At 40.1% G+C, this 72089-nt stretch overlaps 1 protein-coding gene across 1 annotated transcript; it reads left to right on the top strand.

Moving 5' to 3' along the window:
- The first annotated feature begins 30976 nt into the window (after window positions 1–30976).
- On the top strand, window positions 30977–52185 carry LOC143020646 (death-associated protein 1). Its single transcript, XM_076177160.1, has 3 exons — window positions 30977–31135; window positions 43182–43320; window positions 47358–52185. The coding sequence occupies exons 1-3, from the start codon at window positions 30997–30999 to the stop codon at window positions 47521–47523; spliced, it is 444 nt and encodes a 147-aa protein (XP_076033275.1). The 5' UTR covers window positions 30977–30996; the 3' UTR covers window positions 47524–52185.
- The last annotated feature ends 19904 nt before the right edge of the window (window positions 52186–72089 follow it).

The following is a 72089-nucleotide window of genomic DNA, read 5'->3' as shown; positions in this document are numbered from 1 at the left end:
ACAATCCAAAGGTATTTGATTAGAGGAAAGAATGTGAGATAGCACAAAAAGATATAATTTTCCAAAGACACTAAATTGTTAGCTTCAACACATTCCACTTCAGTTTTCTAGTCATAGAAATGTAGAATTTTTCATGTGTCTTGATGCCTTCTTGGGTACAGTTTAAGTTCAGACAAAAACCATTACAATGTACTCCATGGACTAATGCCTTTAGAGTGTGCAGGGAAAAACTAATGCATTAAGCCCAGCTACATCCCAATCTTTTTTATGTAGAAGAGTAGGAGCTGGAAAGAGGTTAAGAATTTGAAAAGTAGTATTTGATTTCTTGAGATAAAGGTGAACCAATAGTAAAGCTCACCATAACCTATATTCTTGAGTACAATTAGCCAGGTGTTGGGTTTGCACATGCTTTTTATTCTTCAGGTTATGAGTACTTGTATTGCTTATATTATACTGTTCATGCGTTGAAAATCAAATTAGGGATTTTGTGGGTGTTTATGATTGTTGTAGTCTCAAAAGGAGGCTTTGTCCAATTGAAAGGAAAGGAATAGAATCATTGCCAATATATGAAGGGATGTCCAGTAGGTAGCTTATAATCTAGGTATGTATTATTCATAAACAGGAGATGCAAGGAGAATGGTTATGATGGGGGAGGATAATGATAAAGCTGTTGTAAAACAAGAGGTTTGCATGGTATTGAAAGAAATGAAAACTGGAAAACCAAATTAATTGGATGGATGTCGTGTGGAATGTCTGACAAAAGGAGAGGTAGTAATAGTGGAGTGGTTGGTGAGATTATTCAGTGTGTGTCTAGGGCAGTGGTTCTTAATGTTTTTCAGTGTCCGTACCCTTTGATTATCTAAAAAAAATTCTCATACCCCCATCCAATATAAATACAATGTAAACATATGAAAAGGATTAATGATTCAAACCTTGCTGAGATATGATTAGACATATTCAATTACTGAACAAAGGTACTTTTTTATTTCAAATTAGAAATGTCAATTAGTAGGATACAGTGAATGCACACTACGCTTTCTCATGGTATAGTGCCATTGCACTGGGTATCATGTCTCATACCCCTAGATTTAAGGTTTCATACACCAGGTTAAGAACCACTGGTTGAGGGGAAGGAAGCATTCCATTGGATTCGAGAATTTGTATAGTTCCATGATACAAATGAAAAGGAGATAAGTGTGAATGTAGTAGTTTTAGGGAAATGTCTGTTCACTGTGGTGAGAAAAATGAATGGGCATGTATTAATTGAGAAGGGAGTAATTAGGGAAGAGCAGTATGAGTTTAGTAAAGGAGAAGGGTGTGTTCATCAGATTTTCATGGTAAGACATGTATATGGAAGGTACTTAACAAAAGGTAAGGATATTTTTAGGGCTTTCATGGACTTGGAGAGAGCATGTGATAAGATTGATAGAGAAGCATTATGGAGAATATTTCAGATATGTAGAATTAAGGAAAGTCTGAAAGTACTCAAAAGTAGTACGGCTTGTGAGAGGGTCTGGAATGGAGAGACTGAATAATTTGAGGCAGGGGTGCCGTGCCAATTTTATAGGTGTTGGAGCTCTGGAAAGCCTGACAAAAGCCTGCCATCCCTATAATGTTTTTATTTACAATGGGCCCACTGTATGTCACATGATAATAATGTATTTCATATTTACACTCACTAATTATAATTATATTTATGATAATTATCAAACAAATAAAAAGAAAGAGCAATCCACTTGCAGCTCTTTACCACTGATTAGAGGTGAATATGGGGTTATGTGATGTTGCCATGGTTGTTCAACATGTATATAGATGGGTTGGTTAGGGGAATTAGTGCAGAATTATTAGGCAGAGGTTTGGTGTCAGTGGATGAGAAGGGAAGGACATGTGAAGTGAATCAGTTGTTATTTGCAGCTCACACTGTATTTGTTGCTGATCCTGAGAAGAGCCTGAAGGTGACTGAGATTGGAAGAGTGTGTGCAAGAAGAAATAATATGAGCAAATATATGGGCAAAAATAAAGTGATAAAATGTATGAAAAATGGTGGTGGTAGGAGGTTGAATACGAGTGTGAATGGTGAGAGGTCTCAGGAAGTGAAAAGTAAGTGATCAAATGTATGAGAAATGGGGATGGTAGGAGGTTGAATGTGACTGTGAATGGTGAGAGGTCTCAAGAAGTGAAAAGTATGTGATAAAATGTATGAGAAATGGTAGGAGTTTGAATGTGAGTGTGAATGGTGAGAGGTCTCAGGAAGTGAAAAGTTTTAAGTATTGGACATCATATGTGGTGAAAGGAGGAGTGGATGTGGAGTTGAATTATAGAGTAAGGGGTGGAATGAAAAGGTGTTATGACAAATAGGTGTTTGTAGATAAATGCAAAGAGGAGGTGTGAAGGAATGATTGTACCCATGGCAGTGTATGGATCAGAGACTTGGAATGTAAGGGGAAAAAACCCGAATGTTTTTGAAATAAAGTGTTTGAGAAATTATAAATGTTACAAGATGGGATAGACTGAGAAATGTGGAGGTGAGGCAGAAAACTGGAGTATGAAGGGATCAATCAGATTGAGTAGATAAGAGAGTTAGAAGTGGTTTGGGCATATGTAAAGAATAGATGAAGAAATCCTAGCAAAGAGAGTGTGAAAAGCAGAAGCAGATGGAGTGTGCTTGAAAGGAAGAATGAGATAGATGGGGTGTCTTTAGGCACATGTGGAATGTCTGTTGAGCAGGGAAGAGAGAGTACAAAAGTTAGGAATGAATGAAGGTGGATTATGAATGGATGAAATGACAACATGTATTTTGAAGGATTGCAAAGACCAATGGTAGGTGATCCTACAGGATGGACAGTGGGGAGAATCATCTCCCTGGTGCCCATTTTCATTACCCATGAACTCCCTCACCTCCATCCAAAAGGGTTGGTACTTGGTCTCCAGACTGGACTGAGACTCTCTCTGTCAACTTAAATTCTATTTCTTCCACCTTTTCATACATAGAGAGCTGACAACTGGCAACTGCTCCTCTCTTACTACTACTATAAACATAGAAACAGTCACACACTAATACAACACAGAAAACAATCCAAAGTTCCTTCTCAGAGAGATCTGTGTGAGGACCCGGGGACCATTGCTGGCCTCTGTGGGGGCTGCAGGTTTCCAGTCAGTGAAACTTGAGGCAACAAATATTTTGTTATTGTTGAAGAATTGCAAGGCAATCTCAGACTAGTATCTATAGAAGAATTGCATACATCCTTCACATTCCCATATTACATAGTTTCACTTTCATATAACTAATTATGTTTATTTCTACTGTATTGAAAGAAGAAAAAAAATAAAGCATAATATTTGTACACCAATGAATATTTGAATTATAAATTGAATTAAAGATAGTTGCTATCAGCTTTAAATTATTTGTGATTATAGATAAGCATAGTTGTCCAACTCCAAAGAGGATTTGTGGCAATGACAATATTCATTGTATTTATACATGCTATATGATTGAACTGCAAGTCTTCTGCATTGTCAATATATTCACACTGTGTGTGTCTATATAGAGACATGAGCATGTACACTATACATAATATAAACATCCATGTGTGCATGTATGATATATATATATATATGTATATGTATTTACCTAGTTGTATTTTACGGGAAAGAGCTATGTTCGTAGTGACCTGTTTTTTTATCTCTCCGCATCCAGTTTGTTCTTAAAATCTTGTATACTTTTGGCACTCACTGTTTCCCCATTTAGTTTCTTCCAGACATCAATCACTCTATGTAGGAAGCTATTTTTTTTTTTTTTCAAATCTCTTCTGTAACTGTCCTTCTTTAGTTTCTTCTTGTGTCCTCTTGTCTCTCTTCTATCACATTTTAATAAGTCATCTCTATCAAGAACTTCCATCCCTTTCATAATTCTGTAAATGGTCAGCAAATCACCTCTTTCTCTTCTCTGTTCCAGTGTTGATAGATGTAATTTATCCAATCTTTGTTCGTATGTCAAATTTGAGAGTGTAGGTGCCATTTTTTTTGCTGCTATTTGAATTCTAATTTTTTTTTTTTTTTTTTTTTGTACTACTAAGTATTTCAGCGGGTTTGACCCATCGTTTTTTGCTGGTATTTCTGAAATAACCATTCACATCAGTATGATATATTAGCACAGCCTAATTCACACCCTTCCCTAATTTTTGATGTTATAGTGCATTCACAAGTGTATTTAATTACGGCATTTACTCTTGATATTAAGTGTGTCGTAGCCGACACCCGTGAAGTAAATCGAACAGGTGAAGTCGTGACGTCATCACAAACTACCTCGTGTATCCCAACTTCACTTGTTCGATTTACTTCACGGGTGTCGGCTACGACACACTTAATATCAAGAGTAAACACCGTAATTGAATACACTTGTGAATGCACTATAACGTCAAAAATTAGGGCAGGGTGTGAATTAGGCTGTGCTAATATACCATGCTGATGTGAATGATTATTTCGGAAATATGAGCGAAAAACAATGGGTCAAAGCCGCTGAAATACTTAGTAGGTGCCCATAGTGTTGCAGCATAGTCCAATTTAGGTCTTATCAGTGCAACCACTATTTTTTTTACCATTTCTTCATCCATGTAGTCAAAGGCCACTGTCATTGATCTTAATAAGTTGAAAGTCTCTCCAACTAATTTATTGACATGTTTATCAGGTTTCAAGTCACTTGAGATAATCACTCCCATGTCCCTTTTTGAGTTGACTTTTTTGACTTCCTTGGTACCAATTTTATATTTAGCTGATATTCTATTTTTGCTTTTTCCAAATTACGTTATACTACATTTCTTAATGTTAAAGTTCACTTCACACCTCTGACTCCATTCCCATCTTTTGTCTAGGTCTTCTTGTAGTGATCTGCAGTCTTCTACTGTGCTTACTCTCTTGAGTAATTTGGCATCATCAGCTAAGAAGTTCATGTGTATTTACCTAGTTGTATTATACGGGAAGGGAGCTATGCTCGTGGTGACCCGTTTTGTATCTTTCAGCATCAAGTTTATTCCTAAAATCGTGAATAATATTTGCACACACTGTTTTTTCATCTAAGTTATTCCATATATGCATTCTGTGTGGGAAGCTATTCTTTTTCCTATCTCTTCTATAGTTGTCCTTTTTGAGTTTCTATTCATGACCTCTTGTTTTTCCATTGTTATTGTCATTGTGTATTTACCTAGTTGTAATATACGGGAGGGGAGCTATGCTCGTGGTGACCCGTCTTTGTATCTCTCCACATCAAGTTTTATCTTAAAATCTTGTATAGTGTTAGCACATACTGTTTTGTTGTCTAATTTGTTCCATGTATTTATCGCTCTGTGTGGGAAACTGTTCCTTTTCAAGTTTTTTCTATAACTATCCTTTTTCAATTTTTTTTCGTGTCCTCTTGTTTTACCGTTGTCCCACATTAATAGGTCGTTCCTGTCTAAAACTTCCATTCCTTTCATTATTCTGTAGATAGTTAGCAAATCTCCTCTTTCTCTTCTTTGTTCCAAAGTTGGTAGGTTCAATTTGGATAGTCTTTGCTCATATGTTAGTTCGGCGAGTGTCGGTGCTAGTTTTGTTGTCGCTCTTTGTAATCTTTCTAGTTTCTTAATATTCTTTTTGGTATTGGGTGTCCAAAGTGATGCTGCGTACTCGAGTTTTGGTCTTATTAGTGTAGTAAGTATTTTCCTTATCATTTCTTCGTCCATATAGGTAAATGCCACTGTGATTGCTCTCAATAAGTTGTAGGTTTCTCCGAACATCTTGTGTGTGTGTGTGTGTATTTACCTAGTTGTATTTACCTAGTTGTATTTTACGGGAAGGGGAGCTATGCTCGTGAGGTCCCGCCTCGTATCTTGCAGTGTCTAGTTTGTTTTTAAACTCATGAATGGTTTTTGCGCATACTATTTCATTGTCCAGTTTGTTCCAAGTGTCCAAAACTCTATGAGGAAAACTGTTTTTCTTCAGTTCTCTTCTATAGCTATGTTTTTTTATTTTCTTTCCATGTCCTCTTGTGTTTCTTTTGTCCCAGTTAAGTAAGTTCTCACTATCGAGTACCTCTGTGCCTTTCATGATTCTGTAGATGGTCAATAGGTCACCTCTCTCTCTTCTTTGCTCCAGTGTCGGTAACTCCAGTTTAGCCAATCTCTCTTCGTATGATAGGTTTGCAAGTGCAGGTGCCATTTTTGTAGCTGCTCTTTGGATTCTTTCTATTTTCTTTATATTCTTTTTGGTACTGGGGGACCACAATGTCGCTGCATACTCTAATCTAGGCCTTATCAATGTAACCAATATTTTTTTCATCATGTCTTCGTCCAAGTATGTAAACGCCACTTTTATTGATCTTAGCAAATTGTAAGTCTCCCCGACAATTTTGTTAATCTGTATATCATAGGACAGGTCGTTCGTGATAATTACTCCCAAATCTTTTTCGGATCCTACTTTCTTTACTTCTTTGGTTCCAATTGTATATTTTCCTGATATTCTGTTTTTGCTTTTTCCAAACTCCATTATGCTACACTTCTTAGTATTAAAGTCCACTTCCCATTTCTGACTCCAGTTCCATACCCTATTTAGGTCTTCTTGCAGTGCTTCACAGTCCTCATCAGTTTCTATTTTCCTTAGCAGTTTGGCGTCATCGGCAAAGAAGCTCATGTAGCAGTTCACGTCCTCATCCATGTCATTCATATAGATAGCAAACATTATTGGTGCCAGCACAGATCCTTGCGGTACTCCACTGATCACCTCTTTCCAGTCTGAATATTTTTCTCTGAGCACTACTCTCATCTTTCTACCAGTCAGAAAGTCCTCTATCCATTTTAGTAGGTTTCCCTGTATTCCTCCTATGTGTTCCAGTATTTGTGTGTGTGTGTGTGTGTGTGTATTTACCTAGTTGTATTTTATGGGAAGAGAGCTATGCTTTTAGTGACCCACTTTTGTATCTTTCAGTATCCAGTTTGACCTTACATTCTTGTATAGTTTTTGCACTCGCTGTTTCCTCATTCAGTTTGTTCCAGATATCTGTCACTCTGTGTAGGAAGCTATTCTTTTTCAGATCTCTTCTGTAACTATCCTTTTTGAGTTTCTTTTTATGCCCTCTTGTTTTTCTTTTATCCCACTTTAATAAATCATCTTTATCAAGGACTTCCATCCCTTTCATAATTCCGTAGATGGTTAGTAGATCTCCTCTTTCTTTTCTTTGTTCCAGGGTTGGTAGTCCAATCTTTGTTCACATGTCAATTTGGAGAGTGTTGGTGCCATCTTTGTTGTTGCTCTTTGCATTCTTTCTAATTTCTTTGTTTTTTTAGTACTGGGTGTCCATAGTGTCACAGTGTACTCCAATTTTGGTCTTATCCATGTAACTAATATTTTCTTTACCATTTCTTCATCCAAGTAGAGCCAATTGGGTAGGTTTTACAACAGACCTAGAAGATGCTCTTACTAACATCATTCCTGCACCCAAACATTATGGTGAATTCCAAACACAAGTTTGGAGGGTTGCAAAGACAAACATCCCCAGAGGATGCAGAAAGAATTACATCCCTGGCCTCTCGGAGCAAAGCAAAGACCAATACAATGAGTACATTCAGGCATATAATGAAGATCCTTTCTCTGAAAGTACCACTGAGCTCGGAGAGAGTCTACTTGCCTCAATCAGTGAGGAAAGGAAAGAACACTGGCATGAGATCATAACTAATATTGATATGACCCATAACAGCAAGAAAGCTTGTGCAACAATTAAAAAACTCAATTCAGTCAAGGCCCCCCTTCCCAGAGTAGCCGCTGTCACACCGGACCAGGTGGCTAATCAAATGCTGCTCAACAGCAAGCCAGCCAATAAAGAGAGGGGCTTTTTAAAGAAAATGAAGCATGAGATGGGTTGCATCATGCAAGATTGTAAACAAGGCCTTGAACCCTTCACACTAGCTGATTTAAATGCTGCAATGAAACATCTGAAATGCAGTAAGGCCTCTGGAGAGGATGGCATCACTCCAGAGATGATACAACATTTTGGGGAAAATGCCAAGACATGGCTACTGACCTTATTTAACAACTATGCCATGTCCTACCAAATTCCTAAGATATGGAGAAAAGCCAGAGTAATGGCCCTTCTCAAACCAGGGAAAGATCCATCATCTCCCAAAAGCTATAGACCAATATCCCTCTTGTGCACCTTATACAAGCTGTATGAAAGAATGATCCTTGCACGCATTGAGGGAACAGTTGATGAACAACTTTCAGCTGATCAAGCAGGCTTTAGACCAGGCCGCTCATGCTGCAGTCAGGTATTGAACCTAATGCAATATCTTGAAGATGGATTTGAAAAAAAAAAAAAATCACTGGCACTGTCTTTGTAGATCTTACAGCCGCCTACAATACAGTCAATCATAGGGCACTCCTCTTGAAAGTCACCAAAACACTACAGAATCACACCTTGGTTCACATCTTCCAATCTCTTCTTACAAACTGCCGTTTCTATGTGGAAATGGATGGCAAGAAAAGCAGGTACCATTTCCAGAAGAACGGACTCCCACAAGGATCTGTGTTGGCTCCAACACTGTTCAACATTTATACTAATGACCAGCCACAGTATCAGAATATCCATAGGTACATCTATTTAAGATGATCTGTGCATTGCCACTCAGTCTGATTCCTTCAACACCATCGAAGACCGACTATCAGAGGCTCTAACCACGCTCTCCACATACTACAAAAAGTGGCATCTCAATGCGAACACAAACAAAACACAGGTGTGTGCATTCCACCTTAAAAATCACCAAGCCAAGAGAAAGCTACAAATCGGATGGAACAACACTGATCTGGCACACCACCCACACCCTGTCTATTTAGGTGTTACTCTCGACAGGACTCTCTCTTACAAATAGCATATCAACAAGTTGATTGGAAAAATCTCAAGTAGAAACAACATCCTCAGCAAACTTGCCACCACCAGCTGGGGAACAGACCCAAACACCCTGCAACAAACAGCTTTGGCACTGTTTTATTCCACCGCAGAATATTGCGCACCAGTATGGGCCAGGTAATGCCATGCATACAAAATAGATCCAGAACTGAACAGGTCGTGTTGAATAATTACAGGTACCCTAAAACCAATGCCCCTACATACTATCTATAGACTGGCAGGGATTCCACCACCCCACATTTGGCACGAAATAATTACCAAGATAGAAAAATATAAACAACAAAATGATCCCAGGCATCCACTATACGGTCACCTTCAGGTTGGACAGAGACTGAAGTCCTGCCAAAGCTTCATGACAGAGGAGGGACTGGATCCAACCCAAGCTGTGGCCCATAGACTAGAATGTTGGCAGGAATATGACAATCTGGGCCATAACAAGGCCATACCATGCCCAAACAAGACCTTGCCCCCAGGAGCAAACCTAACCAGGAAGACTGGGTTACCTTAAACAGAGGAAGAGCCAAGGTGGGCAAAACGAGAGAAAATCACCACAAGTGGGGATACACCAATAGCCCACAATGTCCCTGTGGCGAAGTACAGACGATGGTCCACGTCCTCTGGGAATGTCCATTGAGTCCCCATTGCTCCGACCAAGACCTTAGGGAAGCAAATGAAACTGCCCTTATATGGACACGGTTCTGGTGCGACAAGATATGATGATGATCCAAGTAGTCAAAGGCCACTTTCATCAATCTTAGTAAATTGAAAGTGGTGGAGGGAAGGGTGGTAGATAGAGCGCTAATGGATTATATAGTGGTAAATAGGATTATGATAGGAAGAGTTAAGGATGTACATGTGCTAAGGGGAGAGGGTGGGGGAATATCAGATCATTTTTTGGTGGAAGGTAAGCTGAGAGTGGAGGATAGATGGAGAAAGAGGAAAGGGACAAAAGGTAGGGAGGTTCTTAGAGTGAACTCCTTGAATGAAAAGGAAAAGGAGAAGGAGTACGAAAAGAAGCTGAAGGAGGAGTGGGAGGGAGTAAAGGATGGAGCAGAGATGGGTGTGGAGGAGGAATGGGGATGGTTCAAGGAGGGAGTCTTAAAGTGTGCAAGGATGGTGTGTGGAACAAGAAGGACAGGGGGAAATAGAAGAAAGGGTAGTGAATGGTGGGATGAGGAAACAAAGAAGGTTGTAGAAGAGAAGCGAGCATTCACAGATTGGTTACAAAATAGGACGGGGGAGTCATATGAGACGTACAAAGAAAAGAAAAGAGAAGTAAAGCAAAAGGTAAAGGAGGCAAAGAGGAGAGCAGATGTGAAATGGGGTAGGAGTATGACAGAAAATTTTGAAAGTAATAAAAAGATGTTTTGGAAAGAAATTAAGAGAGGAAGAGGAGGCGAATCAAGTAGGGAAGAAAAGGTAAAAGGTACAGATGGAGAGATGATAATGGAAGAGATGGCAGTAAGGGGAAGATGGGCAGAATATTTTAGGGAGTTGCTAAATGTGAAGGAGGATAGGGAAGGAAAGATAGCTGCAGTGGGAAATGCGAAGAAAATGAGAGTGATGAGTGAGGAGAATGGAGGAGAAATAGGGAAGGATGAGGTGAAGGCAGTTGTAAAGATGATGAAAGCAGGTAAGGCACCTGGTTTGGATGGATGCCATGCAGAATGTCTGAAAAAGGGAGGTTCAGTGATGGTGGACTGGTTGGTGAGGTTATTTAATGTTTGCTGGAGAGAGGGTAGAGTACTGGAGGACTGGAGAAGTGCCTGTATAGTTCCTCTTTACAAGGGAAAAGGGGACAAGTGTGAATGTAGTAGTTTCAGACTGTTAAGTGTAGTAGGGAAGGCTTATGGGAGGATCTTAATTAAGAGGATTAGGAGAGGAACAGAAGGAATAATTGGTGAGGAACAGTGTGGTTTTAGGACAGGTAGAGATTGTGTAGATCAGATCTTTGTGGTAAGACAGATATGTGAGAAAGCTATAGGTAAGGGGAAGGATGTTTTTTGGGCAATTATGGATCTGGAAAAGGCTTATGATAGGGTAGACAGAAAGGCACTGTGGGAGGTTATGCAGATTTATGGGATAGGAGGAAAGCTTTTGGGAGCTGTCAAGAGTTTTTATGAGAGTAGTAGAGCTTGTGTCAGGATTAGAAATGGAGAGAGTGAGTGGTTTGAAGTAAAGGTGGGACTTCGTCAAGGATGCGTTATGTCGCCCTGGCTGTTCAACTTATACATGGATGGGGTGGTGCGAGAGGTGAATGCTAGGGTAGTGGGTCAGGGATTGGAGATGGTTAAAGAAAATGGAGAAAAGTGGGAGGTGAGCCAGCTGTTGTTTGCGGACGACACTGCGCTTGTGGCAGGGTCAGAGGAGGGATTGAGGAAGCTGGTGGCAGAGTTTGGGAGAGTATGTGATAGAAGAAAGCTAAATATAAATGTGGGTAAAAGTAAGGTTATGAGATGTACAAGGGGTGAAAGTGGCAGTAGACTGGAAGTGAACATTAAGGGAGAGCGACTGGAGGAAGTGGATAGTTTTAGATACTTGGGTGCAAGTGTAGCAGGAAAAGGTGTAGTGAAGGTGGAGGTAGAATGTAGATTGAGAGAAGCAAGTAAATGCCTTGGTGGATTAAAGAGTGTAATGAGGAATAGACATTTGAGAATGGATGCGAAGAGGAGACTGTATGAAGGAGTGATTGTGCCAACAGCACTGTATGGGGCAGAAACGTGGAACATAAGAGAAGAAGAGAGAAGGAGTTTGAATGTGTTTGAGATGAGGTGTCTGAGAAGTATGGTGGGGGTTACTAGGCTAGATAGAGTGAGAAATGAGGAGGTGAGGAGGAGAACAGGGGTGAAAAAGGATTTGGGAGATAGGGTTGATGAAAGAATATTAGGATGGTTTGGACACATGGAAAGAATGAGTGAAGAAAGACTAGTAAAAGAGGTATGGAAGGCAGATGTGGAGGGAGTGAACATGAGGGGACGTCCTAGGATGAGGTGGATGGATGGGGTGAAGGGGGCTTTGGGGAAGAGGGGAATGTCTGTTGAGGAAGGAAGGGAGAGGACGGAAGACAGAGGTGAGTGGAGAATGGTTGTATATGGATGATGTTGTGATTGCATGAGGAGGAATGGGCGGGGGGGTGGGGGGTGGGGTAATATGTGTGAGTAAATTTTGACGCAACCCGAAGGGATTTCTCCCCGTCCTCTCCTTATATGCAAGGGGGGACGGAGAGGGGGGGTCGCCGATTAAATGAAGCGACCTTGCTGTGGATGTGCTGTGTCTTGCGACACTGCTTCTGACCCAGGGCGGTGGGCAGGGTGCAGGGATGACCCGTCATCCAGGAGGTGCTCAGATGAGAGGGAGGGTGGGAGGGGTGTGGAGTGTATTTAGGGATGAAATGGGTGGGAGTGTTTTTATGCCTTTCCCTTTTTGGCTACCTCCCTTGTAAGGGGGAAAAAGCCTTGGTATATGTATGTATGTATGTTTGTCTGGTGCCATGTTATTGCTGATAGTTACTCCTAGGTCCCTTTCTGAGTTGACTTTCTTAATTTCCTTTGTAGGAATTTTATATTGTCCTGATATTTTATTTTTACTTTTTCCAAATTCCTTTATACATTGCTTGATGTTGAAGTTCACTTCATACTTCTGACTCCATTCCCAGACTTTGTCCAGGTCTTTTTGTAGTGATTTACAATCTTCCACTGTACTTACTCTCTTTAGTAGTTTTGCATCATCTGCAAAGAAATTCATATAACATAACACACCTTCATCTATGTCATTTATATACATGGCAAACATTATCAGAGCCAGTACAGAACCTTGTGGAACTCCACTTATCATTTCTTCCCAGGTTGAGTTCTTGTTTCTAAGTACCACCCTCATTTTTCTCCCATTCAAGACCTCTTTCATCCATTCCAATAACTTTCCGTGTACTCCACCTATTGTTTCAATTTTTCTTAGTAGCCTTTTGTGCGGGACTTTATCAAATGCTTTTTGTAAATCTAAGAAGGCACAATCCACCCATCTGTTCCTTTCTTGTATTATTTCTACTAGCCTCAAATAAAAGCAAATCAAGTTTGTGGCACATGATCTTCTATGTCTAAATCCAAATTGTTTTGGATTCAGTATATTCTCTTCCAAATATTTAATCCATTTACTTTTGAAAGCTTTTTCACATATTTTTGCTATTGTACTTGTAAGGAAGACTGGTCTATAGTGGGTTGGATTTTCGTTGTCCCCTCCTTTGTATATTGGTACAATATTTGCATTTTTCCAATTTTGTGGTACCGGTACTTTTCCTTCTTTGTGTGAGAAATCAATTATCTTGTGTATTTTGTCTGTTAGTTCATCTATACATTCTTTTAATATCCAATTTGTAATTCCATCCCGCCCATGCAATTTTCTGACATCAAGGTTTTATATTTGGTCCCTTATTTCTTTCTGTGTCATTGTTATTTCTTTCATTTCTTTCTTTTGGGGGATCTTTCTGTCCTTCCTCCCAGTTTTGTGAACTTTCATTTGTGAATACAGATTTAAAATTTTTGTTCATAATTTCAGGCATTTCTACATCATCTATATATTCATTATTTCCTTCATGCAGTTTCACTATTTCATGTTTATCTTTTAGTGTATCATTTACATACCTATAGAATAGTTTAGGTTGGCCCTTGCACTTTTCTATTATATCCTTTTCATAGTTTCTTTTTTCTTCCCTCCGTATTATTACATATTTGTTTCTTAGTTTGATGTATATTTTGATGTACCTTTTTCTTTTTCTTTTTTCCATCTTTTCCAGGCTTTGACTCTTCTATCTTTAGCCTCATTACATTTTTTTGTTATTTCAGCTCCATCAATAGCTCAGTCAGTAAGGCAATGGCAGTGAGAATTCACAAGCCCAGGTTCAAATCCGGGGAAGACAGTCGGAATTATTTTATATATACTAAATTCATATATATGTATATATATGTACAGACACACACAAGCATAGTCAACCTTCCATTTCATGGACTAAAAAGGGGAAATATCTGTAAAATAGTCTATATTTCATTCACACATAAACAAATGGCCACAATTTTTATTAAAGTACACACATAACAGCTATAAACCAGAAAAGAATGTGACAAGTGGAAGAATGATGCATAAACATAATTTCCTTAAGTCTTTGTAATGTGGGTCCATGCAATGGAGAGTCAACAGTGTATGTATACATATGATATATATATATATATATATATATATATATATATATATATATATATATATATATATATATATATATATATATATATATAGATAAGTAAAGTAAAAGATGAGAATGATGAATTAAAAAAGAATGATAAAGAGAATAAAGAGTCCATAGCAAAATAAGCACAAGGTTGGAGAAAAGTCCAAGAGAACAACAAAATTGTATTTAGAGATATAGTGACACAACAGATGAAAGAACAAACTAAGGACACAGTTATTAAAGTGATGAGAGAGAAGGAGAATATAGTAAGAGACTTAGTGGACAAAAAGAAATGTATAGTTATATTAGGGATGGAAGAGAAGCATAATCCAAATAGGACCACAAGAGTAAAAGAGGAGAAGGAAAAGGTAAACAAGATATTAGAAGTAGTTCAAGAGGATTGACAAGAAACAGGGAAAGAAAGTGAAGAAATATATAGAATAGGGAAATACAATACAGATAAGACCAGACCAATTAAGATAAAATTCAGGTCACAAACGACAGCAGAGAATATCTTAGCAAAAGCAGGGAAACTAGCAGTGATCAATATAAACAGGTATGGATAAAAAGAGATATGAATAAAGAGGAAAGAGGATGAGAAAACAAAAAGACTAGAAGCTAAGGAAAAAAATGAGAAAAGAACAGAATCAGAAAAAGCAAAATTCTTTTGGAGAGTAGTGTATATGAAAGTGAGGAAATGGTTCATAGCAGAGAAAAATGGAAAGGAAACAAAAAACCCGATGGAAGTAGCAGAAAATTAAAAGTGTCTTACACAAACATAGATGGCGTAATAAAAAAGACAGCTACAGAAGAGACCTGAAAAAGAATAGCTTCCCACATAGAGTGATTGATGTGTGGAACAAGCTGAATGGAGAAACAGTGAATGCCAAAAATATACATGATTTTAAGAATAAACTGGATGTGGAGAGATACGAAAACGGGTCACAATAAGCATAACTCTTGTCCTGTGAAATACAACTAGGTAAATACACACACACACTTCAACGAACGGACGGCTTAGAGGACGTTCTGAAGAAAAGTGAAGTTTCGTGGATCCCAAAACAAAGGAAGTGCCTATTGTATTTACAGGGTGGGGGGGAAATTGCTCGTGGGGTAGTGGGAAAGTAGGGAAAGAGGAGAAGGGGAGGGATTGCTGGGGAAATGGAAAGAAATGAGGAAGGAGAAGACTTGGCCCAGGCAGACAGGCGAAAGGTAAACAAACGCCCCCCCGACCAGCTGAGTGACGACGAAATGTCTAATAAAAATGTAAAGATTAGAAGTATAGATAAGAGCAATACAGTAGAAAGTGATGAGAATATTTTCCAGGGATTTAAAGAGGGTGGGGGGGACACAAACCCCCCCCCGACTGACAAGACTAGAAGAGGTCGATAAGATGATCGAGGACTTGGAGTGTAGGTTCGGTCATGTTAACAACATTGTACAGAGGGTTGAAAAATTGGAAGAACTAGAGAAGGCGAACAAAAACTTAACTAAGGAAATAGAAGACCTAAAAAGACAGTTAAAAGAAGTAAAAAAGGAGGATGAAGAGTTAAAGATGTATAATAAAGAAAACAGAGAGGGATGGAAGGCAATTCAAGAAAACAGTAAAGTTGCATTTACTGACATAATTAAACAGCAAATGAGAGAACAAACTGAAGACTCAGTTATTAAAGTGATGAGACAGAAGGAGAATATAGTAAGAGACTTAGCTGATAAAAAGAAATGTATAATTATATTAGGAATGGAAGAGAAACATAACCCAGATAGAACCTCAAGAACCAATGAGGAAAATGAAAAAGTAAGCAGTTTACTAAAATTAGTTCAGGAAGATGAACCAGAAATTATGAAGGAAATTGAGGAAAAATTCAGGCTCGGAAAGTATAGTACAGATAAGACCAGACCAATTAAGATTAAATTCAGGTCACAAACGACGGCAGAGAATATCTTATCCAAAACAGGGAAACTAGCAACAAGTGAACAATATAAAAAGGTATGGATAAAAAGGGAAATGAATAAAGAGGAAAGAGAGGAAGAAAAGCAGAAAAGACTTGAAGCTAAGAAAAAAAAAACGAGAGCAGAACGGAGTCAGAAAAAGAGAGATTCTATTGGAGAGTAGTGAATATGAAACTAAGGCAGTTCGACATACAAGCAAAAAACAAAAGGGAAACAGAGAACACAATGGAAGTGGCAGAAAACTAAGAGTGTCTTACACAAATATAGATGGATTAATAACAGGATTGAATGAGCTGAATGATTATTTGAAAGAAAAAGAACCGGACATAATGGGAATTGTAGAAACAAAATTAAAAGGCCCACTACCACCCAACAGTGTAGGACATGATGCATATAAATATTGGATTAGAAACAGAGAGAAAAAGCAAGGGGGTGGAGTTATGTTCCTGACTAAGAAGGATATAAACGTGAGGGGTGTCATATATGGAAAGAATACAGTAGAGATGATTATGATAGAAGTGGAAGACAGAGATAAGAAGAGCAGAAAGTTTGTGATAAATTATGTGCCTCCGAAAACAGCCTCATGGGAGGAGAGTGAACATAAAAGTATGTTAGAGGACACAAAGATAACATTAAATAAAATAATGGAAGATGGAGGAAGAACAGTTATGATGGGCGACTTTAATTGCAAAGAAATCTGCTGGGAAGAAATGACAGTAAAGGGTGGAGACGGCTCATGGGGAAATGCTCTACTTGAGATGATTACTGACCATACAATGACACAATGGATACAGGAGAACACTAGGTATAGAAATGAAGAAGAACCATCGAGACTAGACTTAATAATTACATCTGAACCTAGAATAGTGAACAAGATTGAATATAAAACACTAATAAGTAAAAGTGACCACATATTGATTGAACTGGAACTTAATGAAGAAAAATATATGAAAAGAAATGAACAATATAGAAAAGGAAGAATGATGTATGAAAAAACAAACTTTGATAAAATAAGAGAATTCTTTCAACAAGAAAACTGGGAAGAAATATACAAAGAAGAAACAACAGTGGAAGAGAAATGGAATATTTTGACAAAAATTTACAAAAAAGGAGTGGAAAAGTATGTTCCAAGACAAAAACAAGAAAAAGAATATGTAAAATGCTGGTACAACAAAAGTTGTAGGGAGTTAAAAGACAAAAGAGACAAAGCCTGGACCAGATGGAAAAAAGACAGAAGACCTTAAAAATGGAAAATATATACCAGTTATAGAAATGAATATGTACAAACGTGCAGAGAGGAAAAGAGAAAATATGAAAAAGATGTCATAGAAAAGTGTAAAGATCAACCAAAACTATTCTACAGATTTGTAAACAATAAACTGAAAAACAAACAAGACTTGGAGAAATTAAGACAAGGAGTTGAATACACTGAGGAAATGGAAATGGCGGAAATTATGAACAAACATTTTAAATCAGTGTTTACAAGGGAGAACATACAACCTGAAGAGATTGAATGGAAAGAGAAAGTCCCCCCTATGGAAGAAATAGAAGTAACAAAGAATGAAATATTGACACACTTGAGTAATCTTGATGTCAGAAAATCGCATGGACCAGATGAAATAGCAAACTGGATACTGAAAGAATGCAGGAATGAACTGGCAGACAAAATACATAGCATACTAAACAGTTCCTTGAAAGAAGGAAAAGTTCCAGAAGATTGGAAAAAAGCAAATATAGTACCTATATATAAAGGGGGAAATAAAGAAGAACCTACCAACTATAGACCAGTCTCTCTAACAAGTACAATAGCAAAAATTTGTGAAAGAATTATCAAAAGTAGATGGGTAAAATATTCAGAAAAAAAAAAAAGTGTTAAATCCAAGGCAATTTGGATTCAGACAAGGACGATCATGCATCACCAATTTAATATGTTTCTATTCAAGGCTAATAGATATAATACAAGAAAGAGATGGATGGGCGGACTGTGCATTTCTAGACCTAAAGAAAGCTTTTGACAAAGTACCACATAAGAAGTTGCTTAAGAAATTAGAAACTGAAGGAGGAATACAGGGCAAACTGCTAAATTGGATGGAAGACTTTTTGCAAGAAAGAAAAATGAGAGTAGTGATAAGAGACCAGCACTCAAAATGGGATAAAGTAATAAGCGGTGTTCTGCAGGGAACAGTACTGGCCCCAATAATGTTTGCTATATATATTAATGATATGGATGAAGGAATTGAAAGCTATATGAGCTTCTTTGCAGATGATGCAAAACTACTAAAAGGAGTGAAAACAGAAGAAGATTGTGAATCACTACAGAGAGATCTAAAGTACAGGAATGGAGTAGGAAGTGGGAGATGGAGTTCAATACAAAAAAAGTGCAGTATAATGGAATTTGGAAAAAGCAAAAACAGAATAACAGGATCATATAATTTGGGAGAAGAAGGAATAAAAAAAGTAGAAAATGAGAAGGACCTGGGACTCATTGTTATGAATAATATGTCACCTGAGAAACATATAAATACGATTTTTGGAGAAACCTATAATTTGATAAGAACAATCAAAGTTGCATTCACATACCTGGATGAAGAAATGGTGAAGAAAATCCTAATCACCCTGATAAGACCAAGATTGGAATATGCAGCAACGATATGGTCACCAAGTACAAAAAAATGTATAAAAAAACTTGAAAGAATACAAAGAGCAATTACAAAATTGGCACCAACACTCTCAAAACTATCATATGAAGAGAGACTAGAAAAACTTGAACTACAGACACTAGAGCAAAGAAGAGAGAGAGGAGATTTGATAGCTATTTACAGAATCATGAAAGGCATGGAAATTACTGATAGAGAGAATCTGATAAAATGGGATGACAGAAATACAAGAGGACACGGAAAGAAAATAAAAAAAGACAGCTATAGAAGAGATTTGAAAAAGAACAGCTTTCCTCACAGAGTAATAGACAGTTGGAACAAGTTAGATGAGAAAGTGGTGTGTGTAAAAACAATACACGGATTTAAAAATAGTTTAGATAAAATGAGATATGAAGACGGGACCCCACGAGCATAGCTCCCCTTCCCGTAAAATACAACTAGGTAAATACAACTAGGTAAATACACACACACACATCCAAATTAGAATTACCAACTCTGGAACAAAGAAGGGAAAGAGACCTACTAATTATTTATAGAATTACGAAAGGAATGGAAATCTTAAATAAGAATGATTTATTGAAATGGGACAATGGAAAAACAAGAGGACATGAAAAGAAACTCTAAACAGGTAATTACAGAAGAGATCTAAAAAAAAAAAATAGGGTGATAGATACCTGGAACAAATTAGACAAAGAAACAGTGTGTGCAAACACTTCAAGATTTTAAGAAAAAACTTGATGCTGAAAGATACAAAGATGGGTCATCACAAGTATAGCTCCCTTCCTGTATAATACAACTAGGTAAATAAACTAGATAAGTACACACACACACACACACACACATAAAAACTTGAACTACAGACACTAGAGCAAAGAAGAGAGAGAGGAGATTTGATAGCTATTTACAGAATCATGAAAGGCATAGAAATTATTGATAGAGAGAATCTGATAAAATGGGATGATAGAAATACAAGAGGGCAAGGAAAGAAAATAAAGAAAGACAGCTATAGAAGAGATGTGAAAAAGAACAGCTTTCCTCACAGAGTAATAGACAGTTGGATCAAGTTAGATGAGAAAGTGGTGTGTGCAAAACAATACATGAATTTAAAAATAGTTTAGATAAAATGAGATATGAAGACGGGACACCACGAGCATAGCTCCCCTTCCCGAAGAATACAACTAGGTAAATACAAAGACTTGGTCATGTCTCACAGGCTTGTCATTCAGAATATATGTTAGACTAATCTTTGGTTTTATTACCCTTTATATAAAGTAAAATTGAGTGAAAGCTCACTCCTCACCTACCAAAGGGGTGCCATAGAGATGAATGAAATAACCTAGTAGCACCCAAAATAAAAGGATGTGGGAGTTAGGTCAAGTGAGACACATTTGTCCTAGCAGTACCATCAAATTCAGCACTACCATCCATGTGATCAGGTTGTTGGTGAGTAAACCACTGGTTTCTTGCCAGTGAGGAGGGTGTATTGGAAACCCAGGTGATAAAAAATAAAGAAAAAAAAATCCTTACAAGTCTATGGCCCTCCAACACTTATGGGTCACTAACCTGTGTTAACTGTGTCTGGGATCCCAGCAGGGCCTGGAGATGGGAATCCTGGAGGTTGGGCAATGCCCCAGTGCTGTGGTTATGTTGAGGTGGCCCCCAAAGACTAGTAACATGCCTCTTTGTTACCTGATTCAGGCCAGCACAAGTGATCTCTCCTAGCTTGAAGAAGCAAATTGGCTGAGCTACCTGACATCAACCATTAAGTCAGGCAAGCCCAGAACCAAGCAGCTACATCTGGGCCAATACTGCATGATCTGTCTTCCCCTGTGCAAAGGTGGTGGATGGAGATACTTTCCCATGACCCTTGAAACTTTTAAGTTACAGATAGGTACATGCATATACCAAAGGCTTTTCCCCCATACAAGGGAGGTATCCAAAAAACAAAGGCATAAAATCCACTCCCACCCATTCCATCCCCACATACTCCACTCCCATCCACCCCCCTCCCTCCCTCTCATCTTGGCTCCTGGATGATGGGTCATCCCTGCATCTTGCCCACTGTTGTGAGTCAGAAGCAGTGTCACAAGATACAACACATCCACAGCAAGCCACTTCTTTAAATCAGCAACCCCCCCTCTCTGTCCCCTTATGCAGAAATGGAGAAGATGGGGAGAAATCCCTTTGGGCTGCATCAATTTATTTTTCACTCATACTCCCTCACTCTCCCATCCCCCATCCACTCCCCCTCATGCATCACAGCATCATCCGTACACAACCATTCTTCATTCAGCCCATCTTCTGTCCATTCCTATCCTTCTTTGACAGACATTCCCCTTTTTCCCAATGCCCCTTTTAACCCATCCATCTCATCCTTGGTCACCCCCTCATGTTCACTCCTTCCACCTCTGCCTTCCACACCTCTTTTACTAGTCTTCATTCATTCTTTCCATGTGTCCAAACCATCCCAATACTATTTCATCAACCCTATCTCCCAACTCCCTTTAAACCCCTGTTCTCCTCACCTCGTTTCTTACTCTATCCAGCCCAGTAACCCCTATCATACTTCTCAGGCACCTCATCTCAAACACATTTAAACTTCTCTCTTCCTCTCTTATGATCAATGTTTCTTCCCCATACAGTGCTGTCAGCACAATCACTCCTTCATACAATCTCCTCTTAACATCCATTCCCAAATGTATTTCTCTTTGCAAATTTTAATCCCCCAAGGCATTTACTCGCTTCTCTCAATCTACACTCTACCTTCACCTCCACTCCTCCCTTTCCTGCCACATTCGCACCCAAATACAGTATCAAAAATTATCCACTTCCTCCAGTCTCTCTCCCTTAATACTCATTTCCAGTCTGCTGCCACCTTCTCCCCTTGTACATCACATAACCTTACTTTTACCCACTTTTATCTTGAACTTCCTTCTTTCGCACACCTTCCCAAACTCTGTCACTAACTTCCGCAATCCCTCCTCTGATCCTGCTACAAGTGCAGTGTCAGCAAACAACAACTGGCTTTTCTCCCACTTTTCTCCATTTTCTTTAATCAACTTCAATCCCCGACCCATTACCCTTGCATTTACCTCTCACACCACTCCATCCATGTATAAATTGAACAGCCAGGGCGACATAACACATCCCTGGTGAAGTCCCATCTTTACCTCAAACCACTCTCCCTCCATTTCTGATTCTAACACAAGCTCTACTACTATTGTAAAAGTTCTTGACTGCTTTTAACAGCTTTCCTATCCCACATATCTGCAAAACCTCCCACAGTGCCTTCCTGTCTACCCTGATATAAGCCTTTTCCAAATCCATAAAGGTCCAAAAAACACCCTTACCTTTTCCTATAGCTTTCTCACATATCTGTCTTACCACAAAAATCTGATCTACACAACCCCTACCTGTTCTAAACCTACACTGTTCCTCTCTTAATCCTCTCAATCAAAACCCTCCCATAAGCCTTCCCAACTACACTCAACAAGCTAATCCCTCTGGAACTACTACACTCACACTTGTTACCTTTTCCTTTGTAAAGTGGAACTATACAAACACTCCTCCAGTCCTCTGGCACTGTACCCTCTCTTAAACATTAAATAACCTCACCAGCCAGTCCACCATCACTGTACCTCCTTTTTTTTAGACATTCTGCATGACACCCATCCAACCCAGGTGCCTTACCTGCTCTCATCATCTTAACAACTGCCTTCACCTCATCTTTCCTTATTTCTCCTTCATTTACCTTAGTCATCACTGTCATTTTCTTAGCAGTTCCCATTGTAACTACCTTTCCCTTCCTATCCTCCTTCACATTTAGCAACTCCCTAAAATACTCCCCTATCTTCCTCATACTGCCTTTTTTTCCATTGTTATCTCTCCATCTGCACCTTTTACATTTTTCTCTACTTGATTTGCCTCCTCTTCCTCTCTTAATTTCTTCCCAAAACATTTCTTTATTCCTTTCAAAGTTTTCTGTCATACTCTTACCCCATTTCACATCTCTCCTCTTTGCCTCCTTTATCTTATGCTTTACTTCTCTTTTCTTTGTACCTTTCATATGATTCTTCATCCTAATTTGTAACCAATCTGTGAAAGCTCGTTTCTTCTCTTCTGCAACCTTCTTTGCTTCCTCATCCCACCACTCACTACCCTTCCTTCTATTTCCTTCTGCCCTCCTTGTTCTACACACCATCTTTGCATACCTTGTTACTCCCTCCTTGGACTATCCCCATTCCTCCTTCACTCCTAGTTCTTTCTCTATCTTTCACTACCTTCCACTCCTTTCTCAGCTTCTTCTTACACTCCTTCTTTTCTTTCTCATTTAAGCAGTTCACTTTAAACACCCCCTACCTTCTGTCCTTTTCCTCTTTCTCCATCTATCCTCCACTCTCAATTTACCTTAAAAATATATATATAATTTTCCCCTATTCTCTCCCCTTAGAACATGTACATCCTTAACTCTTCCTACTATACCCTTGGTTTCCACTACATAGTCCATTAACTCTCTATCTACCACCCTTTCGTCCACCATCCTCTCCCATGTGTACTATGGCTTGACTTTCTTCCTAAACACTGTATTTACTAGTATCAACTCTCTAGACACATCACCATCAGTTCTCCACTACAAATTTTTCTTGGAACTTCACACTTCCCAACCACTGCGTCTATTGGTTCATTTCCTACCCTAGCATTAAGGTCTCCCAATACCACTACATTGACATTTCTCCCTAATCCCTGTATGTATTCATTTAAATCTACCCAAAAAGACTCCTTTTCCTCTGTACTCCTCTCAGTACCAGGCCCATATGCACTTACAAAAACCCACATCTCCCCAGCTTCACCTTCATCCACATTAACTTTGAAGAAACCTCCTTCCACTCCACCACACACTTGCTTGTACAGCCACTCCTTCTCTCCCTCGTTCTCTCTTCATTCCTGAGATCTCTCACCTACACCTAAACTCAAACTCGCCCCTCCCTTTCAACTTAGATTCACTCAGTGCCAACACATCCATTTTCTCATCTGAACCACCTCCACGCACATCAAAAGACCCAAACCTTAGGGTACTGATTGGAAAACTCCTCTTAGACCCTCTTATGCCATTACTTTTTTAGGAATGTTCCTTTTGGGGCTACAGGGAGAAGGGTGCCTAGTGCTATCCCTGTCCCATTCTTGTAGCCTTATAAATCTCAAGTGAAAATACTTGGCAGTATTATTTTCCCCCACCACAGCGTTTGGCAAAATGAGAAAATTAATATTTAGAGAAATAGTAGATGACAGTAACAAGAGGACAGCATAACGGAGGGACAGTCGTAGTATAATAAAGTATAATTTCTCTATAAACAGAAATTTTCTCTACCACAGACAAAATGATGTGTGGCTCTGGTCCTTAGGGGCGCCCCATATAGACCCTAAAGTATCAGCTGGGCTCTATGATTGATGGGATCATAGGAGGGCAACTCCTCATACTCGTATTTATGCATATGGCATCCATGAATCGAACATCTGTTTGGGGTGGGCTTGGAATATGCCCCCATCATATCCACCCAACCCACAACATTGAGGTGGTATATATGAAACGAACATCTTTAGTCAAATGTAGAGTGATTTCTGATGGGCTTTCTATGTGTGCACTTGGAATACTCTTTCTGAAAGACAGTTGACTATTCTAATTTATTTGATTTGTTTATTATTTTTCAATTCTATTCATTTATTTATTTTAGCTCAGGAGACTTGGATACAGTGGCTCTCACTGAAATCAGGAGACCTGGCAGTGGCAAGAGATACACCCACGGCTAATCAGGCCACAGCAATGGGGCACATCTTAGGATGTCAAGGATCATTTCAATGTGGATGACTTCAGACCTGCTTACTGATCCCAGAGGGAACTCCAATCTAAGTCCATGTCCTAAGTGAGTACTGTCTGAACAGCTGATAGCGTAAAGCTTGCAGGTTTAAGTATAGTCCCGAAATCCCTGGACATTGGAAGGAGGAGGGGGTGGTTGAGGGGCATGAGAACTCTCATATACTGGGAAATTGGTGAAGGGGGATAGCTGCAGTTGGGAGCCAAAGTCAAAAGAGGGGAGCAAACTCATGTAAATCATAGTCCTAGGCTAGTTAAACAGAACTTACTACACTGATTTTATTGTAATTCAAAATATCTCCACAATCAGTTTATCATATAAATTATTTTACAGAGAATCACTCAACTAACTGGGCAAGATACAACATAAGTATTTGGTTGGAAACTTCCTACCTGGCAAGCCCTGCGTGCTCTAAGATTTAGCTAAATATAAAGATAATACCTCTGATTATTCTCTCCTGTAATAGTGCACTGACTGGTGATGTCTTCAAATGAGTGGATGCCCTCAGTTGAACAGGATGCTGTCGATATTCGTAGATCTATGCGTCGCATAGGGGCGGCGGAAATTATGCCTGTCCTTAGGCGATAGCACTGAACACGTGGTTGGGGAGGGGAATCGCGCCCAAGGATTTCATTTCCCCGATTTCGTCGATCTTTACGCTTCATGCACTATCTAGAAGTTTGTTTTCCTGAACACGTAAGTTCCATGTATTGAATCACTGGAGTGGGGTTGGCAATGAACCCCGACTGAACTTGTAGATTCTGATTTCGGGGCACGTCACGAAGCACAAATCGGGACACGTCACGAAACACATTTCTGGGCACGTCACGAAGCACATGTCTTGTTTCGGTAAGTTTCCGGGACACTAAACACGAGTCACTGCAACGTCATTGGCGATGGCCAACGATGAGAATAATATGTTCATGTTGATTTATTCACTTTCGAGGAAGCGAGGTCCTCAGACGTGTTCTCTTGGAGAGTGTGGCGTGCTTACTCCCTACTGCGAGGACTTGGTGCCTATTCCGTGATACTACTGGCACTAGACAAGAGGTCCAGTGCACTGTTTTTCGGTGGGCACTTTTCAATCGTTAAATTGCGAGAGGAATGCGACGCAACGTCTGGGCAGAAGTTGAGGCAATTCCAATATTTTTGCGAAAGTAGTTACTAGTTACGAGAAAGGGACACATGATCCTAACCAGCCTAATTAAAACTAGCCTAGAGAAGAAGTGGCAAGAGCACAGGTGTGGGGAGGGAACCCAGCGGACCCTCCATCCAAAACAAATGAGAAACAAAATCAAATGGTAATACACAGATAATATGTATCAATCATAATCACAAAGTACAAGGATACAAAAATGTAAGAGCGTGAATTAGTTAAACTAACTGAGAAGTTGAGACATTTCAATCTTAACATAACATTTGTGATGACTTCGATCATGAGCATATGAAGACTATCTTGGAAGACGAGGGGATTGAGATTCGTTAGTAAATAGAAGATACTTAATTAAACTCAGGCGCGGATACAAGGGGGGGCACCCTCCCCCCCAACGCCCCGAGTATGGTACACTCATCTCGAGTTTAATTCTCCCTGGATAAACACTTTTTAGTGCGAATTTATGATTTGAATTATATTTGTGAATTACATATGATTTTACATACAATTACGAGCAAAACAGACTTAGGTTTCTGGACAAATCCCCAAGCCAACAGCATTATTCTTGGGGGTTAAAATATCGGCGTGTTTCAAGTATCAGTTATCGCTTATCGGTTCGCCCCCTCCCCCCCAACTAACATTCCTGGATCCGCGCCTGCTTAAACTCGATAAGGCACTATAACTAATTAGCGCTAAACTCTCACAACAGTTGCTGGGGAGAAGGGGGAGGGAAAATACCAAGTGGTTATTAGAGACCTTAAGACTTCCAGCGTTTCCATAGAGCGAAGAAAAAAAAAAAAAAAGCCGAAGGGCTGAAAAGAGACGAAAGAAAATAATAAGCACTAGGCATTGTGTCACAACGCTTAAGTTGTGACAAGTACTTTGAGCAGTCATTTTCCCAGAATAGGGCTGGTGTTCAGATGTTGGTTGCTCATCTACCAAGAGAAGAAACTTCACCCTGTTTGAATGAGGTCAGAGAGATTGTGAATGCAGTGAAAAGTGGAAAAGTGACATCTTCAATATCAGAATGGAGTTGTCATCTAGCTCTATCAAACCCAGAATTGGATATTTTTGTTTTATATTCATGTGTTTTTGTTGTCTATGTGAAAATGAAGAAATAGAACTAAACAGGCTGAGGGGTAATACAATGGGTCTGTGCTGAATAGGGTGAGAAATGTGGGGATAAGGCAGAGAACAAGAGTGGAGAGCTGTTGTATAGGACAGGTTAGGGCTGAGGTGGTTTAGGCATGAATAAGGACATGCAGAGAGAGTACAGAAGGCTAAAGTGTGTGCAGTGAACTCAAGAGGAATGTCTGTGGAGCAGGGGGAGGGAGTGCAAAAGGTAGGAAGGATTGGAACACGATTGTTCAAGGATGAAAAACAATGTGGTGGCTCGAAGGGATGTTCCTCTCATCTGCTTTGTAAATAAAACAGAGAAGATGAAAGAGTTCACAATATTGTGAAGCATCGGGGGTAAACTAGCTTCTGATGTCAGGCCCTGGTGGGAAAAAAAAAAACTTTGTGTCTCGCTGCAGTGGCTTCGGCATGAGTAGTGTGGCGAGGTGGAGTGATGATGTGCTGACATGGAAGGGGTGTTAAATGAGACTTCATATGGGTGTGTTCTGACTTGGCCGCTGGCCATATAAAGGGGAAAATAATTTGATATGGGTGTGTGTATGATAATAGTAATAATAATAATTATGATAATGAGTGATGATAACGATAAAGTAAAGCATGCAAGATACTCCTTCATATTAGTACGAAATGCATACCCAAGTAATACTCACTTACGTAATTGCATATCCGCAGGCAAGAAGGACCTGGAATTTTTTATAGTTAAAATAAATGTTTAAGTCAAGTCAGACATTGTCTGTAGGTTTGTATAAGGAGGGCGAGTCCGTATGAGGACGAGTTTTTTTTTTTATGTTGTAAGGAATGAGACAGGAATGTACAAGGACGTCAACAATTTGCAACGCCCTGGTTTCCTAGACGATTGTATAACACTACCTATTCTCCTTTGATAATTGGGGGTTGACTTTACAAGTCGAAACCTTACAAAAGAAAATTTCTTTTCTTTGACAGACTGAGAATATGTACTCCTTGAAAACTATAAGGTTCTTTTCTAGATAAGTGGAGTTAATCCTGTCAGATTATGCAGATATCTTCTTTAATTAAGTCTTCCATAAGTTTCAAGAGGTCTAATCTAATCCCCTTAGTACTATGACGATTTCAACCCTTTCGCTGCGTCATAGTGGGTTCCCATCGTTTGACTTCAGTTGCCTGGCGACAGCCAAATCAAATACGTACAGCGTACATATCAGTGAAAGAATGGGATCTGTCCCATGAACCTAAAGACGACCTTTATTTATTTCAAAATAAAAGGAAGAGGCTACCCGGTGTACAAGGGTTCAGTCGAAAGCGACTTGAATTCCTTTGCTTTAAAAGAGGTGATATAAAGATGAATGAAATAGCCTGGTGGTGACCAGGACAAATAGATGCTACCCGAGGTTTAGATTCCTAACATACTGGTAGGTAGGTGTCTGGTCAACGCAGGGCGTTCGATTCAGGCGGGAAGCAGACTCGAGCAAAATGTATGTATATCCATCGAGAACCCATCCTCTCCCGAATCTGTCATACAGATAAATAAAAAATGTGTTTATCTCTAACAAATTTGTACACAAGAGCGTCGGTGAGTTTGAATTTGTCCCTGTTTACGTGTGTATTAGTCCACCAGTCAATACCCAGAATATTAGTCGACATTGGCGGTAAACAGGTTAATCAAATTAAGTTTAACTCTGCGCAGGGGTTTCCTTCGGCTTGATAAAATGGCACGGCGACAGTTAAAACATAAAATGCAGCCTCTAAGTAGTAAATAGTATTGCATGGACAGGTAATGTACCCCCAAGGACAACAGTTCTGACAAGAATAGTTGGCTTCCTCATGGCCATTGTTGACGGTCGTGTAATGAACTTTCACTTTGCCAAACAATATATTTCCCTCTTTTATTTCTCAAAGCAGTGACGCAGTCGGGTAACTGAATGTAGGGAGGTTGCGCGGGGTGTATCATCCCCGCCTTTTTAATTCTCTAGAAAGAGAAAAGGAGGATCCGTGATAAAATAGATATTCATATTGGAAGTTTGGTGAGGATGAGCCCTCCCATTGCCTTCAGCGTGGTGCGACGTAGTTGATTTTGTTCCGGCCAAGGACAGGCCACTTTATTTAGTCAAAAGGATCAATTCTATCCTGAAATGGGTCACGATAAACTAAAATCTTTTTCAGGTTGGAGGCCCCACCCCTAATCCAGAAAAACGTGAACGAAATCCTCACTCCTGTAGATTGATGGAGCGGCGTTTCAATTTGTTTTTTATCTACTTTATGGTTGTAATATCTCCCCCGCCCTCCACACATACACACACACGTCCAATTGGGCGCCAAGGGCCTCAGCGAAGTGGGGAATGGTAGAGGCATCTAAATTTTTATGAAAACGTTTGAGTACCTCCCAAGGGCTGGTATGGCGACCACGCCTTCCCTTTCCAACCCCAGCAAACCGGTTCCTGAGTTCGAGTCCAGGACCCGTGGACGGGGTGGTGGTGGGAGAGGCGAAGCACCCTCACACATCACATGACCAGGTCAGGACGCCCAGGAACTCTGCCTGATGGAAGAACCGGCCCGCGATCCCGCAGTTGGCCTATGGTGCCCCCCCCCCTCCTACACACACACACTTCTGGTTTACCCGCCGGTACTTGGGGCTCCCGCAAGAGACTTGAACATGGAGTCATCGTCAACATAAAGGAAGACATATAGAAATATCATCACCATGCTACGATATTCCAAGGGTCCCATTACTTGAAGCCTTGTTCATTAAGATATTAAACCCTACGATGAATATTCAGGCACAAGACTTACAAACTCTATCGAGTGTACGGCCAGCCAGAATTAGGAGAAACACTCCTGATTCCCGCCCACCAGTCTCATGCACACCTCTCCCATTCCGACCTAGTTATGAACCAAAAGGTCTCCTGTCTACATGTTCTTTTCTAACCCTTTGTAAAACCTGTGATCTCGCCAACTCTTGAGTACAATTGTAGTTTCTCTCAATAAGAATACAAATTGAGGGCAATTGTGTCCATTCATAAAATCATTGATTCAGCCTGCATCTTATTTCAGTTTTCCTATCATTAAATTTGTTTCCGCTTGTCTTTCTCTTCAAGTACCGTATGTCTCCTACCCTTTTCCACGTTTTCGTGGAAAATAACGTTATTTCCGATCTTATTGACTCCGCTATATAAAACTCCACCAAAAAATCCTTATAACGCACGCAGTCGCTACAGCCTCCTGTTATGCGCGATATCTTTCATTTACCTACAGCTACAGAGCGAAAAAGCCCTCCTATTAAAAAGAAACCAACCAAACAACTCGTGTTGTCTCCGTCTGTTTTCTCCTGTCTTTACTTGCAAAGAATCCTCTCCCTTAAACTTTCTCTACCCCTTGCCTAGAGCTAAGAAAAAAAAAAAAAACATATATATATTCCTCTCCAACAAAAAACTATCTAACGAACGCGGATGCTTTGATCCAGGTGGTCTATGACATATTATTATTTTGACTTTCATAATGAGCTAAAATGAAATGGAAAGCAAATGGGTAGTGGGTGGGTACCTTGGCTGGCTATTTCACTTAGAAGGGGGAAAGGGCCTTTTATATACAATGTTTTATTTGGCCCTTCATTTAAGTCCATCCAAGCTATTAACTGTCACAGTACGATAATTATAATGATATAATTTCAGTTTGGGTATACTGTTCTATATGCATAAAGATATCCATACCCTTCTTATGGCCCATAATTTGGTTGTGTTAAAACGATTTACATCATGGACTGAGTGAATAATTAAATAGCCCGCCATCCAACCACGGAACGGTTACAGACTCAAACGTAAATTTACAAGTACAACCCAGTACAGGGAGTACAATACAGACGCACGTCTGGTACTCGTCCGATTCGTCTAGGTTTCAAAATTTATTCCCTAATATATTTAGGGAATATTAATAAAAATGTAATACCTTACAAATTCGTATTTTTCATAATTACTTGTATATATTTATGAGTAATTACTATATTAGTAATAGAGATAGTGATCTACCTTTGGAAAAAATATCAGTTCTACTGTGAAAACAACCCAAGGAATCGGAGAAGCAGAAGAAGTTGACAATAGATGTCTCCACTAGTCGACAGACTTGACAGCTCAGCAAAGGGAACCAGTGACGTTGATTTAATTTCGAAGGTACAGCTGAAATCGGAAGGGATGTCGTCCGTTGAAGAAATGGAAGTGAAGGCGGGGCATCCCCCAGCATGTAAGTATAATGAATTATGAAGTGGTCTTTAACATAGCGGAACACAGAAGAGTTTGAGATGGTGTTTATCCTTTGTTACCAAGCTACAGTCACGTTTACGTGATACGTTGATTTAACAAACAGATGGAGGCGTTTTTCAAGTTGCAGACTATACTAACTTTCATGCAATGAAAATGTACCTTGACGGACAACATTAATTGTGAATTGATGTGTGTTACCTGAATGCATATCTATTGATATACATTATAAATGTTGGTGTATGTGTGTGTATATACTATATATATATATATATATATATATATATATATATATATATATATGTATGTGTGTATATATATATATATATATATATATATATATATATATATATTATGTATGTATTGTATAATGTATGTATGGAATGGGTCAGAGTGGTTCAATGGCTTTTACTAGTCTTTAATTTAGTCTTCTAAATAATTTTTTGGATTAATATGGAGTGGAAAAGGCAAGGAACCATTGTTGTCATTTCTTCTAAGGATTTTGAGGTGGGAATCTAGGTCTGTGTATTGAAAATGTGAAAGTATCATGGCCTTCTGTCAGGTGCAAAGTTGCACCATTACAAGTGTGAAGAAACCTGTTTTTGCAAGAGTACATGAGGTGGCAGAGTGTAGGTGCTCACACATGGGGATTTTTTTTTCAAATGTGTGTACTATGTAGGAAACAATAGAAAATAGCAAGAAATTATGGTCCTGCAAATGGACATCACAGAATCATCTCCTTCCTCATCTTTAAAATTTGTCAACATCATCACTGCCATCTGGAGGTGAAGTCACATGGTCTCTGGGCTAGACCCATTTTATCATTAACAATGTGTACTCCTCATTTTGACATGAGAACTGACATCTAGTGATTGCTCTGCTCATGTTACTATAAAACTGATAGAAACTCTTACATGAATTCAACAGAAACAACAGTCCTAAGTTTCTTTCTTGAAAGGCTATGGATTTCTAGCCAAAATGGGGAATGTCAATCAGGGAAGGGAGAAGACGGGGGATAGGTGTCAGTGGAGAATGGTTGTCATGGGACAATAATTTGATGCAGCCCAAAAAAAATTCTCCTTGTCTTTCCTATTTGACACATGAGGGGACAAGTAGGGAGGGTTGCCACGTAAATGAAGCAGCTGGCCATACTTTGTCATGCTACATTGCTTCTGACCCAGGCAGTGGGTGGGAAACAAGGATGACCCTTTCTTCTTGGAGAGTTAAGAGGAGAGGGGAATGGGTGGTGGGTGTGGGAGGGTGCATGCTTTGACTCGCTACCTCCTTTTTAAGGGAGAAGAAGACCTTGGTGTGTGATTCACCATGGTCTTGGGTCATGTGTTAGACTCATGATTGACAACTATTACCCTCTCAGATGAGCTCATATATGGCCGATCTGTGGGTAATGCTGTGACCGTACACAATATACACACCCCCAACTCCTCACCTTGAGAGTTGGAGTAACTGCTCACCTCATAGTGATGTTGAAATTATTTTAGACCTGGGCAAGATTTAGACTCTGGCTGCTGGAGTAGTGGTTGTGAATGCTACCACTGCACCTTCGAGCCATGTATTGACCTAATTGTATACAGTAGGTACACGCGAAAACAAGCGCGGCACTACGATCGCGCTGGTACTGTTTACATCGCCATAATTTTGCAACCTGTTGGATTTTGTTTGGCTTAGTTTGAATGCTTTGAGCGTTCAGCGTATGCGCAGGATATTCAAATTATCTTGTAATTGTGCAAGTGTATACCCGATTCTTCAAAAGCAAATAAATATTCACCGATTCAAACGCAAATTTGGTTATCACACGTGGCAAATTAGTTTTTCGAGTAAAAATATTAAGGTATGACATCAATAACATTATATTTTAATGTAATAATGTTGTTTTTTAACCTATTTTCTCCCATATATGAGCAGCTCAGTATCATTGGGTAATATACACGTGGTGATTTTTTTACCCAAAAATCTTCACATGCCAAGTTGCATGTGCGCCGAATGGCCTACCGGCTCCGCCGTTTGGCCTTTAAGACAAAAATTCCACAAATCAATCAATCAGCCAAGTTGCATGTCAATTGGGCCAGTGGTTTGAATTTTATTGATTATTTCTAAATTGACCAAAGTTGCCATGACATGACAACATGATAGGTGTTAGTAAGAATGGTATAAGAAGAAGGTCCTTCAATATTAATGCTCAGGTGATTTATTGACCCATAAATTTTATGGGTCAATAAATCACCTGAGCATGTCATTAACATTGCAGGACCTTCTTCTTATACCATCCTAACTAACACCTATCATGTTGCCATGGCAACTGTTGTCAATTTAGAAATAATCAATAAAATCCAAACCACTGGCCCAATTGACATGCAACTAGGCATGTGATGGATTTTGGGTCAACAAATCACCAAGTGTATAATACACAACGATCTTAAGCTGCTCATAAACGGGAGAAAATAAATTAAAAACAATTTTCTTACATTAAAATAATATTTTATTGATGCCTTACCTTAATATTTTACTCGGAAAACTAATTTACCGAGGTTGATAACCAAATTTGCGTTTGAATCGGTGAATATTTGTTTGTTTTTGAAGAATCGGGCTTTATGATAAAACCTTCACATGCCAAGTTGCATGTCGATTGGGTCAGCAGTTTGGATTTTATAGATTATTTCTAAATTGACAACAGTTGCCATGGCAACATGATAGGTGTTAGTAAGAATGGTATAAGAAGAAGGGCCTGCAATGTTAATGACATGCTCAGGGGATTTATTGACCCATAAAGTCTTCACATACCAAGTTGCATGTCAATTGGGCCAGCGGTTTGGATTTTATTATTTCTAAATTGACAACAGTTGCCATGGCAACATGATAGGTGTTAGTAAGAATGGTACAAGAAGAAGGTCCTGCAATGTTAATGACATGCTCAGGTGATTTATTGACCCATAAAACCTTCACATGCCAAGTTGCATGTTAATTGGGCCAGCGGTTTGGATTTTATTGATTATTTCTAAATTGACAACAATTGCCATGGCAACATGATAGGTGTTAGTAAGAATAGTATAAGTAGAAGGTCCTGCAATGTTAATGACATGCTCAGGTGATTTGTTAACCCATAAAACCTTCACATGCCAAGTTGCATGTCAATTGGGCCAGCAGTTTGGATTTTATAGATTATTTCTAAATTGACAACAGTTGCCATGGCAACATGATAGGTGTTAGTAGGAATGGTATAAGAAGAAGGCCCTGCAAGGTGATTTGTTGACCCATAAAACCTTCACATGCCAAGTTGCATGTCAATTGGGCCAGCGGTTTGGATTTTATTTATTTCTTAATTGACAACAGTTGCCATGGCAACATGATAGGTGTTAGTAAGAATGGTATAAGAAGAAGGTCCTGCAATGCTGTTGACATGATCAGGTGATTTATTGGCCCATAAAACCTTTACATGCTAAGTTGCATGTCAATTGGGCCAGTGGTTTGGATTTTATTGATGATAATCTGAAAATTTACAACTTCATGGTTGCCATGAAAAGGCAAATATGATATGATGGAGATGTCTCACATTGTTTTTGACATGCTCATGTGATTTGTTGGTCCTTAAAACCCAAGTTTACCGAATTTCAATAAAATTGGACCAGTGGTTTAGAGTTAATGTATATTTCTTTACCGGAATCTTTACAAATTACCACCCTTAATTCTAACATTTTGTTATGGTAAAGTCTAGCCAAAAATGCGGGCTAAAAAAATAATTTAAAAAATCGCATCTCCTTTATTTTTCAAGCATTTTATTTCTAATAAAGTTGTCTTTCATATGCAACAATAAGTTGAGGGTTAATTTTTTTTTTTTTAATTTTGTGCCCGTACCTATATACAGGAAAGGAGCAGTGCTTGTTGGGTCTCATCTCCTATTTTCTAACATATCTAGACTCAAATTCATGTGTGGTTCTAGCTTAATCTATATATCTTTGATTTCCAATTATATTTAGGTTTGAACTTGTGTTTTGTTTGAGCTTGGGCTATATATCACCTAAGCTATTCATATATTTATACATCTATATGGGAGGGAGTGGGGTGGATGGGAGTGGAGTATGTGGGGATGGAATGGGTGGGAGTGGATTGTATGCCTTTATTTTTTGGCTACCTCCCATGGAAGGTGGAAAAAGCCTTTGGTATATGTATGTATATTCAAAACTATTTCTTCACTTCCTTTCGACATGTGGGCTCTCTTAATTTACTTCCATGAGCTGATAAAGCCCTCCCATCTTTAATCTGGAGATCTCTTCTATCAGTACAATGTATGTTTATACAGGGAGTCCTTGGTTTATGAAGGTCTCGACTTCCACTATTTCAAGGTTGCAACACTGGCAGTGCTTGTCCCTGTCCTTTTATATATATATATATATATACACACACACACATACATACAAAGAACTATTTAATTAGCGTGGCAAAGGAATATGTCATCGTGTGACAATATACTAAGGCAGGAAGAAGCATTTTTGATTACTATTTACCATTCAGGGATGTGTTATGTTGCCCTGGCTGTTCAATCTATACATGGATGGGGTGGTGCAAGAGGTGAATGCAAGGGTAGTGGGTCAGGGGTTGGAGATGGTTAAGAAAAATTGAGAAAAGTGGGAAATAAGCCAGTTGTTGTTTGCTGACGACACTGTGCTTGTAACAGGATCAGAGGAGGGATTGAGGAAGTTAGTGACAGTTTGAGAAGGTGTGTGAAAGAAGGAAGCTGAAGATAACTGTGGGCAAAAGTAAGGTTTTGAGATGTACAAGGGGAGAGAGTTACAGTAGGCTGGAAGTGAGCATTAAGGGTTTTAGATACTTGGGTGCGAGTGTGGCAGGAAAGGGAGGAGTGGGGGTGGAGGTAGAATGTAGATTGAGAGAAGCGAGTAAATGCCTTGGTGGATTAAAAAGTGTAATGAGAAATAGACATCTGGGAATGGATGGTAAGAGGAGGTTATATGAAGGAGTGATTGTGCCAACAGCACTGTACGGGGCAGAAACATGGAACATAAGAGAGGAAGAGAGAAGGAGTTTGAGATGAGATGTCTGAGAAGTATGATAGGGCTTACTAGGCTAGATAGAGTGAGAAGTGAGGAGGAGAACAGGGATGGAAAAGGAGCTGGGAGATAGGGTTGATGAAAGAGTATTAGGATGGTTTGAACACATGGAAAGAATGAGTGAAGAAAGATTAGTAAAAGAAATGTGGAAGGAGTGAATATGAGGGGGCGTCGTAAGATGAGATGGATGGATGGGGTGAAAGGGACATTACAAAAGAGAGGAATGTCTTTTGAGGAAGGATGGGAGAAGACAGAAGATAGGGGTAAATGGAGAAGGGTTGTGTATGGATGATGCTGTGATGCATGAGGGAGAGTGGGTGGGGGATGGGGAGTGAGGAAGTATGTACGAGAAAAAATTTGATGCAGCCCAAAGGGATTTCTCCCCGTCTTCTCCTTTTCTGCATGAGGGGATGGAGAGGGGGGTTGCCGAGTTTATGAAGCGGCCTTGCTGTGGATGTGCTGTGTCATGCGACACTGCTTCTGACCCAGGGCAGTGGACAGGATGCAGGGATGACCCATCATCCAGAAGGTGCGAAGATAAGAGGGAGGGTGGAGGGGAGTGGAATATCTAGGGAATGGAATGGGTGGGAGTGATTTCTATGCCTTTTTCTTTTTGGCTACCCCTTGTGTAAGGGGAAAAGCCGTTGGTATATGCATGTATGTATTTATCATTCACACTCATGTTTGTGCTGCTTTTTTAGGGAGAGCTTTTTGCCATTCATTATGGTTCCCAAGCATAAGGAAGACTAGTCTGATAGCAGTGCATTGAAAAAAAAAGGAACTCAATCAACATGGAAGGTACTTCCTAAGGCAGGTTCCGACCCGAGCCAAACATAATTTTATGATGTTGCAGAGGAACGAAACTCCATCATAATTCGGACACCCTGTATATATGTGTGTGTACTGTATATATATATATATATATATATATAATATATATATATATATATCAGGAATGTGCTATCAGTAATTACTCATGGTAGGCAATTTGTGATTTTATGGAGTAAAATATTATCAAAATATTTGTCAGTAGAGTAAATGGATAGAAATATCAAGAAAGTTTACTTAGCGGTACTAAATATATAAACATATATGAAAAAATATAAAATGTTTCTGATCCAGGGCAGTAGGCAGGATACAGGGATGATCAGTCATCCTTGATGAGTTAAGATGAGAAGGGGAAGGGTAGTGGGTGGGAGTAGGTATGTCCCTTTTACTTGGCTACCTCCCTTATAAGGGAGAAAAAACTCTTGGTATATAGATAGACTAAATATATTAGCCTGTTTATACAGAAAATCCATTTTACTTTTGGGTTAGGGCACTTGACAAAGAGTTCTCATCTACTAACCTGTCTCTTCCTTACATGTTATTAATCAAAACTCACAAGCCTGATAACCCTGGGAGACCTATCACTTGTTCCATAGGACCTGCTAGTTATAAATTGTCTAAGTGGCTTCTGTCCATCTTAAGTCCTCTTGTTGGTTCTATCTCAAGTAGCCACATTAAGAACAATGATAAGCTTTACAACCTAAATTTAGATTACAATTTTAAATTAATTAGCTATGATGATACTTCATTATTTACTTGTCCCTGTTTCTGATTTATTGCTCTTCCTTGAAGAACTGAAGAAACATGAGTTGCCACCACCTACCACCACTATCATTGATTTAATTAGATTATGTATTGTTGATTCAAATTTTGTGTTTGATGGGAAGTATTTCCAGCCAAAATTTGGTATGGCTATGGGCAACCCACTTGCTCCAGTTCTCGGCAATCTTTATGTGGTATAGATACATTAATGATGTCATATATATTTGGCCTGGCAATGATGATACTACTTTGTACTTATTTAAACTTAATGCCTTGGTCCCTTCAATAAAATTCACCATGGAAATAGAAGAAAGTAATCATTTACCTTTCCTTGATGTAATGATTGACAGAAATGAAAGGTCTTTCAAATTTTATATCTACAGAGAACCCACCAATGTCTTTTCATATGTACATTTTTATTCATCTCATCATTACAGGACAAAAATGTCAGTGTTATCAATGTTCCTTAGACCATATAGAATTTGTAGTCCAGAGTTTTTGGATGATGAATTTTTAAGAATATATGACATATCTTCAAAATTAAAGTATCCTAAGCACCTCGTAGATAAATCTTGTAAAATGGCAAAAAATCTTTCTACGAGGAAAATGCCAGTAAATCTCTTAACTTACTTGTTCTTCCTTATTACGAGAATTTCGTCAAACTACCTCACATTAAGACTTTCAACATTCAAGTAGCATTAAAGAACTCCAATACAGTTAAAAGCCTTTTAATTAGTAAGAACTCCTGATAAGGAAGAAGGATGTATATATTCAATTCCATGTAAAAATTGTGACGTGCTATATAGGTCAGACTGGAAAGGAATTAAAAGTAAGGTTAAAACAACATCAGGATTGGTCAGATGTCTAACACATTAGTTGTTCATTTAAAGTATTTTAATCATTGCATTAATTGGAAGGGTGCCAGCCATAGAAATTGTTAGAAATAAGTCACATTTGACTAGAAATATAATAGAATCCAGTCTGATTAAAGATACATTTGTCAACAACTTAAATTTAAGTCAAGGAATGTACAAACTTGATCATTTTATTGTTGAAATAGTGGTGGCCCAAGTGTCTGCTGCTGTGGTATGGGTTAACCATGAAAGACTCCCTCACAACCTTTTCCTGTTCCCATCCATTGCCTCCCACTTTGTACAAATTTTCATGTTTGTTTCACCATTGTATGTACCCTGAGGATGTCTGAATAGACAAAAGTGCTTGGTCATATATATATATATATATATATATATATATATATATATATACATATAATATATATATATATATATATATATATATATATATATATATATATATATATATATGCAGCAGTCAGTTCAAATCCTGCCCAGGGCTGAAATGATTTCAGCATTACAGTGCTACAAGCCATTACTCCAACTCTCATGGGCAGTGAGTTGGGTATGTGTATTTACCTAGTTGTATTTTGTGGGAAGGGGAGCTACGCTCGTGGTGTCCCGCCTTTGTATCTCGCAGTGTCTAGTTTACCACTCTATGTGGAAAACTGTTTTTCTTCAGATCTCTTCTGTAGCTATGTTTTTGATTTTCTTTCCATGTCCTCTTGTGCTTCTCCTGTCCCAGTTTAACAAGTCCTCTCTATCAAGTATTTCTATGCCTTTCATGATTCTGTAGATGGTTAGTGGGTCACCTCTCTCTCTTCTTTGCTCCAGAGTCAGTAAATCTAGTTTAGCCAATCTCTCCTCATATGACAAGTTTGCGAGTGCAGGTGCCATTTATGTTGCTGCTCTCTGGATTCTTTCTATTTTCTTTATATTCTTTTTGGTACTGGGTGACCACAATGTCGCCGCATATTCTAGTCTAGGCCTTATCAGTGTGACAAATATTTTTTTAATAATTTCTTCGTTTAAATATGTAAATGCCACTTTTACTGATCTTAGCAAGTTGTAGGATTCTCCAACAATTTTGTTTATCTGTATGTCATAGGACAAGTCATTTGAGATAAGTACACCCAAATCTTTTTTGGATCTCTCCTTCTTCACCTCCTTGGTTCCAGTTTTATATTGTTCTGATATTCTGTTTTTGCTTTTTCCAAACTCCATTATGCTACACTTGTTAATATTGAAGTCCACCTCCCAGTTCCATACTTTATTCAGGTCTTCCTGCAGTGATTCGCAATCCTCTTCAGTTTTTACTTTCATTGACTGTTTGGCGTCATCAGCAAAGAAGCTCATGTAACAATTCACATCATCCATGTCATTCACATAAATAGCATTACCCATAGCTTTTTCATATTTGAGCTCTGAGCTCTCATCTGGGAGGGTAATAGCTATCAGTCACAAGACCAACACATGATCCAAGACTGGTGAATCACACATGTATATACTAAATGACCTTTTGAAATGACCAATTCAAAGTATCCACCCATCCTACACTGATTCATTGTCCCTGTCTCAGCACCTCATGGATGAAGGGTCATCCCTGAACCCCCCACCCTGCACTGCTCAGGTCAGAGGTATGGTTATGCAACAAGACACAGTGCCTTACTTTTGCCCACATTTACTTTAAGCTTTCTCCTCTCGTATACCCTCTCAAATTCTGCCATTAACTGGCTCACCTACTTCCATTCCCATCTTACATGCATTTACTTCCTGTACCACCCCATCCATATATGCATTGAGCAACCATGGTGACATTACACACCCCTTTACTTCAGACCACTTAATCAAAAAACCTGCCCTCTCTTTTTCCTATTTCTCACTACCAGGACTGTATGCACTTGCAAAAGCCTCTAAATCCCATTCAATTTCACCATTGTCTATGCTATCCGCAAAGACTTTTCACTCCAGTACACATATTCCTATGTTGTCATTTACCAGAAGTGCTACTCTTTCCCTTCCTTACCCACTCTTCATTCTTGACATCCCTACACACTCCCAACCTTAAACTGATCCCTCCCTTTCAATTTGGTTTCACTTGACACTAACACATCCATTTTTTTTTTTCTCTAAAGCATGCCACCAGTCTCTTCCCTTTTCCTTTCATATGTATCACATCCTTGCACATTTAATGACCCAATTACTAGGGTTTTGGTTAAGAGTCCTTTCAGACCCTCCTATGCTTTGAATTTTCATTGAAGGAAAATACAGTGGAAGATCTGTAGTCCTCTCACTTGTTCCCATCAATATTTTATGATACACAGTGGAAGGATCCACCACAAGGTGATCCAGAAGAGGTAGATTCATAGAAGCAGAAAAAAAAAACAGGTTCAAGGGAATAGTATCAAGGAGGAACAGCAGTAGTACAAAAGTACATTATTATTATTCCTTGATGATTTTAAACAGGGATTTCCAAAACAGTCTATATAAAATATTGGTTGCATGTTAGCATGCACTCAGTACCCCGGTATGGGGATAGTAAAACTAGTTTGGAAATAATTTCAAAGTAAGATTCATGTTTTCAATAGTTCATGTGTCCTGTTACTACACACAAGTATAATTCTCCCCAGCATAATGATGAGTCAGCAATACATTTTCACCTGTCTTGTTTTACATGAAGGGTTTCTAATCTTATCTTTGATAACAGAACAGTAAAGACCTCTTTTCTCTTTGATTCAGTAGTGTAGTCTCTTCTCCTCCTTTTGACTTAGCAGTCTACATTACCACCAACAACAAACGTCAATAATCTTTACAATTAGATAACCCCCATATGTCTCTTTTTCCTCCCTCCCTTCCCACCAGTATCCTTTTCTCACAGTGAAAAGGAACCAAGCTTGCTCCTTGGGTGGGTGAGAATACAAGAAACCATGTTCAATGTTAAAATACAACTAGTAACAAAGAACGATCAATCTTGATACAAATATAAGTACTGTACATGCTTAGCTCAAAATACCTTATGGTGTGTTCACTAGAGAAGTTTGGAGTTGGCCAATCTTGGACATATAGACAAAGAATTGAAACAAATATCAGCAAAGAAAGTAGATTCCACAAGGGACAATAAGATGCATGCAGGACCTGACCATAAATCAGGTACTCACTGAATGTCCAGACATTGCAGTGTCAATATTTAAAAGGAAGCTATTGTCTAATTGGAAAGAAGCACATGTAGTTATAAGAAGAAATAAAAGAGGACCCATTCAACAGTGGATAATTTTTATTAATATCATTGACAAAGTAGTAAGATACCCAGATGGATGGAATATTAGGAAATGTTGGATGGAGAGTTCAGATTACATTTGGGTGGTAAAGTATATCTAATCTTTTCACTACATGATAGCCACAGACATCTCCCCTGAGGAAATGATGAGCAGACATGCTTGGAGTAAAAAAAAAAAAAATAAATAAAGCCTGATATGGAAAATGAAATTTTAATGTGATTTTTTTTATTTTTTGTTTTTTTATTTTTTTTATTATTTTTTTTTTCTATGGAAAATTTAAAACTTGTTTTTGAGGATATTACTCAAGAAAACAAATCACTCCAGAGATACACAAGAATGACACTAGAGCACCTGTAATCAGGTCCTCATAGATTATCAGTACATAATTGGCCGGGCATCAGAAACCAAATGGCCCAGGAGTACCGTAATCACCTCACGGAAGACACAGGACAATGTCTGACACTGCCACACACTCACTCACCCCAGATAACTTGCATGAGTTGTGATTGGAACCAGGTTCTGTGGGGTCATGGGACTCTGAAAAAGGATTTAAAGAAATGAATGAAAACTGGAAATTGGTGGCAGGTAGTTTTGCAAGGGATGGTAGCCATATTATAAATGATTATCTGATTTATCAGAAAAGATAAATGGTGATGGCAGCCACAAAACCATTAAGGTTACAAGTATAGTTTCTCCTCTCCTATCCCCCCCCCCCATCCTCTCTCACTCTATATATAAGGAAAGATTAGATGCTTTTGTACTTCCACTGTTCCTCAGAACCTATAATTTACCACTTATTGGGCAACCTCATTCTTCTCTAATCCCCCTATGGTGGTGGGCTGTGTTCCCATGACTGTCATAGAAGGCAACTGAATGGGTTGTAATGAGAGGACTAGTAACTCCTCATTCTCTGTATTCCTCTGACAAACACTTGAAACAAGGTCTACATTTGTACATTATATAGATTTAAATGCATTTAATTGAATCAATCGTCCCTTGTTCATGGAAGCCCTGAAATCTTCAGGTAATCGCATGTACCTTTGACTATCCTTTTTCCTTCTCTCCTTTCACAAATCGTTGAGTTATTTATTTCAATTTCTGAAAAGACTTCTATCACACTTTTTGTATCACAATTTCTTGGTTGAGTTTCATGTTTGGCATTTGGTTAGCTATCTTTGCAAAAATTTGATGTCTTGATTTTTATCAATACTTAATAAACTTTTCAGTGAAAGTTGGGGGAATGCGTGTTGCCAACCGGAAAAGAAGTACAGATGAGAAGGAAACTCCTCCACCACCAAAACCTGTACAAAAGAAGGAAGAGGAAGGAGAAGAAGGGGAGGAAGAAGAGGAGGTAACTGCCAAGAGGTAAGATGAAGAGGATGTTGCAGATGAAGAGTCAGATATATTTTGTTTAGTTGTAGGAAGCTATTATTGATGGGGATCTTTGATATTTTAATGTGTTTTCTGATTTTCTTCAGCTGAGGTATACTGGACTGAATTGGGTCATGATTCAATGGAACATTTTGTCTGGGGCCAGCCACTGAATTGAATAATAGCTTGGCATTAGCCACAACTAAAAGTTGTAGCCCATATTGGCTGCATAATTGTATGGAATCAGTACATTAGGGACTTTAATGCACCCCTATGGATCAGGGTCTTGTATTCTTTTATGTTCAGACAAATTTCCACTTTAACCACTTCACTACAAGTCAAATTCTTGCATGCAACATTGGCTGCCATATGAAAGGTGCAGCACACTACTTGCATTATAAAATATGAAGTTGCTGCTGTATTACTCATTCTCTTTTACTCTGAATTATAATAAATACAGAAAACATGATCAAACCAGTTTACAGTATCCGGGGTAACTCATGTACAACTACAAAAAATATATATATAATCAAGATGCCAATGCAGGCATCTTCACTCGCACCTCATGACACTACATAGGCGCCATTGTACCAAATTGATTAAATAATGCTAGGCCACTTTTTAACTTTCATTTATGCTGTTCTTAAATCTTGTGTAAAACTTGTAGAACACTACCTGTTTGGTATGTAATGTGTGTGAATACAGTGGTGTTGGGGGGGGGGGATCCAAATGTTAGAGTATGAAATTTGAGTTTGGGAGAGTATGTGAAAGAAGAAAGTTATAAATGATTGGACAAATTTAAAGGGATGGGATGTACAAAGAGTGATGATGGTGAGAAGTTAAATGTGAAAGTGAAGGTTGAGAGGCTGGAGGGAGTGGAAAGATTTTTTTAAGTGTATGTGGCAGTGAATGGAGGAGTGGAAGTAGAGGTGTTTACCAAATTGTAGTATACAAGAAGGGAGCTATGCTCATGGTTCTGTCTCTTGTTCTCCATTTATCATCACCTGTTTTATATTCATGCATGGTTCCAACTGGTGCTATATCATCTACACTGTTCCAGGAGTTTACACATCCAGTTTCACCTCATACAACAGGAAGGAGGGGAATTATTTTCATTGTTGTAAATTGTGTTCTTAATCTTTCATTTTGTGGTCTTTCACCATATCTTTATCCATGCAGTGAAGAACCACATTTGTTCTTCAGCAATTCAAATATCTTCCCTACAATCTTACTTATATGTTGTAAGGTGACAGGTTTCTTATCAGCACTCCCAGAACTTTCTCCCTTTTCTGCCTCTGTAATGGTCTTGCTTCACATTGAATAATGTAATGATGGCCTATTTTTAACTATCGAGGAAGCTTGCTGGCTGAGTGTGATAGGGCATCGTTACTTGCGGCAAAGATCGAGGGGATGGCAGTTTGAGCCCTGCTACTGGCAAAGTTGAACCAAGGGCATGGTGGTTCATCAAATTTCACACTACAAAGTCCTTCATAAGGGGCACTGTCCTAGCCTCGCGATAGGGAGGAGTTTGTGATGTTGAATCATTATATATATCAATATATATATATATATATATATATATATATATATATATATGTATATGTATGTATTACCCATTTGCAATATTTTACATTTTCTGGCATTGAGATTCATCTGCTCTTGGCTCCAGGCATGTCTGTTGTTTAAATTCTTTTGCAACTACATGCATCATCTGCAAACACGTTAGTTTATCCTTCTGTCATGTCATTTATGTAGAGAACATTACAGGAAGTAGCACTGACTCATGTGGGACTTGCTCATCATTACCCTACATCCTGACATCTTATCTTTCTCTACTGTCCTGGTATACCTCCTGTTTGAGGAACTTTTCATCCATTCAAGAAAATTAACTCCTTCCAATATGTTCTGGTCTTCATAGTGGTTGATTGTAAGGTTGTAAGGTAAATTGTCAAAGGCCATCAGTAGATGTAGGTACATGCCATCCACCCAGCACTCTCTTGCAGCACATCAGTTACTTTGGTAAAAGCTAAAAAGTTCAACACATGTGATATTGTGGATCTAAAGAAAAATTGTCTATCACAATATTATACATCTTCAAGGTATTTCACCCACCTAACTTTCATAGACAGGACCTCATGAGCTGAGTTCCCTTACTGTACATAATGATTAAATTAACAAGACATGGCAGTGGGGAACACCAATACTCTTATTATCTATTACCCAAGGTGTCCACCTTATTCAACCTCCTAGGTCCAAATAATGTGTATTCCTCTCCCAGCAAGGGTTGCTGTTGGCACGCTGAACCATGCTGATCAGAAGGTATTGCTGTATTGGGTGGAAATGTTTACAAATCTGATGAGTGGAGTTGGCACATGTTAGCCAGACGTCAGACATTTTTCTCAGTGGTAATGTCAGTTAGTATTGTGGAAAAATCTACTCGTAGCAAAACTGCATCCTTTGTTTTTGAGTGCTAAGCCAGCATATATTTTTTTTTTTTTTTTTTTTTTTTTTTTCCTCCCTCTCCATAATATCCTTTAGTAATTGTGTGGAGAATGAGGTTAACCAGGGTGTTGTGTTGTGTTAAATGCATGGAATTGTGACTCACTGCATGAGTTAAGAGTTTATTGTTGGGATTTTCATATACAGAATAAGCAGAAGCATTGTAATGCTGTCACTGTTGTTGGTTCATGGCTTAGTATGCAGTTTGGTGCAACAGGCTTTGTGGGAAAAAAAAAAAAATTGTTTGCCACAAGGACCCATGATTGGTACCTGTAAGTGATTGTCCTGTGAGATGAACATCAGAGGGAATGATCTTGCTGTTGCCCATTTTCAAGACCTGTTAACATCCTCGCCTCTGTTTCTAGGTGCAGCCCTGAGGGGCTAACACTTGGTCTCTGGACCAGGCCCAAGATCTTTGTCAGATTCTGACCACCTTGCAGCTTGTTCACAACTCCCCCCTTACCCTATTTAGTAATCTCTTAACTTGGGAAGTGCCCTGGAAATACTCCACCCAATTGTAGGTCATCTAAGTCTCCTGTTACTTCAAATCAGTATTTTTTTTTTTTTTTTTTTTTTGGGTGCCATCTCATGTTGGCATCCACAGCAACAAACGGGCCAACAAAGCAGTCTATCAGTGCCTCCTCGCAGCCTGCAGTAGACTATCCTCCCACACCTCTCCCCCTGAGGGTCCAAATTATAAGTCCTGTGTTAAAAGTGCTGGGAGGAACATTTGACAACACCCCCCTAAAAAATCTCATACACACCCATGGCCTTCTTCCTGCCATTGTAATCATCACTTTGAAATGGCACTGAAACTGATATGGACAGAGCATTCTTGTCATGCACATGGGCATCTCGTGACTGGAAATAATCCTCCCACCTGCACATCGTAGCAGAATGCCCTATTTGAATTAACCCTATTGACAACCTTATCTCCTCAGACAATAAGCAATACACTTGAATTTAAATGTCACAACATCAGTACTGCTATCATCTCTTTACACTTTTCTACAGGAGACAGAATCCCTTTCCAAACTATAGTTGCCCCATAGACAATAAACCTTGTGACATATCAATATTCTTGTAACATGAGAATATATCCACTTCCCAGCACCATGAGCCTAAAATATCTTATTGGTAGTACAGTATTATTATCCATTAGAAAAGAAGTGCTGGTGAATTGTTGATGAGACCTACCAACCTATCTTGTACTATTGTCAAATTTTAATACAGCACAGATCTTTGTAATATTAGTGAAATGTACACACATTAATATTATTGATTCTGGCAGCACTAACAGATCAGTCACCAGGACAAATGTTGGAACTTTGAGGAGTGTATGGTATTAGGAGATTGCAATTTGAAGTAGTACTGAACTGGTAAAATGTATAAAAGTAGGCTCTTAATCTACACTATTGATATTGGAGACTTTCTTTTTTTTAATGGGGTTAAAGGAATGACAATGTAAATTTATTTTTCAGACTTCAGTAAACATGGTGGTTTATTATTTTTTACCCTTTTCCCATCCGTAGTCCCCCCAAGAACCAGGTGATCGTATCAGGTGTGGTAGGAAAGGTGGAGCGTGATTTCCCAACAGCTGCTGTCAAGCACACTCATGAGAAGCCTGTTCCAACACACGATAACCGCAGTACCAACCCTTCAAAACCTGTGGTCATCCAGCAGCCAAGGAAGATGTAAGAAGGACCCTGTACTAGAGAGGAGGAAGTGAAGTGAACAGAATCTTGGATTCAGTTAATTCCTTCCACTGCCAGGAAGCTCTGCAGGATCTTCAACTTCATTATCCAGCTAAGCTTAGGTGGATATTTTGTTAAAGTTTCCTCAGCTTCCTTTGAACAGAATAAGTGATAATAATGATTATTATTATTTTTTTTTTTTGTATACTTGCAAACTTCATGCCCTCAACAAATATGATTGTTTATACATACATTGAATGTGTATCTATGTGTATATGAATATACATATGCACATGTATTTGTGAGATTTTTGATAAACATGAAAATCTACTGTCTTCAGAAGTCATGTGTTTTTACCCGGTTGAACATGGTCTGACATGTCAAACTGCTTTGTAGTCAAGGTAACACAATTTGATCATGTGGAATTTGCAAAATAGGTATTCTGTATGTAGATGTTTATATACATGATGGGCAATATTTGTGAATAATTTGTTGTATATTGATTAAGGTGGGGGGGGGGGGCAAGGAAACTAGCCCTGCCATTGCTCTTTTTTTTGTTTTGTTTTGAGGGAGTTTAATAAACCCACCAGAATTGGATGGGTCGGTGACCCTGAAGGGTAGAGATGCTTAGATGAAAACTACATAGAAATGTACACAAATGTAGATAAACATTATGAATACATTATGCCTATGTAAATGTTGTGTATACATGAAAGGATCTTTGACTGTTGAATATAAAAAAAATTGTCTCTACTTACCACCATAAATTCTTTCCTTTCCTCATCTCTTCCTGCACCTTCTTACATGTCCCTTCTCATTCTTTCTTGTTCCGTCTCTCCCTTTTTCATTATTCTTCTCCTTTTTTCCTTCTCTCAATTACCCTCATCCCTCTCCTTTCTTAATCCCTCCCCTCCCCTTCCCTTTCTGTCCTCACTCATAATGCTTTCCAGCTTCAGACCAGCATGTTGCTCATAACAAATAAGGAATGACTTCAACATTCAAGGCTTGAACTGTAAGCGACCTGGCAAGGAAATTGTGAAATTCTACATGGTTCATTCCTAAACACTCGTAAGAATCAATAATACCGTATTTGCAGGTTTACTCAGGAATAAGTGACAACCTTGATGGAGCAATTGCTTGTGTACATGTTTCTACATTGTAAAGTTGGCCATAATACATGTCTAGTTGACCAGAAGAATCAGTGTTTGATGGAGTATGTAATGGGAAAAATATGTCAACTGAGACACCTCATTTAAGAGATGGTCATTGCCCTCCAGATAATAGCTCAACCAGAAACTTTTGTAGCCTGTTCAAAGTTTGTGATAAAAGACATTGTTTAAGAAATGATGCACCTACCAATGTAAACAAAACTAAATCTCTTATTAATTCCCCTCAGGATTCTTAGACAAAGATTAAGCGGTATTTTATGATCAGCAGTACACAGACCTTGGACTTGAAGAATCATATATGCAGGTCTGTTCAGGAGGATAAAAGTAAATCTATTGCCATTCCACACATCTGGTATCAGAAGTAGGGAAGTTGATTGATTCAGGGCAAACGTTAATGTTGAAAAACACATTGATTACCAGCACATTATTTTGGGAAAAAAATTGTCTTTACTACTTGTTTTTCACAGATACACACTTTAATAGCATATCCCATAGAAGCAGCTGATGTTTCATGTTGAAGATACTAATTTATTACCACCAAATGTCAAGACTCGCAAATGCTTTCAGTACTGTAGTTCATGGTGGTGTCATGGTGAATTATAATTAATCAATGGATAATAATTGAATTTGTAGATAAAAGGGTAGCCCTCGAGTAGATTGCTAATAATGGCAAGAACTGAATAAATATAAATTGTGATTAAGAGTGCCACACACGATTCATGTTCCTTCATGATATACAGGAACAACAATCATTGAGAAGAATGGACAGTAAACATGTAGGTGACGTTTGGTAATTACTTTTAGATTAAAAATGTTACCATGGAAGAGGATAATGTGGTTTATTTGTTACTTCAGTGGGGAGATACCCAGAATGAATGAAGTGTTAAATATATATAGGAAACTTCAAAAGAAGAATGTGTACTTTGAACCAAAGGCTGTATTGGTGTCAGATTAAGGAGGTATAGTTTATAGCTGAAAGCCACCCAAGCCTTAAGAGGGAATCTACAAAGAAACTGGGGTCATGATTCATTAAGGAAAACTTTTTATATGTTGTAGAGAAAAAGCCATTTCTCTTAAAGATCCTGTTAACAGCATTTGGAAAATATAGTTCTTGTCCCCATTTTCATGTACATGATAAGGTAACCAAACCAGTCCCACTGTAGATGAATTTTAAAAAATATTCATCAAAGAATGTACTCTGTAATTGGAACAGCCCTTCAATGAGTCAGTTGCATGGAAACCTTTTTCAGTAAAACTAGGAAAACTGATGATTTTAGTCAAGTCTTTAGAAAGAAACTCCATTTAATGTGGAGTATAATTACAACTAATTGAAAACTAAAACCTAAACTAGTTATGGAACTTGTGTATCAAATTTTCTTTGCAAAGCTTTGTTTATGGTAGTTTTAGCCCATTTAATTACATTGCATAGGGAGATGCAAATAGGGAAGGCCTACTATGCTTTCCTTGGTGTTGCTTTCTTGTTTATATTAACATTATTATTAATTGATTATTTTACAAGGGCAACAGGATCTATGTGACTAGTATTCTCCTTGCCTCACTTCCTCCACAATGCAGTCAATATGAGGAATAGGATAACAAATTGGAGCACATTCAGTACACGTGCTTTATTTATTTATTTATTTTTTATTCAATATAATTTTTCTTAATGAAAATTTTTGTCTTGATTTTAAGGGCAGCACCTTTCTTTCCCATGGTTCAACAGTTAGCATACTTAATTTTCATTGGTCTGTTAGTTTAAAGATACTTTGACTTCCTTGTGGTCTGTCTGTGATCCCAAGTGCCACATTAATCATAATTCAGTGCATTTTAACATGCTAAAAGAGGAATGTAAGTGTTATTGGGGCATAATGCAGGTAACCAAGTGTTAACTAAGCTCATCATGATTGAACATGTAGAGCAACATTCCGACTTCATTCAATAACTTGAAGGGTAATAGGTTTAGATTTGTGTGTTTCCCCTGCTCAAGACAGTTGTTTATATGGACACAATTTTGTAATATTTAATATATGGATGAATACTTTTTTTTTCTCACCCCGGTGGTAACTTGTAATATTTGTGGGACATCAGAATTTTAAAGTTAACATTGTGAACTTGCATATTTTTAAGGCAGTGTGAACCCAGGTTTTGTGACTTCATAGATGCCAAGAATTGCATAGAGGATTTCACATCAAATTGGTAATAGTAATGTGCAGAGTTAAAAGTTGTATCTAATATCTGGTACAATTAACTTTTTTAATGTTAAAGCATATATGCTCTTTATACTGTTGGTTTTAAAGATCATTTCAGCACTTGCCATATTGAAGTTTTTCATAAGCCCCACAGTAATACAGCATAGGTAAGCATTCAAGAAAAGACATAGAAGATATACATAATGCAAGAAGATATAGTGTTACACTATATAAGAGTGAAGATTAATTAATATGTTGGAGGAGTTGTTTTGTTTTTTGCCTTGTCCTACAATTCTGTGGACAAATATTTAGTTGTAAAGCAAAGCTTGTCTACACATTGCATCATTAAATAAAAACTTGGAATACAGGCAAATCTCGTTATAAGAATGAGTTGCATTCCTTTACTAGATTGTATAGAGAACAATTTTACTGAATTAGACTTGCATGTAGGATGAACTGAGCAAAACTGAGGAACCATGTAAACAAAATTGCGTGACTGTGAAGGTTGTATTGCTAAAACTGATCAAGTAGTGAAAATGGTATTGAAATTGTGATGTCATGTGAGTAAAAAAAAATACTTGTTAAACGGTCGTATAACGAGGTTTACCTGTACATACTACAGTTGTGGGGAGGTGCCACATGTTAGTCGGTCACTGTGGGTCAGAACAGTGACAGCAAATTATATAACTGTCTTAAATCATAGAGTAGTTCCTTTTGCCCACAAAGAGAGTGGCTATTTCAGAATACCATATACAGTGACTGTATGAAGGCAATAGAGTATATTTTTGGACGAATGACAGCGCATTATTTGTAATTTGACTTTTACATTTTGAACGTTTTATTGTTTATTCAGATATTGATTAGAGTAATACACATAATGTAAACTTTTTTTCTTTTCCTTATTTTTTGTTCGTTTTAAATATGGTAGTGTGAATATAGTTTTGTGCAATATTTTTACTAATCCAGTAAAGGTTATGGGGAACTTGTAGGTGTCTAAGGAACTCATCAGTATTGACATTGTAAAAATTTATTTGTAGTTCCACCAATAAGTGGTACTAAATGGGTTTTATTGGTAGCAGTGTCATGTCTGATGCAATTTTACAAATGTGGCCAATTTGCAGGGTTGCTTTACTAAAATGTAATTGTAATGAAAAAAAAAAAAAAAATTGTTATTAAACTAGTTATGCTGAATCAACAGATACCAACTCGTATGAGGATACTCTTGCTGTGGTATTTGGTATCCAGCTCTTCTTTTGAAGAATGAAAGTTGAGGGGTGAACAATCAAATAAAAAATAATTTAAAATGTTTTCATTTGACCTCAATTACCTACCTGTATGGAGTAAATATCTTGATTTAAAAATGAGTTGGACACCCACAACTGAGAAAATAGAAAGTTAACTATATATATACATATACCAAGGGTCCCCCCCCCCTCCTTTTGACAATGGAGGTAGCCAAAGTCAAAAGGCATAAATCTTGCATCAATTTCAACCCCACATACTACATTCCCATTCACCACCCCACCCTCACTTTTCTTGGCCCCTGGATGACTGGTCATCCCTGCATCTCACCCACTACCCTGGATCAGAAGCAAGACCAAATATTCACTTGTACTAGGTAACCCCATTCCCCACCCACCCTTCTGTGCATCACAGCACCATCCATTCACAACCATTCCCCACCCACCTTCATCCCCTGCAACCCTCACCCCTCAATCTCATCCTTGGTAACCCTCTCATATTCACTCCATCTCCACACTGCATACATAAAATAAAACTAGAGACCACCTTTCAACAGTAATATAGAAAATGCAATAGAATAAATTGAGAAAGTTGCATTGCAGTAGCCCTACACAAGGTTTTACATATCCATCTAAAATGTTTGTCCAAGTTTATTAAAGCCATAGACCAATTCCTTCAACCACTGGATATTCTAAATACATAGAAAAATGTATTAAAACCAAACATAACACCTTTCAGAAAATTTCATCATGCAGGTTAATCTTCTTGTAGTCCACCAACTATGGCAAGACTGATCATAAGTCTTCGCAAGCACGTTGCAAGGGCGGCAGTGAAACAAGTTGTGTGATTCGTGGGTTTATTGATCGGTAGGTTATGCGTACAGAGGGGGCACGTCAAGTACCCAAGGAATCTAAAGAGCAACTGCCCGTGGGCGAAGGTGTTGGGTGCTGTAGGCACGCATACATACAGGGGGCTTTGTATAAGTATGAAAGGGGTCCTTGTAGTGGGAGGCGTCTGCGAGTCGGGCACGCAGTACACCACCCTTGCACTAGTTCACATAGTCCTATGCCCAGTACACTATATCACACCTCCCACCGCGCTCGCAGAGGCGACGCGAGCCGAGGCGAACGGCGTGGGGCAGGGGGGTCCGCGCGCGAGGGGAGGGGCGCGACGGTGGAGGGGGCGGTGCCACCGGACGGAGGTGGCGCCGATTGCGCCACCAGATTCGACCACTCGGTAGGCTAAGTTCGTATTCCCTGGACCTGCCGCGGCCCATGATCACGCCGACTTTGTCCCACCGAAGGGACGTGCTGGCCGACGCCCAGGGCAGGGAGGGGCCGGGCGTGGTCGTCGTATCGCCGGGTCGTCTGGGCGGCGTGGACCGCGGCCTTGCGATCGCATTCTTCCGAGCGAGCCTGCCATTCGGGCGAGAAGGACTTCGGGTGGGCCGGGACGCATGTCCGGAGGGGGCGCCCGAAGAGGACCTGGGCAGGTGAGCGGCCGGCCAGGGACGGTGTTCCGTAGTTCGAGATCACGGTCGAACTCCTCGCAGTCGATGTTGCCGTTGGGCGCGGTCTTAAGGATAAGGTGCTTAGCTGCAGCTTCGGCGTGTCCATTAGACTGGGGGTAGTTCGGGGAGGTGACCAAATGGTGGGCGCCCCAGCGTTCCGTGAAACGGTTGAACTCAGCGCTGGTAAATGGAGGGCCACCACCGGTGCGAAGGCGGAGGGGAACGCCGACCTCCCGGAAGTAGCAGCAGACCTTGCGGATGACTCGGGTAGCCGTCGTGTCCTGGCCGCAGGGCACGATGACTGGTCAACCCGAGAGTCTGTCCGCTATAACCAGGAACGACTTTCCTGCGACGTGAAAGAAGTCGGCAGACACGGATTCGAAGGGCCGTGTGGGGCGGTCGTCGCTCAGCAGAGGTTCTTGCTGTTGGCTGGGGCGAAGCACCTGGCACGGTTCGCAGGCTTCCACCGTGCTCTTGATGTCGGAGTCAATGCCGGGCCAGAAGACGGTTTGTCGAGCCCGGCGCTTGGTGGCTTCCGTGCCACGGTGGCTATCGTGGAGGCGAGCCAGCGTACGCTTCCGTAGAGCGGCGGGGACCACAATACGCTGGCCGTAGAGCACCAGGTCCCCGTCGGCGGAGAGGGCGTCGCGGAGCTACCAATACGGGAGGACGGAGCTGGGTAGGGCGAGGCGATTGGACGGAAACCCGGAGGACACGCAGGTAAGCAGGTGACCGTAAGCAGGGTCCGCTTGTGCCGCGGCCCGGAGTTCTTGGAGTGCCCTGTCGGCGTCGGGCGACGGGCCGTCCTCGCGGGCGCCGGCGCTGCTGGCGACAACGCTCCTGACATGCGCGGCGTCCTTGTCACAGTCGGTCTCGTCCTCCGGCGTGGGGCGGGAGACCGGGGCTCGTGAGAGGGCGTCGGGTATGCAGAGCTGCTTCCCTGCGCACCATTTCGCCGTAAAGACGAAGGGCGAGAGCCTCTCCTTGAGCCGCTGTAGGCCGTCAAGGGTGTACGAGTTGAGGATGGGGATGAGCGGACGATGGTCCGTCAGCAACGTGAAGTGGGGCACTCCAAACAGGTACAGTTTGCATTTGGATGTGGCCCACGTGACTGCAAGCATCTCCAGTTCAATCGTGGCGTAGCGGGTTTCAGCGTCCGTCAGGAACCGCGAGCCACAATGGACAAGACGCAGGTGTCCCTGGCCGTGATCCTGGAGAAGAGCGTACCCGATGCCGTAAAGGCGCGAGGCATCTGTCTGCAGTACCACCGGCAAGGCGGGGTCGAAGGGCGCCAGCACGGGTGGTGACGACAGAGCTCGCTTGACGTCGGCGAAAGCCTTGTCGTCGTCCGGGGTCCAGGTGAATGAGCGCTTAGGACTCAGCAGAGGCCATAAGGGTTGAGCCGCTGCCGTTATGGCCGGGGTGAAGTCGGCCAGCTGGTTCACCAAGCCCATGAATGAGCGGAGGTCGGTCAGGTTGGCGGGCGTGGGAAAGTCCCGTGTGGCCCTGACCTTGTCCTCGTCGGCGGAGAGGCGGTAGCCACAGAAGCTGACACTGGGGGCGGCGACTGTGAATTTCTCCTTGTTAAGGGTGATGCCGTGATCGCGGCACCTGGTAAGCATGTGGTGGATCCTCCGGAAGTGGGAGGGGAGGTTGTCGTCGAACAGAAGTACATCATAGTATATATAAATGATATAGACCATGGACTAAAATCTACTGTTTCCAAATTTGCTGATGATACAAAACTGTGCGGAGTGGCAAATGATCACTCAAACCAATTATATATTCAAGAAGATTTAGATAAATTACAGCAATGGTCTGAAAAGTGGCTAATGAAATTTAACACAAGTAAATGCAAGGTAAAAATAACAGCAAGTACGATTACAAGTTATTTGGAAATTCGTTAACAAAAGTGGATAGTGAAAAAGATCTCGGCGTAATTATCAGTAACGACCTCAAATCATCCAAGCAGTGTATTTCAGCCTCTGAGAAAGCAAATAAGATTCTGGGATTGATTGCGCGATCTTTTGATTTCAAAAGTCCATCACTCATTAACAAGCTATATAAATCGTTAGTTCGTCCACATTTGGAATATGCTGTTTCCGTATGGTCACCGAATCTCATTAAAGACATTGACAGACTGGAAAAAGTACAACGGCGAGCCACAAAACTGATTCCAAATATCAAAAATAAATCATACGAAATTCGACTTAAGCACATGAATCTGTTTTCCCTAAAAAAGCGTAGACTCAGAGGTGACTTGATACAGGTCTTTAAGATTTTAAAGGGAATTGACAACATCAAAAGTGACCAAATTTTCACATTGAATGAGAATCAGACAAGAAACAATGGAGGCAGTAGGCGTCGCCGGTGGCTGCGAAGCCCATCGGTCCCCGGCAGTGCTTGTACTGCCCATACGGAGTGATGAACGTAGTCAGGTGCTGGTCCTCTTCTGCGAGGTCTATCTGCCAGTAACCGTGGAGGGCGTCCGCCGTCGTGAAGAACCTCGTGGAGGGGGTGACGCTGCGGACCGCGGCAAACGGCGTGGGCGAGGGGTGAGTGGGGCGCGTTACCTGAGAGTTGAGTTTCGTCAGGTCGATCGTGATGCGTACGCCCTTATTCTTGGCCGCAAGGACCATTGGGTGGCACCATTCCGAAGGTTCGTCGCCGACAGGTGTGATGATACCTTGTTGCACCATCGAGTCAAGTTCTTCCTTCACTTGATCCCGGAACGCGAACGGTATCGGCCTGGGCGTGTGGATGGCGAAGGGCACCGCGTCGGCCTTCAGGTGGATTCGCATGGGGGGACCCACCATCTTCCCTAGGGGTTTGGAGCGGAGGTCATCCTTGGAGACCAGCACGTCGCTGAATTCCCGTAGGAAGTAGTCGCGGGCGGCGGCTGGCGAGCTGTCAGGGGGAAGTGTTAGCGCGGCGCACCTGTTTGCGTACGTCACTTCGAGGATAGGCTTTGGGAAGTCAGGCGGGATTATAGCCAACTCCCGACAGTGGCCGAAAGAGAGGAGCGGGGTTTTGACCCCTTTGTGAACCCGTATGTCGGCGGTGCAGCTCCTGTCGCCGAGCGTCAGAGTGGCCTGGAAGCGTCCCACGGCGGGGGGCATCTTGGATCCGTCGGCCATGTACGTCGGCGCTGAGGTTGGCGGCTGCAAGCTAGCCTTAGATATCCCCATTTCGCCCAGGTGCCGTGCACCTATCACCGTGACGTCCGCGCCCGTGTCCGGCAGCACAAGCAAGCTCAAGGACACGTTCCCGAAGCGGATGCGAATGCTGACGGGTGTCGGGGAGCGGCCGGAGCCGTTGGACACCTTTCGGCATGCGCCAGCCTTCCCAGGGGCGCCGGGGCTTGGTGGCCCATGGTAATTCTCGTCCCGATCCTTGGACGACTTGCAATATTTCTCCCAATGACCCTTCGTGCCGCAGACGCGGCATCGGGCGTTCCTGGCGGGGCACTGGCGGGTGTGAGGGCGGTGTCCCTTGGTCCCGCAATTGGGGCAGGTGTCGCCAGGTCGCGAGGAGGGTACGGGAGGTGGTTGAGGTGGGCATGCGCGCGCCTGGCGTTGAGCACTTTTATATGCCGAGACGGCGCGCACCTGCGGGCTGTCCTGGCGGCCCGAGATTGTCTCCCTTGCCGACTCGTGCGAGCGGCAGTGGGTCACTACCTCCTGCAGTGTTGCAGTTGTGGAGAGGGAGCTGATGCGCTGTACGAGATCCTCGTCCCGGACGCCCATGAGTATGACCGTTTTCATCTGGGCCTCCGCGCAAGCGGCGGCGCCTCCTATGGCACACAGGTCTAACTCTCGGGCCTTGTCCTTGACACGGCCGTAGAAGTCATCAAAGGGCTCGCCGTACTCTTGCCTGCATCGGAACAGGTCACGGCGGCGGAGGGCCTCGGCTCGCGAGTCTCGGAGGTGGGATTGCAGCCGGTCGAGCACCCCGTCGGCCGAGAGTGGGGTGTCGTGGGGGATGTCCAACGAGTTCCGCAGAAGCGCCTGTACGTCGAGGGATAAGTACGATCTGAGTTGTATGAGCTGTATGTCGTGCGGCATCCTATTGACGCCAGCCATGGCAGCGTAGTCGGCCCAGCCGCGGCGCCACGACAGGAACGACTGGAATTGGGCGTCGGCCTGCAACGGTGGCGGGTGTGGAACCGTCAGGTTGCCCGGCGGCATGGGGGCGGGCGGCGTTCCGGCGACAGGAGGGGCCGGGACGGGCAAAGCCGGCGGAGGGCTCGACGGAGGGGGCGGCGCGCGGGCGACGGGGGTTAGGAGTTGTTGAAGGGTCTCCGCCATTTGGTCCATCCTCGCGCGGTCTTCCCTCCGTTCCTCTAGGGCCACCGCTATGCTCGCCGCTAGGCGTTGCACGGCGTCGTCGCTGCCGTCCCGCGAAAGCGTCACATTTGGTGTGAGCGCGGGCGGGGCGTGTAATTCGACGTCACTGTCTTGTGACGTGGGTGAATCGCTCCTTTGTGCCATGGGCCGGGTTTGGGGGTGCGGTCTACGCGAGTCAGCTGGGGCGTGGTGTGACGTAAGCGCGTTCACTAAGTGGGTCACGGTCGCGCCGGGGGAGGGGGCGCTCTACCAGAGCGCTGTATCCAAGGGGTTGGAATGAAGGACCCCTTCGATCCTCCACGGGTCCGCCGCAGTGCGTCGCACGATAGAGTTCCACTGCTGAACTGAACTGCACGGTTCGACGTGCACACTATTGCAGGATTCCTGCAACGCCACGTTCACGTTAGCACCACCGGATCGTGTATTGTCACGTATTGGCACTCGCTCACTTGTACGCCACCGATTACCGAACCGCACTGAACCACACTCGTGTTCCACCTCTGCACAGTGCAAGGTTGCTTGCAATTGCAATATCCTACTCACTGCGCCATCTTCGCAAGCACGTTGCAAGGGCGGCAGTGAAACAAGTTGTGTGGTTCGTGGGTTTATTGATCGGTAGGTTATGCGTACAGAGGGGGCACGTCAAGTACCCAAGGAATCTAAAGAGCAACTGCCCGTGGGCGAAGGTGTTGGGTGCTGTAGGCACGCATACATACAGGGGGCTTTGTATAAGTATGAAAGGGGTCCTTGTAGTGGGAGGCGTCTGCGAGTCGGGCACGCAGTACACCACCCTTGCACTAGTTCACATAGTCCTATGCCCAGTACACTATACCACAATAAGGAATTTACCCTCCTCAATAAGAGTCAAATTCTCGCAGGCAGCATTAGCTGCCTGATGTACGGTGATGCATCACAATACTCTCATTATAAAATATAGTTACAATTGTGGAAGGAGTGAATATGAGGGGTGCCTAGGATGAGATGGATGGATGGGCTGAAAGGGGCATTACAAAAGAGAGGAAGGATGGGAGAGGGCAGAAGATAGGGGTGAATGGAGAGGGGTTGTGTATAGATGATGCATAAGGGAGAGTGGGGAGGTATGTGTGAGAAGAAAATTGACGCAGCCCGAAGGGATTTCTCCCCATCTTTTCTGCATGAGGGGTGTCGCCGAATTTATGAAGCGGCCTTGCTGTGGATGCGCTGTGTCTTGTGACACTGCTTCTAACCTAGGGCAGTGGACAGGATACAGGGATGACCCGTCATCCAGGAGGTGCCAAGATAAGAGGGGGGGGGGGAAGAGGAACGGGTGGGAGCGGTTTCTATGCCTTTTTCTTTGTGGCTACCCCCCATGTAGGGGGAAGAAGCCTTTGGTATATGTATGTACAATTGTATTTACTAGTTCTCTTTCACTCAATGTTGATAACCACAGAAAATATGATCAGGCCAGTTCACAGAATATGGCAGTCACTTGGTTACAACTACAAAATAAATATAATCAAGACCCCGATGTCTACATCCTCATATACCCACTTGCTCCTCATGACGCCTACATAGGGGTCATCATATCAAAGGGTTAACTAATCAGCTCAATTCCTTATATCAACTAATTCAAGGAAGCCAACACCACAAGCACATCTCATAGGCATCATACAGGTGCTGGAGGGATTTAACATGAAAGCACCACCAGAAAGAACAGTTGTGGTGACAATAGATGAGGTATCTGGTGTCCCTAAACATTATCAAAAAAGATTGCAGAAACCAACAAAGTAATGGCTAAAACATTTTAACTGGTGACAGTACAGAGTAATCCAGCACCAAAAGACTGCAATGAAGTCCCCCCAAAGCAATACTTCTGCAATATCCAACCTCCTCAGAAGTAATCTCTCCATGCCAGATACAATGCACCTAAGCAAATGACCTGACAATAACCTAGTAAAACTACAAAACTGTTACTAAGAAAATCCAAACTTTACCTAAGTATTTCAGCGTCTTTGACCCATCGTTTTTTGTTCATATCTCCGAAATAACTATTCACATCAGCATAATATATTAGCACAGCTTAATTCACACCCTGCCCTAATTTTTGACGTTATAGTGCATTCACAAGTGTATTTACGGCGATTACTCTTGACATCAAATGTCTCACAGCCGACACCCGTGAAGTAAATCGAACAAGTGAAGTTGTGACGTCATCACAAACTACCTCGTGTATCCCATCCTCCTCCCCTTCCCTCCTTCCTCTCCATTTCCTCCCTCTCTCGCTTAAAAAAGAATAATAATAATAATTGAATACCATGCACCCGGAAAGGGAATTCAATAACAAGTTTATACATATGATGGATAGGGAAATTATGATAATAACTGGACATGCATTTTATTTCAGTCCATACCACTATGGATAAACAGTTCATCCTCGTCATCGCTGTCCATGGTGATGAGGACGGGTTCCACACTTTCATGTATGTTGTCCGATGACCAGTACTCTTCTTCGAACGATCTGGACCTTCTCACAGCACCCGCCCACACCTCCTTGGTTGCGATAAGCGAGGTAGTTTGTGATGACATCACAACTTCACTTGTTCGATTTACTTCACGGGTGTCGGCTACACTTAATATCAAGAGTAAACGCCGTAATTAAATACCCTTGTGAATGCACTATAACGTCAAAAATTAGGGCAGGGTGTGAATTAGTCTGTGCTAATATATCATGCTGATGTGAATGGTTATTTCGGAAATATGAGCGAAAAACGATGGGTCAAAGCCGCTGAAATACTTAGTTGGAGGTTTCTTTGATTTATGGTTGGATTGAGTAATGTTACTATTGATTTTTGAGGGGAGGCCTCCATTCTATTTTCCCAAAGCCACTGTTCTAGTTTGTCTAAGTAAGGGTGTTTAAGCAGCTAATGTTGCTATGTTGGTTAATTATCAAGTAATCTGCATAGCTGAGCACTTAAGTATCATGTTCTGGATTTGGTGTGAGATCTACTTGTGAAGAAGTTGAATAATGCTGATGAAGGTATTGCTCCTTTGAGGCAGTGGTGTGTATTTACCTAGTTGTATTTTACGGGAAGGGGACCTATGCTCGTGGTGTCCCGTCTTCATATCTCATTTTATCTAAACTGTTTTTAAATTCATGTATTGTTTTTGCACACACCACTTTCTCATCCAACTTGTTCCAAATGTCTATTACTCTGTGAGGAAAGCTGTTCTTTTTCAGATCTCTTCTATAGCTGTCTTTCTTGATTTTCTTTCTGTCCTCTTGTATTTCTATCATCCCATTTTATTAGATCTTCTCTATCAATAGTTTCTATTCCTTTTATGATTCTGTAGATAGTTGTAAAATCTCCCCTCTCTCTTCTTTGCTCTAATGACTGTAGCTCAAGTTTTGCTAGTCTCTCTTCATATGATAGTTTTGAGAATGTTGGTGCCAATTTTGTAATTGCTCTTTGTATTCTTTCAAGTTTTGTTATACATTTTTTTGTACTTGGTGACCACATCGTTGCTGCATATCCCAATCTTGGTCTTATCAAAGTGATTAGTATTTTCTTCACCATTTTTTCATCCAGGTATGTAAATGCTACTTTGATTGTTCTTATGAAATTATAAGTTTCTCCAAAAATCTTGTTTATATGTTTCTCAGGTGACATATTACTCATAATAATGACTCCCAGGTCCTTCTCATTTTCTTTTTTTATTCCTTCTTCTCCCAATTTATATGATCCTACTATTCTTTTTTTGCTTTTTCCAAATTCCATTATACTACACTTCTTAGTATTGAACTCCATCTCCCACTTCTTACTCCATTCCCATACTTTATTGAGATCATTCTGTAGTGACTCACAATCTTCTTCAGTGTTCACTTTTTTCTAACAGTTTTGCATCATCTGCAAAGAAGCTCATATAACTTTCAATTTCTTCATCCATATCATTAATATATAAAGCAAACATTATTGGGGCCAGAACAGTTCCTTGTGGAACACCACTTATTACTTCATCCCAATTAGAGTGTTTGTTTCTTATCACTACTCTCATTTTTCTTTCTTGCAAAAAGTCTTCCATCCATTTAAGCAGTTTGCCCTGTATTCCTCCTTCAGTTTCTAATTTCTTAAGCAACTTCTTATGTGGTACTTAGTCAAAAGCTTTTTTTTAGGTCTAGAAATGCACAATCAGCCCATCCATCTCTTTCTTGTATTATGTCTATTAGCCTTGAATAGAAACATATTAAATTGGTGACGCATGATCGTCCTTGTCTGAATCCAAATTGCCTTGGATTTAGCACATTGTTTTTTTCTAAATACCTTACCCATCTACTTTTGATCATTCTTTCACAAATTTTTGCTATTGTACTTGTTAGAGAGACTGGTCTATAGTTGGTAGGGTCTTCTTTATTTCCTCCTTTATATATAGGTACTATATTTGCTCTTTTCCAACCTTTTGGAACTTTTCCTTCTTTCAAGGAACTGTTTATTATGCTATGTATTTTGTCTGCCAGTTCATTCCTGCATTCTTTCAAAATCCAGTTTGCTATTTCATCTGGTCCATGCGATTTCCTGATATCAAGGTTACTCAAGTGTTTCATTGTTTCATTCTTTGTTACTTCTATTTCTTTTATAGGGGGGACTTTCTCTACCCATTCAATCTCTCCAGGTAGTATGTTCTCCCTTGTAAACACCGATTTAAAATGCTTGTTCATAATTTCTGCCATTTCTATTTCCTCTGTGTATTCAACTCCTCTTTGTCATAATTTCTCTAATTCATGTTTGTTTTTCAGTTTGTTGTTTACAAATCTGTAAAATAGTTTTGGTTGATCTTTACATTTTTCTATGACATCTTTTTCATATTTTCTCTTTTCCTCTCTGCACACTTGTACATATTCATTTCTATAACTAGTATATATTTTCCATTTTTCAGGTCTTTTGTCTTCTATTTTATCCAAGCTTTGTCTCTTTTGTCTTTTAACTCCCTACAACTTAGCACTTTACATGTTCTTTTTCTTGCTTTTGTCTTGGTACATACTTCTCCACTCCCCCCCCCTTTTTTTTTTTTTTTTTTTTTTTTTTGTCAAAATATTCCATTTCTCTTCCACTGTTGTTTCCTCTTTGTATATTCTTTCCCAGTTTTCTTTTTGAAAGAATTCTCTTATTTTATCAAAATTTGTTTTTTCATACATCTTCCTTTTCTATATTGTTCATTTCTTTTCATGTGTTTTTCCTCATTTAGTTCCAGTTCAATCAATATGTGGTCACTTTTACTTATTGGTGTCTTATATTCAATCTTTTCCACTATTTCAGGTTCTGATGTGATTATTGGGTCTAATCTCGATGGTTCTTCATTTCTATACCTAGTGTTCTCTTGAATCCATTGTGTCATTGTATGGTCAATAATCATCTCAAGCAGAACATGAGTTGTCTCCATCCTTTACTGTCATCTCTTCCCAGCAGACTTCTTTGCAATTAAAATCGCCCATCATAACTATTCTTCCTCTATCTTCCATTATCGTATTTAATGTTATCCTTGTGTCTTCTAACATACTTTTATGTTCACTCTCTTCCCACGAGGCTGTTTTTGGAGGCACATAATTTACTACAAACTTTCTGCTCTTCTTATCTCTGTCTTCCACTTCAATCACAATCATCTCTATTCTTTCCATATGTGACACTCCTCACGTTTATATCCTTCTTAGTCAGGAACATAACTCCACCCCCTTGTTTTGTCTCTCTGTTTCTAATCCAATAATTATATGCATCATGTCCTACACTGTTGGGTGGTAGTGGACCTTTTAATTTTGTCTCTACAATTTTCATTATGTCTGGTTCTTTTTCCTTCAGATAATCATTCAGTTCGTTCAATCCTGTTATTAATCCAACTATATTTGTGTAAGACACATTTTCTGTTTCCCTTTTGTTTTTCTCTGGTATGGCCCATTTCCTCACTTTCATATTCACTACTCTCCAATAGAATTCCTCTTTTTCTGACTCTGTTCTGTTCTCGTTTTTTCCTTAGCTTCTTGTCTTTTAAAATTTTCCTCCTCTCTTTATTGATTTCTCTTTTTATCCATACCTTTTTATATTGTTCACTGTTTGCTAGTTTCTCTGTTCTTGCTAAGATATTCTCTGCTGTTGTTTGTGACCTGAATTTAATCTTAATTGGTCTGGTCTTATATGTACTATATTTCCCAAGCCCATCCATTTCTTCAATTTGTTTTCCGATTTCAGGTTCATTTTCCTGAACTAATTCTAATAAATTGTTTACTTTTTCTTTTTCCTCTTTGATTCTTGTTGTTCTATTTAGATTATACTTCTCTTCCATTCCTAATATATTTATACATTTCTTTTTATCTGCTCTCTTACTATATTCTCCTTCTGTCTCATCACTTTAATAACTGTCTTCAGTTTGTTCTTTCATCTGCTGTTTTACTATATCATTAAATGCAATTTTGCTGTTCTCTTGGATTTTTTTCCAACCCTGTGCTTCTTTTGCTATGGACTCTTTATTATTCTTCTTTAATTTCTCATTCTCATCTTTTACTTCTTTTAACTGTCTTTTTAATACTTCTATTTCTTTAGTTAGTTTTTGGTTCACCTTCTCTAATTCTTCCAATTTTTCAACTCTGCATAATCTTTGTGAGTTCACCGAACCTGTCCTCCCAATGTTTGACAAATTTCTTAAGTTTTTCTTCTAGGCTTGCTAATCGGGGAGGGTTGGCTTCCCTCCCCCCCCCCATTAAATTCTTGGAAATTATTATCTTCACTTTCCATTGTGCTGCTCATATCTATACTGTGTTTCTAATCTTTACATTTTTGCTAATCCCTTCTTCGTCACTGAAATTCTCTGTCCCTCTTTTGTTTACATGGCATCTGCCTGCCTGGACCAAGTCCTACCCTTCCTCATTTCCTTCCATTTCCCTCAGTAATCCCTCCCCTTCTCCTTTTTCATCACCTTCCCACTATACCATGAGCCTTCCCCTTCCCTATAAATACAACACAGGTACTTCCTCGTCATTATGATCCTCGAAATTCTTGGATAAATCCGGAGTCCAAACTTCGCTGTCACCTCGACCGACGTGTTTGTGTGTGATCCAACCAGATCATTTGGAAAATAGAATTTAATCAATCTGGTTGATTTGTATTGAATAAAGTGTTTACATGCTCAAAATATCTTTCTCCTAATATTTCTCAGCACTAGGATTTACATTTGACTCTTTCGGGCATACAATCAAGGAGTTGGCCCCAGGCATCATCAGACTTCTGCATGTCATTGCTTTGAGGTCTCCTTTAAAACAATATTTTAGTCTCGGAAATTTGGCTGTTTTGGGCTAACCTGCACTATGCCAACTAAGACATTTGTTAACCATTTCTTGTCTTTGTTGTATATGTCTGTCTCTGCATTTTTTTTTTTCATATGTTTCTGTTAAGGAAGGACGGGAGAGGACAGAAGACGAGTGAATGATTTAATTGATTTTTGGAATTTTTGGTTTGAAGGCCAAGCGCCGGAGTCGGTAGGCCATTCAGCGCATATCTATCATCTATGAATATATAAAATTTCAAGTAAAACAGTAAAAACAATAACCACTCACAAAAACACATCAAAACAAGATACACTCACAAGCAATCATAAACACATTTTAAATTTCATAAAATAAATTTATGTCTTTTATAAACTTTAAACCATTCTTTACATGAGCCTCCTCCCCTAAAATTTCTTTGAGATAAATTTGTTAAAACGTTTGCCCTGCACTTATTAGAGTATGCAGGGCACTGAATTAAAATGTGTTTAATTGTAAAAACAACTTGGCAAGTGGGGCATTGGGGTGCCAGCCTTTCTGCTCCACTTGCCATAAAAAAATTATGGGTAATATAGGAATGGCCAATTTTTAATCTTGTTAAAACAATACTTGAACTTCTGTCCAAAGAATGAGACTTCCAAGGGCTCACCAATGGGTGAATCTCTTTTAACTTGTAACTACCATCCAGCCTTGTCCATTGTTCTTACCACTTCTTCATTTCATTGCATAATAATGAATTACTTGTTTGAAGTCTGTATGTGGGATTTTTGTGTCTGTTATATGGCTGAGCCTAGTAGCAGCTTTGGCTGCAACATCGGCCTTTTCATTTCCAGTGATACCCACATGGGACGGCACCCAGCAAAAGTTTACATTTATTTTCTTCCGGTTGTTAATAAGTATCAACCAGTCCTGTATTTCTTGGACTAAATAGTGAAGAGGCAATAATTTACTTAGAAAGGATAGAATGCTCATAGAATCTGTAAAAATAATATTTTTATTAGATGGAATAGAATTAAAAACAAAATTCAGGGTGTTGACTGCCAGCAGTTCAGCAGTAAAAATAGCTAAAATAAGGCAACTTTCTCTTTAAAACTGTGCTATCAGATACAACAGTACAACCAACACCATCTTGGGATTTTGATTCATCTGTATAAATAAAAACTGAATCTGCATGTACTGATAAGTGTTCTAAAAATTCACTCCTTAGCTCCACAGCAGTTCTATTTTTCTTGTTTTTAATAGGATAAATTACAGTGGGACATTGGTTTCAAGGAGGGAATTTGGGAGGTGTGATCTCAGCAATTGTAACAGGAACAAGTCCTACCTCCTCTGCCCCAACTTCACATCTCACTTCTAAAGGTTTCGGCAGAGTACTTTTTCTTGGAGCTCTGTCTACCGGCTGCTTTACATATTTGAAGTTTGGATTTTGTTTTGATGTTAAGACACGAGATATATATCTAAGGCTTAATTCCTCCCTGCAAATATAAAGGGGAGGAATTCCTGTGTCCACATACAAGCTATCCACTGGAGATGTTCTATAAGCTCCCGAACAAATCCGCAAAGCCATATTGTGGACTACATCAAGCTTCTTTAATAAAGTTTTACATGCCGATCCATAAATTTGACATCTATAATCAATTTTGCTAAGGCACAATGCTTGGTAAAGCCTTATTAGAGTTGAACGGTCTGCTCCCCAGTTGAAGCGAGACACTACCTTTAGTATATTAAGTCGCTGTTTAACAGTGCATATAACCTCGTTTATGTGATGAGTGAATGTCAACCTTTTGTCCAAAAACAGACCCAAGTATTTTAGTTGATCTTCATATGGTAATATGACACCCTCTAAGAATAATGTTGGTATTTCTTCCTTGCGTCTTAGTCTAGAGAACCTAATGGCTTTTGTTTTTTCAGCAGAGAATTAAGCCCCTGCAATTAGCCCATGCTGTTGCTAAGTTAATAACCTCTTGAATCTTTTGGCCTGTTTCTAATGTTGTCGATCTGCTGCACACAATAGTGAAGTTGTCAGTATAAGCCAATCCATGAATTCCAATAGGAACTTGTTCTAACAAACTGTTAATGGCTATGCTGAAGAGTGTAGGACTCAGAACACTTCCTTGGGGAATCCCTTCCTCTTGATGATATGTAGAAGAGAAAGAAGAGCACACTCTGACTTTTAGATATCGGTCAGACAAGAAATCCTTTAAACAATTGAACATATTAACCCCGATACCCCACTCTGCAAGTTGCTTCAGAATGCCTCCCTGCCAGGTAGTATCGTAGGCATTTTTAAGTCAAAAAACAGCAATGCTCGGATTCTGTATTGCAAAGGCATTCTGAATCTCACGAGTGATAAAAAGTAAGGGATCCAGAGTGCACTTATTTCTTCTAAATCCAAACTGTCGGTTAGGAGATTTTTAGATTCTAAAAACCAAACTAAACGCATATTAACCATTCTTTCATAGATCTTACAAATGCAGCTAGTGAGAGCAATAGGTCTGTAACTTTGTGGGAGATTGGAGTCTTTTCCTGCCCTTAAAATTGCTATGATAATTGAAGTCTTCCAAAATTTAGAAGACCCAGAACACCAAAATTTGTTCAGCACATTTAAAAAGAATTTCTTCAAGGATATGGATAAATGAGCAATCATGGAATAAAGAATGTCATCCTCTCCTGGAGAGGTAGGGGAGGATAAAGATAAAGCATGATCCATTTCATCCAAGGTGAAAAGAAGATTATATGCCTCCGAGTTTGTATTGGTAGGAGGAATGATTGTGGTCTTGTCTCTAATTCTTCTGAAGTCATGTGAATAATGAAGTGGACTTGAAATATCAGCATAGTGTCTTCCAAAAGCTTCTACTTCTCATTTATCTTGAGAATGGGCAAAGGAGCTGGAGCAAACTTTCCCTGTAATTTTCAAATCCTATTCCATACTATGGTAGGGGGAGAGTCATATTTCAACTCACTGATAAATTTAATGAAGGATTCCTTCCTTGCTTTCTTATAGATTCTCTTCTGCTTTGCTTGAGCTCTTCTGTATGTTATCCTATTGACTAAACAAGGATATCTCAAATATCTCTTAGAGAAGTTCTTGTAATTTTTCTGCTTAAAGCACATGCATCGTTCCACCAGGGGACTACTGGGCGTCGAGGTTTACCAGCTCGCCTTGGAATGGTTGAAAAAGCACCAGAAATTATGATGCCTACCAGATAATCATATGCATCAGTTACTAGAAAAATCACTAGTTTCATAATCAATCTCTGTGGATCTCCTAAATAATTTCCAATTAGCCTCTCCTGTCTTCCATTTAGGTAAGCAAAAGGAGGGAATGTTCTTTAAATATTTTATATGGATAGGCCAGTGGTCGCTACCATGTAGATCTTCATCTATTGACCAACTGTAGTCTAATCTTAAGGATGATGAACAAATAGTTAGATCTATAGCAGAACTTGGGTTGTGAAAGACATCAAACCTAGTTTTGGAACCGTCATTCATCAAAATGACATCGTTATTATCAATAAATTCTTCAATTATATTGCCCCAGGGGTCACACCTTGATTTACCCCATAGAGGATGCTTGGCGTTAAAGTCACCCATTAAAATATAAGGCTGATGAAGCTGGTCAACCAAATATTGTACGTCATTTAACTCAAACTGACGGGAGTGGTTATATATGTCTACAAGTCGATTTTCCAGTTCAGGTTCCAAATACAAAGAACATAAAATGATCCATTTAGTGGTAAAAATATGTATTGCACAAGCCTGCAACACTGAATGTAGGTGGACACTTCTGTGGTTTACAGACTTGTTAACAATGATTCCAGTACCTCAATGAGCACGACCCCCAATCATAGGAGGAGATCTGTAAAATTTATAATTAAGTCCAACATTAGGAGATAAATCGCCAAGCATAGTCTCTTGGAGACAAATAGCAGACACGTCATGTTTTTAAAGAGAATCCAAACCTGCTCTCGATGAGAATTAAAACTTTGAATATTCCATTGAATTCTAGACATTATACAATTTTCTTTTTCTTTTTTGGGTCTCCTAGTCTGGGAAGATAAGGTTGGGAGAGAGAGGGTTTACAAGATCTTTTCTAATTTCTTTGCTTTCGTGGGTGGCATCCTCCTCTCTGACAATGGTCTGACAGATGTTGATGTAGAGTTTGAATTATTAGTTCCTTTCTTAGATTGCATAACACAATATGGGGAAGAAGTTGGAGATGAGGGTGGATTGTGGAGTCTTTTACTGTGCACAGCTTCAGACTCCATAGCTTTGCTTCTGAGCACCTCAACCGAGTGAGGCACACCAGTCAGTGATCCCTTTACTGGGGAGCCCCCCCAAGTTTGGGAGAGAGATTGTCTGAGAGGAGGCTTTATTGAAGGAACCCTGTGGGGTTTCAGCAATGGAGACCTTAGGTGCCCCTCCAGATGGGGCAGGAGACATTCCCTCAACAGGGGGTGAGAGAACCTCCACAGATGAGGATTGAGGAGTACTGTACTAGAATTTCCAAGTTGTGGAGAAGAACAATTAGGTCTAATAATGACTCTTTCATGCTGAGGCTTGGGTTCAGCATTAACAGAAGAATTCGTATTAGTATTTGTTTTTCTATTAGATTCTAGAGTTGGTTGATCCTCATTGCTTCTGTGCACCTCTACTGAGTGAGGCACACTAGTCAGCAATCCCTCTACTGGGGAGTCCCCCAAGTCTGGAAGAGAGATTGCCTGAGAGGAGGCTTCATTGGAAGAAGCCTGTGAGGTTTCAACAATAGAAACCTTAGGTGCCCCTCCAGATGGGGCAGGAGACACCCCTTCAACAAGGGGTGAGGAAACCTCTGCAGAGGAGGATTGAGAAGTATTAGAAATTCCAAGTTGAGAAGAAGACGATTAGATTTGATAGTAACACTTTTACACTGAGGCTTGGGTTCAGTGTTAACAGAAGAATTCATATTGGCATTTTTATTTCTATTGGGTTCTACAGTTGGCTGATCCACTTTACTATTTGATTTAACAACATCACTGTATCTTTTGGAATTAATAGTCTTTCAGCATGTCCTACACAAAGGATTACAAAGGCGGAGCATGCCGACAGGAGACCTTTTGATACATATCTAGGTCGGATGCAAAAAAAAAAAAAAAAAAAAAAATAATCATATTAATAATAAAATAAAAAATAAAAAATATAATAATGTAAATAACAAATAAAATACATAAATAAATGTACACTTATATGTAATGCATGGACTTTTAGTAGTGTTTCCTGTTCCTTCTTATAAATTACGCAGTTCTTATCCCTGGCATTATGCTCTTCTTTACAATTTATACAAACTGTTGGGCGGGAACAATCCCCATGTTCAGGTTGAGCACATATCAAACACAGTTTGTTCCCTGTACATTGGCGGGGAGGATGGCCAAAACCATAGCAGTTAAAGCACTGAAGGGGACGGGGCTTAAACTGCTTCACATGAACAATCTTTTTTTCTATCTCTACATAATGAGGTAGATCTTCACCAGAAAAAGTTATGATAATCATAGAAGAACGAGGGATTTTAAGAACCTTCCAAACATTAGTTGGGCACATTTCTAATATTTCTTCTTCCTCAAAGTCATAGAGATCTCTATTAAAAATTATCCCTTTGGCATAACTAAAGGTATAGTGGGGTTTTACTTCCTTAATGTCTGATTTCTGCCTCAAGTTAAGCACCATGGCAGCTTGTTCATAAGACAATACATGAATTAAGAAGGGATTTCTTCCAAATCGTGATATCTGTGAGTTAGTCAAATTACCAGAGCCAAGGTGACTCTTCAAGAATCTTCTAAACTCGAACAAGTTAGCACATTCCTTTACAAGAGTGATAATAAGCCAGTTAGCTGGATTGGGAGGCCTCTGCACACTTTCTTTCCTTTCCTCTACCGGGTTTTCTGGATAAAAGATATCCAGGTTAGGTGGCACTCTAGCAACAAGTTGGGCTGAAGATTCATCTTCTTTGGAATTATTATAATCCAAGCAGGCAGCAGCTGCATCCTGATTAGAAAGAAACGAGATCCAGACTAGCCAACCTTTAAAGTTGTCAGTCAGTTTAACCCTGATCTCTTTAATTGGTCCAAATTTACAGAACTCTTCATGTAAGTCAATATAACTTATCAAGAGACATTTTAAATGTAAGACTCTAAGACTATTAGGAGCAATACTTGACCTATTTATAGGTTTCTGAGTATCTAAAGATGATTTTGTCACTTCAGAATCCATTCCAATTGTAAGTTTCTGGGCAACAGAATTATCTGTCAATGAAGTCTTAGTATCATTACCGAAGTCCTTTTTCAAGCTGGAGTCATCAACTGGGGGTTTTACTTTTGCCGAGTCAATATCGTCAACATTAGGATTAGGAATATTAGGAGAGGGATCGGGGGGGGGGGGGGTTAGGAGGAGGATCAGGCAGTGGTGGAGGTTTAGAATGTACAGTTTGAACAGCCGCCATGATCGTGTATATTTATAGGGCCACACCATATATTGAGAAAGAAAGATCAATACATAGAAGATACTGCAGTTGCCTGATGCCTCAAGTAATAAAAGAAAAGTATCTGCAGAGTCGGGAAGTTCCCGAAATGACTATTTACACATGCAAGGCCTCGGAGGTGAGTTAGAGACTTTGTCATCCCGGAAGTTTGTCCTCTTTTGTTTGGTCCCATTTAGGATAGGGCCGGCATAGTCACTCTGCATGTGCACTGGATAGGGAGAAAGGAAGTCGGCAGCCTAGTGCCTACCTCGCAAACATGCATTCCCCAGTCGGTGAGCTTTCGGCCCTTGCAGTATACATCCTCACTTGACTGGG

This window comes from Oratosquilla oratoria, chromosome 3 (assembly GCF_046742065.1).
Source record: "Oratosquilla oratoria isolate Oo_2021 chromosome 3, ASM4674206v1, whole genome shotgun sequence".
In the NCBI taxonomy this organism is placed as follows: Eukaryota; Metazoa; Arthropoda; class Malacostraca; order Stomatopoda; family Squillidae; genus Oratosquilla; species Oratosquilla oratoria.
The sequence above is the reverse complement of the archived record's forward strand: the minus strand, read 5'-3'. Positions and strand labels throughout refer to the sequence as shown.

Excerpts from the sequence above, each read along its gene's own strand:
- LOC143020646 (XM_076177160.1), top strand. The coding sequence starts at position 30,997 with ATGTCTCCACTAGTCGACAGACTTGACAGCTCAGCAAAGGGAACCAGT. Across the intron at positions 31,136-43,181 it reads GGCGGGGCATCCCCCAGCAT|TGAAAGTTGGGGGAATGCGT; the intron begins GTAAGTATAATG and ends TAAACTTTTCAG. Across the intron at positions 43,321-47,357 it reads GAGGAGGTAACTGCCAAGAG|TCCCCCCAAGAACCAGGTGA; the intron begins GTAAGATGAAGA and ends TCCCATCCGTAG.